Raw genomic sequence first — 70,658 nt, forward strand, 5'->3', positions numbered from 1 at the left:
TTTTCAGAGGTAGATGCAGAAAAAAATTATATTCAGTTTGCAACCTGATGGAGGTCTGTATAGATGGATTAATAGAAAAAGTCCCACACACAGCTAGAAGCCCAATATTTTTTCAGAGGTAGATGCAGAAAAAAAATTATTTTTAATTTGCAACCTGATGGAGGTCAGTATAGATGGACTAATAGAGAAAGTCCCACACACTGCTAGAAGGCCAAATATTTTTTCAGAGCTAGATGCAGATAAAAATTATTTTTAATTTGCAACCTGATGGAGGTCAGTATAGATGGACTAATAGAGAAAGTCCCACACACTGCTAGAAGGCCAAATATTTTTTCAGAGCTAGATGCAGATAAAAATTATTTTTAATTTGCAACCTGATGGAGGTCAGTATAGATGGACTAATAGAGAATTCCCACACACTGCTAGAAGGCCAAATATATTTTCAGAGATAGATGCAGAAAAAAATTATATTCAGTTTGCAAACTGATGGAGGTCAGTATAGATGGACTAATAGAACAAGTCCCACACACAGCTAGAAGCCCAAATATTTTTTCAGAGGTAGATGCAGAAAAAAATTATATTCAGTTTGCAACCTGATGGAGGTCTGTATAGATGGATTAATAGAACAAGTCCCACACACAGCTAGAAGCCCAATATTTTTTCAGAGGTAGATGCAGAAAAAAAATTATTTTTAATTTGCAACCTGATGGAGGTCAGTATAGATGGACTAATAGAGAAAGTCCCACACACTGCTAGAAGGCCAAATAATTTTTCAGAGCTAGATGCAGATAAAAATTATTTTTAATTTGCAACCTGATGGAGGTCAGTATAGATGGACTAATAGAGAAAGTCCCACACACTGCTAGAAGGCCAAATATTTTTTCAGAGCTAGATGCAGATAAAAATTATTTTTAATTTGCAACCTGATGGAGGTCAGTATAGATGGACTAATAGAGAAAGTCCCACACACTGCTAGAAGGCCAAATATATTTTCAGAGCTAGATGCAGAAAAAAATTATATTCAGTTTGCAACCTGATGGAGGTCAGTATAGATGGACTAATAGAACAAGTCCCACACACAGCTAGAAGCCCAAATATTTTTTCAGAGGTAGATGTAAATAAAAATTATTTTTAATTTGCAACCTGATGGAGGTCAGTATAGATGGACTAATAGAGAAAGTCCCACACACTGCTAGAAGGCCAAATATTTTTCAGAGCTAGATGCAGATAAAAATTATTTTTAATTTGCAACCTGATGGAGGTCAGTATAGATGGACTAATAGAGAAAGTCCCACACACTGCTAGAAGGCCAACTATATTTTCAGAGCTAGATGCAGAAAAAAATTATATTCAGTTTGCAAACTGATGGAGGTCTGTATAGATGGATTAATAGAACAAGTCCCACACACAGCTAGAAGCCCAATATTTTTTCAGAGGTAGATGCAAAAAAAATATATATTCAGTTTGCAACCTGATGGAGGTCTGTATAGATGGATTAATAGAACAAGTCCCACACACAGCTAGAAGCCCAATATTTTTTCAGAGGTAGATGCAGAAAAAAAATATATTCAGTTTGCAACCTGATGGAGGTCAGTATAGATGGACTAATAGAGAAAGTCCCACACACTGCTAGAAGGCCAAATATTTTTTCAGAGCTAGATGCAGAAAAAAATTATATTCAGTTTGCAACCTGATGGAGGTCAGTATAGATGGACTAATAGAACAAGTCCCACACACTGCTAGAAGTCCAAATATTTTTTCAGAGCTAGATGCAGAAAAAAATTATATTCAATTTGCAACCTAATGGAGGTCAGTATAGATGGACTAATAGAATGATGCTATGCCCAAAAGATTTTACTTCACTAGGTGCAGTAAAAAAATTGGTATTCTATACACAGGTGGTATATCTTGCAACACAGATAGGCTACTCCACTGACTAACACACTCTGCAATAGGCCAAAAAGGATTAGCTTTGCTAGATTCAGCCAAATGCTGTGAAAAAAACTTGCACAGCACTGGCACAGACCTGCCTGGCAAAAACTGATAGGAACTGATGTAAGCTAGTCCTGAAAAGGACTGCAATTACAATTAGTCTTTACTCCCACAATCTATCTATTTAAGAGCACAGACCTGCCTGATAAAAGTCGTAGGAAATGCTGTAACCTAGTACTTAAAAAGACTGCAATCACAACTATTCCCTACTCCCAAGCTATCTGTAGATTTGTGCGAAAATTGGCTTGAAATTAACAAGGTATAGCGCACACAGCAACAGCGGTGCCGTCTAACACTCAGCTGCAGCAGTGAGAAAATGGTGGCGATGGGGAAAATGGCTTGGTCTTATAGGGCAAGGACATGTGACATACACTGCCAATGACACATGCCCTTGCTTGTGTGAAAAACAGCAGTTCGCTCCGTGTGTGCGCTGTTGATAGGCTGACAGACTGCACCTCCCCACTGCAAAAGCGGGAAAGAGAAAAAAAAATGGAGATCTTCATTATTCCTGCAGAGATCCATCCCCTGCCCCTCCCCCCCACCCCGCTGTACACTGAAACTGCGTATTAACATTAATTTTCATCATTACTGAGAAAAAATCCAGTTATGATTTTGGTGTACGAACAGTTATCGAACATAACCTCGAACAGCCGAATTTTTCTCAAATCGTTCGTGTTCGCCGAACGGCTCGAACACCGCCCAAAACAGCTCGAATTTGAGATTGGCGAACAGTTCGAGTAGAACAACGCTCATCTCTAGTTCCTACTCCCTAAACCTATCTGTCTATTTAAGAGCAAATTCGCTTGCAATTCACACAGTTACAAAATATAGCACCCACAGCAGCAGCGGTGCCGTCTAACACTCAGCTGCAGCAGTGAGAAAATGGTGGCGATGGGGAAAATGGCTGGGTCTTATAGGGCAAGGACATGTGACATACACAGCCAATGTCACATGCCCTTGCTTGTGTGAAAAAAAGCACTGATAGGCTGACAGACTGCAGCTCCCCACTGTAAATGCGGGAAAGAGAAAAAAAATGAAGATCTTCATTATTTCTGCAGAGATCCATCCCATGCCCCTCCCTCCGCACCGCTGTACGCTCAAACTGTGTATTAACATTTATTATCAGCATTACTGTGAAAAAATCCAGTTACGATTTTGGTGCACTAACAGTTATCGAACATAACCTCGAACAGCCTGATTTTTTTCAAATCATTCGGGTTCGTCGAACGGCTCGAACACCGCCCAAAACAACTCGAATTTGAGATTGGCAAACAGTTCGATTCGAACACCGCTCATCTCTTCTTGTGAGTTGTGGACAGCTGTGAAAGAGCAGGCAGATCTGTGGCTGAGACCGCTGAACCTACATCCAGGCATGGTCGTGTGTGACAATGGCCGTAACAAGGTGGCGGCTCTGAGGCGAGGCGAGATCACACACGTACCATACCTGGCTCATGTGCTTAACCTCCTCATTCAGCGGTTTCTTAAATCGTACCCTGAGTTGCCAGATCTGCTCGTCAAAGTACGCCGCCTGTCAGCTCATTTTCGCAAATCGGCTACAGCTTCCGCCGCCCTTGCTGTGTTGCAGCAGAGTTTGCAGCTTCCGGCACACCGACTGGTGTGTGATGTCCCCACACATTGGAACTCTACCCTCCACATGTTGCAAAGGATTTGTGAGCAGAAGAGAGCAGTTGTGGAGTACCAGCTGCAACAAGGCCGTCGATATTCAGGTCAGACTCCACACATAAGACCTCATGAGTGGACCTGGATGTCTGACATATGTACCATCCTGACAAACTTTGAGGAGGCCACCAAGATGGTGAGTGGCGATGACGCCATCATTAGTGTCAGCATCCCACTTGTCTGTCTTTTGCAATGCTCTCTGCAGAGAATTAAAGAGGAGGCATTGCAGCCAGAGTATGATGAGATGGATTAAGAAGCCATAATGGGCGATTACACACAGCCCAGCCTCTACTCATCCCAATGTGCATTGGGGGACAATGAGGGAGAGGAGGAGAGAGAACAGGAGCAGTTATCATGCGCAGTAGACGGTAGTACCTGTACAAGTATCATACTGTCGGTTCAGCGTGGGTGGCCTGAGGACAGGGGGGAGGAGGAGGAGGAGGAGGAGAGCATGGTCAGTCGTCATCTTGGTGAGGACACGGAAATCTTTCCCGTTACCAGTTTGGCATGCATAGCTCACTTTATGTTACGCTGCCTTAACCGTGACCCTCGCGTCGTCAAAATGTTGGGTGACATTTATTACTGGTTGGTGACACTTGTAGACCCCCGCTACAAGGAGAACTTTCACTCTCTTATTCCTGAGGTGGAGAGGTCTACAAAAATGGGCCAGTACCAGAAGGGCCTTGCTGCAGAACTGTTAAAAAAATTCCCATCTGAACACGCTAGCGGCAGAGGTCACAGTTCGTTGACCAACCAAAGCGTACAAGCGAGAGAGAGGCAACTCCAATCCAGCAGAGGCAGTGGAACACTGTCAATGTTCTGGGACAGTTTTCTCAGACCCTCCCTTCGAACAGACCCTGAGGCGCTGGGTACTCTCACATAGAGTGGAAAGTTTCAAAAGATGGTTAGGGAGAACCTTGCCGACCGTACCAGCGTCCTCCGTGATTCCTCTGTGCCTTTTAATTATTGGGAATCCAAGCTGGACACTTGGAATGACCTCGCTCTGGGAGGTCCTGGCCTGCCCTGCTGCTAGCGTGTTATCGGAGCGTGTTTTTAGTGCCGCTGGGGGAATTATAACTGATAAGCGCACTCACCTGTCAACTGACAATGCTGACAAGCTGACCCTTATCAAAATGAACAAGGGCTGGATTGGGCCAGACTTCTCATCACCACCAAATGACAACAGAGTAACATAAAGTCAAATCCACTCTGTTATTTCGGGAGGTGTATTCATATGCACCGCTTCACACCCACACATGGGTATAGGCTTCCTCATTTCGGCTGTTTTATGTTCTTCTCCTTATCCTCAGCCTCCACCACCACTATACCACCAGGGTGACTGTGGTCCATGTTGCCATTATTGAAAGTTCCTCCGTCCTTATTTTTGTCAGCTTTTGCTTGGGGGGCATAAGCAAAGACTGTGGGAGACCCACTCCCCAATAATGGGAATAATATTTTTAAGATGCTCTACTGTGTGGCTCTTGTAAGGGGCATTAAAACCATCTTGTTATACGCCTCTGACCTCCACGTCTCTTGTAAAGGGCATTAAAAGCGTCTTGTTAAACCACTCTGACCTCCACGTCTCTTCTGAGGGGCATTAAAACCGTCTTGTTATACCACTCTGACCTCCACGTCTCTTGTAAGGGGCATTAAAAGCATCTTGTTATACCACTCTGAACTCCACGTCTGTTGTAAGGGGCATTAAAAGTATCTTGTTATACCACTCTGACCTCCACATCTCTTGTAAGGGGCATTAAAAGCGTCTTGCTATACCACTCTGACCTCCACGTCTCTTGTAAGGGGCATTAAAAGCATCTTGTTATACCACTCTGACCTCCACATCTCTTGTAAGCAGCATTAAAACCGTCTTGTTATACCACTCTGACCTCCACGTCTCTTCTGAGGGGCATTAAAACCGTCTTGTTATACCACTCTGACCTCCACGTCTCTTCTGAGGGGCATTAAGAGCGTCTTGTTATACCACTCTGACCTCCACGTCTCTTCTGAGGGGCATTAAAACCATCTTGTTATACCACTCTGACCTCCACGTCTCTTGTAAGGGGCATTAAAAGCGTCTTGTTATACCACTCTGACCTCCACGTCTCTTGTAATGGGCATTAAAAGCGTCTTGTTATACCACTCTGATCTCCACGTCTCTTGTAAGGGGCATTAAAAGCTTCATGTTATACCACTCTGACCTCCACGTCTCTTGTAATGGGCATTAAAAGTGTCTTGTTATACCACTCTGACCTCCACGTCTCTTGTAAGGGGCATTAAAAGCGTCTTGATATACCACTCTGACCCCCACGTCTCTTCTGAGGGGCATTAAAAGGGTATTGTTATACCACTCTGACCTCCACGTCTCTTCTGTGGGGCATTAAAAGCGTCTTGTTATACCACTCTGACCTCCACGTCTTTTGTAATGGGCATTAAAACCATCTTGTTAAGCTACTGGGACCTCCACGAGTCTTCGAACGGGCATTGCATTTCCTCCTAATTTTTTGAAGCTTTTGCTTGGAAGGCATAAGCAAATACTATGGGAGACCCACTCCAGAATAATGGGACTTATGTTTGTAATATGCTGTACTGCATGGCTTTTGTAAGGGGCATTGCAAGTTGCTCCGTCTTAATTTTTGGAATCTTTTGCTTGGAAGGCATAAGCAAATACTATGGGAGACCCACTCCCAAATAATGGGACTTATGTTTGTAATATGCTGTACTGCATGGCTCTTGTAAGGGACATTGCAAGTTGCTCCATCCTAATTTTTGGAAGCTTTTGCTTGGAAGGCATAAGCAAAAACTATGGTAGACACACTCCCCAATAATGGGAATAATGTTTGTAATATGCTGTACTACATGGCTCTTGTAAGGTGCATTGCAAGTTGCTCCGTCCTAATTTTTGGTAGCTTTTGCTTGGAAGGCATAAGCAAATACTATGGGAGACCCGCTCCCCAATAATGGGAATAATGTTTGTAATATGCTGTACTGCATGGCTCTTGTAAGGGGCATTGCAAGTTGCTCCATCTTAATTTTTGGAAGCTTTTGCTTGGAAGGCATAAGCAAATACTATGGGAGACCCACTCCCCAATAATGGGACTTATGTTTGTAATATGCTCTACTGCATGGCTCTTGTAAGGGGCATTTCAAATTGCTCCATCCTAATTTTTGGAAGCTTTTGCTTGGAAGGCATGAGCAAATACTATGGGAGACCCACTCCCCAATAATAGGAATAATATTTTTAAGATGCTGTACTGTATGGCTCTTGTAAGGGGCATTATAAGTGTCTTGTTAAGCTACTGTGACCTCCACGTCTATTCCAAGGGGCATTCAAACCATCTTGTTAAGCTACTGGGACCTCCACATCTTTTCCGAGCGGCATTAAAACCCTCTTGTTAAGCTACTGCGACCTCCACCACTTTTCCGAGGGGCATTAAAACCGTCTTGTTAAGCTTCTGTGACCTCCACGTCTCTTCCAAGGGGCATTCAAACCGTCTTGTTAAGATACTGGGACCTCCACGTCTTTTCCGAGGGGCATTAAAACCGTCTTGTTAAGCTACTGTGACCTCCACGTCTCTTCAAAGGGGCATTAAAATCATCTTATTAAGCCACTCTGAACTCCACAGCTCTTCCAAGGGCCATTGAAATGTTGTTTTTAATTACCTCTAACGTCCACGACTCTTCCAACGGGCATTGCATTTCCTCCTAATTTTAGTCAGTTTTTGCTTTTCAATGCAAAGGCGAAAACTAGGGGAGACAATAATGGGTAGAAGGTTTTTAGTAAGCTCTAATCCACGTCTGTTTCATGGGGCATTGCAGTTCCTCATAATTTTTGGAAAGCCTTCCATTCACTGCTTAGGCCAACAGTGTACAGGACATCCAGTTGCTATAAATGGAAAAAATGGTTTAGTTAGGGCCCTCTGACCTCCATGTCATTTCCAAGGGGCATTGGAGTGCCTCAAAATTTTTGGTAGGCATTGCACTCACTGTATGAACTATAACTGTGTAGACGAACTGCTCCTTTTGTTACTGAAACATATCCTACAAGACATATGTGGTTGACTGGCCTGATATTGATATGAATGGTCCCTGTTTCTCCTCCTCTTTCTCCTTTGCCACTACCTCATCCATCATTTATCACCTGAAGCTTTGTTTTAAAGGGAGTCATAGAACTGGAATAGTAGCAGGAAAACATCCAGCAATCCTCAGAGGAGGTAGGATATGCACCAAAACGCTGACCACCTCAGGCCTAGCCGCTACTACATACATGCGCTTGCATTCCAAGAAAACAAAGCAGATGCTAACTTGTATCATCATCATCATGGTCCTCACCTTGGCACTCTCAACTCCCCTGATGGAGAAGCCAGGGCCCACCGGAGTAGTCTGGTTCTCTGGTGGGCTTGTCCAATGCTGCCCTAAAGCAGGCCGGGCTAAGAAAAGTGTGGGGGGGGATGTTCCAAGGAGAAATAAGGGTGGCTGGGGACCGTTTATGGACACCCGGCTGCCCCCAGGCGGCTGGGGATCGTGTGTGGACAACCGGCTGCAGGGTGGCTGGGGACCGAGTGTGGACACCCGGGGATAGTTGCAAGTCTGCATCTTCTGATGCGGCAAGGATGACTTCTGATGGGCACACTTTTAGGCAGTGACCTGGGTGTAAGAGATGCTTACAGGGGTCTTCCCCATGCTGTTCCCATGTCTTTTCAGCACTGTATGCATGTGTCACACAGCACATGGCCAGATAAGGTTGTAAAATGTTAAAATTACATTTCCCGGTGAATGCATTTGTCACGGTTGAAAGCAATACAAAAGTGCAAAAACGCATAAAAAATGATACTTGTGAACATAGCCCAAGGTGTGGAGGAGTATTTTTTTGGGGGGGGTTATTTATTTTACCTTATACACAAGTTTTTACCCTGGAAAGGAAGTTCCTTAACATATTTCACAGGAAAGCAGTTTCAGTTTCGCTTTTGAACGTTTTATTGTGAGCCCTTAAAAGTGGCTTACTACCTCTGACCACGTTGTTGAGAGCAGTGACCTGGGCATCAGAAATGCTTCCTGGGGCGATCCCCATGCTGTCCCCATGTCATTTGAGCACTGTCACTATTGTTTTGGGCACTTGTTAGGCTTTTAAAAGACTGCCGGGTGTGTGACGCCAAAAATGCTCGGGTCTCCCTTAGACTAACATTGGGCTCGTTGCTCGGGACGAGCACCCGAGTATCACGGCGAGCTCGGCCCAAGCTTCGAGCACCCGAACATTTTAGTGCTCGATCAACACTAGCTGTAACTAATAGGTTACGAATCAATATTAAAATAAAAGAAATCATGGTATATTTCCTTTCATCACAAGTAATGCTCATCTTTCTACTGCTTAGCTTAGAAAGAGTTAAATCACAAAATGCCAGAAGAAGTCAGGTTGCTGAGCGGTCTAAAGCGCTGCGTTCAGGTCACAGTCTCTACTGGAGGCTTGGGATCGAATAACACTTCTGACATTAGCATTTTCTTTCAAGAAATTGTACAGCTTCACTCCTGTTACTGATTAGTTGGGGGTCTGCTTTATTGGTGGCAATCTCAAACCGAAAACTAAAAGTGACGGGGCTTAGCAAAACCAATTCTCAACGTTGGCACTTTGGCAGTATTCCTGGGGGTCCTTGAGGCAAATGTTAAATGTCCTGAATTTGTGCTTTCACAAAAGAAAAATACTGTGGATATTAAAATGGGAGGGACTATTTCATCTCTATGTGTTCTCTGTCCCTATTACGGCGGAGAGTGAACCTCCTAAGGTGCTGTCGTGGAAGATTCCTAGAAACTTAATTACCTGTAAGTCTAATTTCAGATTTTTCTACCTCAGGAATAAATAGACTATAAATATACTTAATAAACAAAAGCTAAAATAGCAGATGAACATAGTTTAACAAGTCTGAAATGCGCATGTGATACTGACATCAAAGTTTCACCACATTTTGGGACAAATGTTTTCAGTTTCAACATTAACAATCAGTAGAATATTTTCTCTAAATTTGCATCTCCTTTCTTCACTCCAATTGTTTGCACCTAAGAAAAAATAAATCTTGATGCAACATTATGCTTACAAATTGTGTTTTATGCTCAATCATCACCTGTCCTACAGAGACACAGTCAGAATTACCCTGGCGAATTGAGTAAATTTTAATATGTAAAAAAAATGCAGAATTGCTGTTTTCTTCTATTCATTCACAAAGAGTTAATGTAAGTTATTAAATATGTACGCAAAATAGCGTGACTTTCAAATATAGATCATCTTGCAAAAACAAGTCAAAGTAAAAATAAAAACATCCAGTTGTGACATTTACAGTGTGTTGAACATTCGTGAAGCTAAATGTGTCCAGCCGAAATAGCTTAGCTGGGAGAGCGTTAGACTGAAGATCTAAAGGTCACAGGTTTCGGCAAAAGTTTTTTTCTTCACCCATTAAATTTTAAGCAGAAAATAAACAAAGCATATGGACTGACTGTTTACAGAGAATGTAAAAATCCTAATCATTATAACTATCTACAGGAAATAAAATGATAGAAACTTGAGAACTGAACACTTTTAACTTTTGAGGAAAATAATATTTTTTGTAATTTTTCCTTCATTCTGGACGTCATCACTTTGTTTTATTTTAGTTTGACTTAGCTGTATGAGGATTTAAAGGAAACCTGATAGCTAATACGGGCAGCATGTATCAGACACTAGCTGAATGATTTCAGCCATTTATGTTTGACTATGAATCGCTGTGGCATTACTGAGACAAATATGCTTAAAAAATATGCCAGGAACAAAGCAGTTTGGGGAAAAAGCCAGGAAGGCAAAAAACACAAGCCCCAACTCAGGACCATCATCTTTCATTCTAAAAATAGGGGTTTCCACGTTAATGGTAAGACAAAGAATCCACAGATTTGGCATTTCTCTAGTGAGGAGAGCCCACTTAAAATGTATGGGGTGCTTGTCTCCATAAGCGCAAGCTGGGCACTAAACTGGCTTATTTGCAATTCTGGATGTTGCAGAGTGAAAACACCTGTTGGACAATAATAGTAATTGCTGGCGTTGATGAATTCATTGTGAGGAGTAATTTATAAAATGGGATCACTTTGGAGGGGTTTCTGCTGTTTTGGTACTTTTGGAACTCCGCAAATGTCACCCTCAAAATATTCTTGCAAAATCTGCATTCCCAAAACCCAAATAGCGCTCTTACTTTCAAAGCCCTGCTGTGTGACCAAACAGTAGTTTCTGAAGACATATGGGGCATCACCGCATTTCAATGAAATTGTGCAACTTTAGATATTTTCACAAGAAAAACTAAATATATATTGACCTAAATTTACCATTAATATAAAGTACATTGTGTTACAAAATAACACTATCAGAATCACGGGGATATGTTAAGCATTTCAGTGTTATTGCCACATATATTGATACATGTCAGATTTAAAAAACGGTGCCTGGTCATGAAGCTCAAAATTGGCTGTAACTAATAGGTTACAAATCAATATTAAAATAAAAGAAATCATGGCATATTTCCTTTCATCACAAGTAATGCTCATCTTTCTACTGCTTAGCTTAGAAAGAGTTAAATTACAAAAGCCAGAAGAAGTCATGATGGCCGGGCGGTCTAAGGCGCTGTGTTCAGGTTGCAGTCTCTTCTGGAGGTGTGGGTTCGAATCCAAATTCTGACATTAGAATTTTCTTTCAAGAAATTTTACTGCTTCACTCCTGTTACTGATTTGTTGGGGGTCCGCTCTATTGGTGGCAATCTCAAATCCATAATTTAAAGTGATGGGGCTTAGCAAAACCAATTCTCAACGTTGGCACTTTGGCAGTATTCCTTGGGGTCCTTGAGGCAAATCTTAAATGTCCTGAATTTGTGCTTTCACAAAAGACTTCTGGGAACATCAAATAGTTTCTTTGTGCATATGTTAGTTGTTGCTTTGGAATCGGAAAAATACTGTGGATAGGAAAATGGGAGGGACTATTTCATCTCTATGTGTTCTCTGTCCCTATTAGGACAGAGAGTGAACCTCCTAAGGTGCTGTCGTGGAAGATTCCTAGAAACCAAATTTCCAGTAAGTCTAATTTCAGATTTTTTTACCTCAAGGCATCAATAGACTATATATATACTTAATAAACAAAAGCTAAAACAGCAGATGAACATAGTTTAACAAGTCTGAAATGCGCATGTGATACTGACATCAAAGTTTCACCACATTTTGGGACAAATGTTTTCACTTTCAACATTAACAATCAGTAGAATATTTTCTCTAAATTTGCATCTCCTATCTTCACTCCAATTGTTTGCACCTAAGAAAAAAATAAAGGTTGATGCAACATTATGCTTACAAATTGTGTTTTATGCTCAATCATCACCTGTCCTACAGAGACACAGTCAGAATTACCCTGGTGAATTGAGTAAATTTGAAAATGTAAAAAAAATGCAGAATTGCTGTTTTTTCTATTCATTCACAAAGAATTAATGTAAGTTCTTAAATATGTACGCAAAATAGCGGGACTTTCAAATATAGATAATCTTGCAAAAACAGGTCAAAGTAAAAATAAATACATCCAGTTGTGACATCTACAGTGTGTTGAACATTCCTGAATCTAAATGTGTCCTGCCGAAATACCTCAGTTGGGAGAGTGTTAGACTGAAGATCTAAAGGTCCCTGGTTCAATCCTGGGTTTCGGCATAAGTTTTTTTCTTCACCCATTAAATTTTAAGCAGAAAATAAACAAAGCATATGGACTGACTGTTTACAGAGAATGTAAAAATCCTAATCATTATAACTATCTACAGGAAATAAAATGATAGAAACTTGAGATCTGAACACTTTTAACTTTTGAAGAAAATAATATTTTTTGTAATTTTTCCTTCATTCTGGACGTCATCACTTTGTTTTATTTTAGTTTGACTTAGCTGTATGAGGATTTAAAGGAAACCTGATAGCTAAAACGGGCAGCATGTATCAGACACTAGCTGAATGATTTCAGCCATTTATGTTTGACTATGAATCGTTGTGGCATTACTGAGACAAATATGCTTCAAAAATATGCCAGGAACAAAGCAGTTTGGGGAAAAAGCCAGGAAGGCAAAAAACACAAGCCCCAACTCAGGACCGTGATCTTTCATTCTAAAAATAGGGGTTTCCACGTTAATGGTAAGACAAAGAATCCACAGATTTGGCATTTCTCTAGCGAGGAGAGCCCACTTAAAATGTATGGGGTGCTTGTCTCCATAAGCGCAAGCTGGGCACTAACTGGCTTATTTGCAATTCTGGATGTTGCAGAGTGAAAACACCTGTTGGACAATAATAGTAATTGCTGGCGTTGATGAATTCATTGTGAGGAGTAATTTATAAAATGGGATCACTTTGGAGGGGTTTCTGCTGTTTTGGTACTTTTGGAACCCCGCAAATGTCACCCTCAAAATATTCTTGCAAAATCTGCATTCCCAAAACCCAAATAGCGCTCTTACTTTCAAAGCCCTGCTGTGTGTCCAAACAGTAGTTTCTGAAGACATATGCGGCATCACCACATTTCAATGAAATTGTGCAACTTTAGATATTTTCACAAGAAAAACTAAATATATATTGACCTAAATTTACCATTAATATAAAGTACAATGTGTTACAAAATAACACTATCAGAATCACGGGGATATGTTAAGCATTCCAGTGTTATTGCCACATAAATTGATACATGTCAGATTTAAAAAACGGTGCTTGGTCATGAAGCTCAAAATTGGCTGTAACTAATAGGTTACAAATCAATATTAAAATAAAAGAAATCATGGCATATTTCCTTTCATCACAAGTAATGCTCATCTTTCTACTGCTTAGCTTAGAAAGAGTTAAATTACAAAAGCCAGAAGAAGTCAGGATGGCCGAGGGGTCTAAGGCGCTGCGTTCAGGTTGCAGTCTCTCCTGGAGGCGTGGGTTCAAATCCCACTTCTGACATTAGAATTTTCTTTCAAGAAATTGTACAGCTTCACTCCTGTTACTGATTAGTTGGTGGTCCGCTCTATTGGTGGCAATCTCAAATCGAAAACTAAATGTGATGGGGCTTAGCAAAACCAATTCTCAACGTTGGCACTTTGGCAGTATTCCTTGGGGTCCTTGAGGCAAATCTTAAATGTCCTGAATTTGTGCTTTCACAAAAGACTTCTGGGAACATCAAATAGTTTCTTTGTGCATATGTTAGTTGTTGCTTTGGCATCGGAAAAATACTGTGGATAGGAAAATGGGAGGGACTATTTCATCTCTATGTGTTCTCTGTCCCTATTAGGGCAGAGAGTGAACCTCCTAAGGTGCTGTCGTGGAAGATTCCTAGAAACCAAATTACCAGTAAGTCTAATTTTAGATTTTTTTACCTCAAGGCATCAATAGACTATAAATATACTTAATAAACAAAAGCTAAAACAGCAGATGAACATAGTTTAACAAGTCTGAAATGCGCATGTGATACTGACATCAAAGTTTCACCACATTTTGGGACAAATGTTTTCACTTTCAACATTAACAATCAGTAGAATATTTTCTCTAAATTTGCATCTCCTATCTTCACTCCAATTGTTTGCACCTAAGAAAAAAATAAAGCTTGATGCAACATTATGCTTACAAATTGTGTTTTATGCTCAATCATCACCTGTCCTACAGAGACACAGTCAGAATTACCCTGGTGAATTGAGTAAATTTGAAAATGTAAAAAAAATGCAGAATTGCTGTTTTTTCTATTCATTCACAAAGAATTAATGTAAGTTCTTAAATATGTACGCAAAATAGCGGGACTTTCAAATATAGATAATCTTGCAAAAACAGGTCAAAGTAAAAATAAATACATCAAGTTGTGACATCTACAGTGTGTTGAACATTCCTGAATTTAAATGTGTCCTGCTGAAATAGCTCAGTTGGGAGAGTGTTAGACTGAAGATCTAAAGGTCCCTGGTTCAATCCTGGGTTTCGGCATAAGTTTTTTTCTTCACCCATTAAATTTTAAGCAGAAAATAAACAAAGCATATGGACTGACTGTTTACAGAGAATGTAAAAATCCTAATCATTATAACTATCTACAGGAAATAAAATGATAGAAACTTGAGAACTGAACACTTTTAACTTTTGAGGAAAATAATATTTTTTGTAATTTTTCCTTCATTCTGGAAGTCATCACTTTGTTTTATTTTAGTTTGACTTAGCTGTATGAGGATTTAAAGGAAACCTGATAGCTAATACGGGCAGCATGTATCAGACACTAGCTGAATGATTTCAGCCATTTATGTTTGACTATGAATCGCTGTGGCATTACTGAGACAAATATGCTTCAAAAATATGCCAGGAACAAAGCTGTTTGGCGAAAAAGCCAGGAAGGCAAAAAACACAAGCCCCAACTCAGGACCGTCATCTTTCATTCTAAAAATAGGGGTTTCCACGTTAATGGTAAGACAAAGAATCCACAGATTTGGCATTTCTCTAGCAAGGAGAGCCCACTTAAACTGTATGGGGTGCTTGTCTCCATAAGCGCAAGCTGGGCACTAAACTGGCTTATTTGCAATTCTGGATGTTGCAGAGTGAAAACACCTGTTGGACAATAATAGTAATTGCTGGCGTTGATGAATTCATTGTGAGGAGTAATTTATAAAATGGGATCACTTTGGAGGGGTTTCTGCTGTTTTGGTACTTTTGGAACTCCGCAAATGTCACCCTCAAAATATTCTTGCAAAATCTGCATTCCCAAAACCCAAATAGCGCTCTTACTTTCAAAGCCCTGCTGTGTGACCAAACAGTAGTTTCTGAAGACATATGCGGCATCACCGCATTTCAATGAAATTGTGCAACTTTAGATATTTTCACAAGAAAAACTAAATATATATTGACCTAAATTTACCATTAATATAAAGTACAATGTGTTACAAAATAACACTCACAGAATCACGGGGATATGTTAAGCATTCCAGTGTTATTGCCACATAAATTGATACATGTCAGATTTAAAAAACGGTGCTTGGTCATGAAGCTCAAAATTGGCTGTAACTAATAGGTTACAAATCAATATTAAAATAAAAGAAATCATGGCATATTTCCTTTCATCACAAGTAATGCTCATCTTTCTACTGCTTAGCTTAGAAAGAGTTAAATTACAAAAGCCAGAAGAAGTCAGGATGGCCGAGCGGTCTAAGGCGCTGCGTTCAGGTCGCAGTCTCTCCTGGAGGCGTGGGTTCAAATCCCACTTCTAACTTTAGAATTTTCTTTCAAGAAATTGTACAGCTTCACTCCTGTTACTGATTAGTTGGTGGTCCGCTCTATTGGTGGCAATCTCAAATCGAAAACTAAAAGTGATGGGGCTTAGCAAAACCAATTCTCAACGTTGGCACTTTGGCAGTATTCCTTGGGGTCCTTGAGGCAAATCTTAAATGTCCTGAATTTGTGCTTTCACAAAAGACTTCTGGGAACATCAAATAGTTTCTTTGTGCATATGTTAGTTGTTGCTTTGGCATGGGAAAAATACTGTGGATAGGAAAATGGGAGGGACTATTTCATCTCTATGTGTTCTCTGTCCCTATTAGGGCAGAGAGTGAACCTCCTAAGGTGCTGTCGTGGAAGATTCCTAGAAACCAAATTACCAGTAAGTCTAATTTCAGATTTTTTTACCTCAAGGCATCAATAGACTATATATATACTTAATAAACAAAAGCTAAAACAGCAGATGAACATAGTTTAACAAGTCTGAAATGCGCATGTGATACTGACATCAAAGTTTCACCACATTTTGGGACAAATGTTTTCACTTTCAACATTAACAATCAGTAGAATATTTTCTCTAAATTTGCATCTCCTATCTTCACTCCAATTGTTTGCACCTAAGAAAAAAATAAAGCTTGATGCAACATTATGCTTACAAATTGTGTTTTATGCTCAATCATCACCTGTCCTACAGAGACACAGTCAGAATTACCCTGGTGAATTGAGTAAATTTGAAAATGTAAAAAAAATGCAGAATTGCTGTTTTTTCTATTCATTCACAAAGAATTAATGTAAGTTCTTAAATATGTACACAAAATAGCGGGACTTTCAAATATAGATAATCTTGCAAAAACAGGTCAAAGTAAAAATAAATACATCCAGTTGTGACATCTACAGTGTGTTGAACATTCCTGAATCTAAATGTGTCCTGCCGAAATAGCTCAGTTGGGAGAGTGTTAGACTGATGATCTAAAGGTCCCTGGTTCAATCCCGGGTTTCGGCATAAGTTTTTTTTCTTCACCCATTAAATTTTAAGCAGAAAATAAACAAAGCATATGGACTGACTCTTTACAGAGAATGTAAAAATCCTAATCATTATAACTATCTACAGGAAATAAAATGATAGAAACTTGAGAACTGAACACTTTTAACTTTTGAGGAAAATAATATTTTTTGTAATTTTTCCTTCATTCTGGAAGTCATCACTTTGTTTTATTTTAGTTTGACTTAGCTGTATGAGGATTTAAAGGAAACCTGATAGCTAATACGGGCAGCATGTATCAGACACTAGCTGAATGATTTCAGCCATTTATGTTTGACTATGAATCGCTGTGGCATAACTGAGACAAATATGCTTCAAAAATATGCCAGGAACAAAGCTGTTTGGGGAAAAAGCCAGGAAGGCAAAAAACACAAGCCCCAACTCAGGACCGTCATCTTTCATTCTAAAAATAGGGGTTTCCACGTTAATGGTAAGACAAAGAATCCACAGATTTGGCATTTCTCTAGCAAGGAGAGCCCACTTAAACTGTATGGGGTGCTTGTCTCCATAAGCGCAAGCTGGGCACTAAACTGGCTTATTTGCAATTCTGGATGTTGCAGAGTGAAAACACCTGTTGGACAATAATAGTAATTGCTGGCGTTGATGAATTCATTGTGAGGAGTAATTTATAAAATGGGATCACTTTGGAGGGGTTTCTGCTGTTTTGGTACTTTTGGAACTCCGCAAATGTCACCCTCAAAATATTCTTGCAAAATCTGCATTCCCAAAACCCAAATAGCGCTCTTACTTTCAAAGCCCTGCTGTGTGACCAAACAGTAGTTTCTGAAGACATATGCGGCATCACCGCATTTCAATGAAATTGTGCAACTTTAGATATTTTCACAAGAAAAACTAAATATATATTGACCTAAATTTACCATTAATATAAAGTACAATGTGTTACAAAATAACACTATCAGAATCACGGGGATATGTTAAGCATTCCAGTGTTATTGCCACATAAATTGATACATGTCAGATTTAAAAAACGGTGCTTGGTCATGAAGCTCAAAATTGGCTGTAACTAATAGGTTACAAATCAATATTAAAATAAAAGAAATCATGGCATATTTCCTTTCATCACAAGTAATGCTCATCTTTCTACTGCTTAGCTTAGAAAGAGTTAAATTACAAAAGCAAGAAGAAGTCAGGATGGCCGAGTGGTCTAAGGCGCTGCGTTTAGGTTGCAGTCTCTCCTGGAGGCGTGGGTTCAAATCCCACTTCTGACATTAGAATTTTCTTTCAAGAAATTGTACAGCTTCACTCCTGTTACTGATTAGTTGGTGGTCCGCTCTATTGGTGGCAATCTCAAATCGATAACTTAAAGTGATGGGGCTTAGCAAAACCAATTCTCAACGTTGGCACTTTGGCAGTATTCCTTGGGGTCCTTGAGGCAAATCTTAAATGTCCTGAAGTTGTGCTTTCACAAAAGACTTCTGGGAACATCAAATAGTTTCTTTGTGCATATGTTAGTTGTTGCTTTGGCATCTGAAAAATACTGTGGATAGGAAAATGGGAGGGACTATTTCATCTCTATGTGTTCTCTGTCCCTATTAGGGCAGAGAGTGAACCTCCTAAGGTGCTGTCGTGGAAGATTCCTAGAAACCAAATTACCAGTAAGTCTAATTTCAGATTTTTTTACCTCAAGGCATCAATAGACTATATATATACTTAATAAACAAAAGCTAAAAGAGCCGATGAACACAGTTTAACAAGTCTGAAATGCGCATGTGATACTGACATCAAAGTTTCACCACATTTTGGGACAAATGTTTTCACTTTCAACATTAACAATCAGTAGAATATTTTCTCTAAATTTGCATCTCCTATCTTCACTCCAATTGTTTGCACCTAAGAAAAAAATAAAGCTTGATGCAACATTATGCTTACAAATTGTGTTTTATGCTCAATCATCACCTGTCCTACAGAGACACAGTCAGAATTACCCTGGTGAATTGAGTAAATTTGAAAATGTAAAAAAAATGCAGAATTGCTGTTTTTTCTATTCATTCACAAAGAATTAATGTAAGTTCTTAAATATGTACGCAAAATAGCGGGACTTTCAAATATAGATAATCTTGCAAAAACAAGTCAAAGTAAAAATAAATACATCCAGTTGTGACATCTACAGTGTGTTGAACATTCCTGAATCTAAGTGTGTCCTGCCGAAATAGCTCAGTTGGGAGAGCGTTAGACTGAAGATCTAAAGGTCCCTGGTTCAATCCCAGGTTTCGGCAAAAGTTTTTTTCTTCACCCATTAAATTTTAAGCAGAAAATAAACAAAGCATATGGACTGACTATTTACAGAGAATGTCAAAATCCTAATCATTATAACTATCTACAGGAAATAAAATGATAGAAACTTGAGAACTGAACACTTTTAACTTTTGAGGAAAATAATATTTTTTGTAATTTTTCCTTCATTCTGGACGTCATCACTTTGTTTTATTTTAGTTTGACTTAGCTGTATGAGGATTTAAAGGAAACCTGATAGCTAAAACGGGCAGCATGTATCAGACACTAGCTGAATGATTTCAGCCATTTATGTTTGAATATGAATCGCTGTGGCATTACTGAGACAAATATGCTTCAAAAATATGCCAGGAACAAAGCTGTTTGGGGAAAAAGCCAGGAAGGCAAAAAACACAAGCCCCAACTCAGGACCGTCATCTTTCATTCTAAAAATAGGGGTTTCCACGTTAATGGTAAGACAAAGAATCCACAGATTTGGCATTTCTCTAGCGAGGAGAGCCCACTTAAAATGTATGGGGTGCTTGTCTCCATAAGCGCAAGCTGGGCACTAAACTGGCTTATTTGCAAATCTGGATGTTGCAGAGTGAAAACACCTGTTGGACAATAATAGTAATTGCTGGCGTTGATGAATTCATTGTGAGGAGTAATTTATAAAATGGGATCACTTTGGAGGGGTTTCTGCTGTTTTGGTACTTTTGGAACTCCGCAAATGTCACCCTCAAAATATTCTTGCAAAATCTGCATTCCCAAAACCCAAATAGCGCTCTTACTTTCAAAGCCCTGCTGTGTGACCAAACAGTAGTTTCTGAAGACATATAGGGCATCACCGCATTTCAATGAAATTGTGCAACTTTAGATATTTTCACAAGAAAAACTAAATATATATTGACCTAAATTTACCATTAATATAAAGTACAATGTGTTACAAAATAACACTATCAGAATCACGGGGATATGTTAAGCATTCCAGTGTTATTGCCACATAAATTGATACATGTCAGATTTAAAAAACGGTGCTTGGTCATGAAGCTCAAAATTGTCTGTAACTAATAGGTTACAAATCAATATTAAAATAAAAGAAATCATGGCATATTTCCTTTCATCACAAGTAATGCTCATCTTTCTACTGCTTAGCTTAGAAAGAGTTAAATTACAAAAGCCAGAAGAAGTCAGGATGGCCGAGTGGTCTAAGGCTCTGCGTTCAGGTTGCAGTCGCTCCTGGAGGCGTGGGTTCAAATCCCACTTCTGACATTAGAATTTTCTTTCAAGAAATTGTACAGCTTCACTCCTGTTACTGATTAGTTGGTGGTCCGCTCTATTGGTGGCAATCTCAAATCGATAACTTAAAGTGATGGGGCTTAGCAAAACCAATTCTCAACGTTGGCACTTTGGCAGTATTCCTTGGGGTCCTTGAGGCAAATTTTAAATGTCCTGAAGTTGTGCTTTCACAAAAGACTTCTGGGAACATCAAATAGTTTCTTTGTGCATATGTTAGTTGTTGCTTTGGCATCGGAAAAATACTGTGGATAGGAAAATGGGAGGGACTATTTCATCTCTATGTGTTCTCTGTCCCTATTAGGGCAGAGAGTGAACCTCCTAAGGTGCTGTCGTGGAAGATTCCTAGAAACCAAATTACCAGTATGTCTAATTTCAGATTTTTTTACCTCAAGGCATCAATAGACTATATATATACTTAATAAACAAAAGCTAAAAGAGCCGATGAACACAGTTTAACAAGTCTGAAATGCGCATGTGATACTGACATCAAAGTTTCACCACATTTTGGGACAAATGTTTTCACTTTCAACATTAACAATCAGTAGAATATTTTCTCTAAATTTGCATCTCCTATCTTCACTCCAATTGTTTGCACCTAAGAAAAAAATAAAGCTTGATGCAACATTATGCTTACAAATTGTGTTTTATGCTCAATCATCACCTGTCCTACAGAGACACAGTCAGAATTACCCTGGTGAATTGAGTAAATTTGAAAATGTAAAAAAAATGCAGAATTGCTGTTTTTTCTATTCATTCACAAAGAATTAATGTAAGTTCTTAAATATGTACGCAAAATAGCGGGACTTTCAAATATAGATAATCTTGCAAAAACAAGTCAAAGTAAAAATAAATACATCCAGTTGTGACATCTACAGTGTGTTGAACATTCCTGAATCTAAGTGTGTCCTGCCGAAATAGCTCAGTTGGGAGAGCGTTAGACTGAAGATCTAAAGGTCCCTGGTTCAATCCCAGGTTTCGGCAAAAGTTTTTTTCTTCACCCATTAAATTTTAAGCAGAAAATAAACAAAGCATATGGACTGACTGTTTACAGAGAATGTAAAAATCCTAATCATTATAACTATCTACAGGAAATAATGACATCTACAGTGTGTTGAACATTCTTGAATCTAAGTGTGTCCTGCCGAAATAGCTCAGTTGGGAGAGCGTTTGACTGAAGATCTAAAGGTCCCTGGTTCAATCCCAGGTTTTGGCAAAAGTTTTTTTCTTCACCCATTAAATTTTAAGCAGAAAATAAACAAAGCATATGGACTGACTGTTTACAGAGAATGTAAAAATCCTAATCATTATAACTATCTACAGGAAATAAAATGATAGAAACTTGAGAACTGAACACTTTTAACTTTTGAGGAAAATAATATTTTTTGTAATTTTTCCTTCATTCTGGACGTCATCACTTTGTTTTATTTTAGTTTGACTTAGCTGTATGAGGATTTAAAGGAAACCTGATAGCTAAAACGGGCAGCATGTATCAGACACTAGCTGAATGATTTCAGCCATTTATGTTTGACTATGAATCGCTGTGGCATTACTGAGACAAATATGCTTCAAAAATATGCCAGGAACAAAGCTGTTTGGGGAAAAAGCCAGGAAGGCAAAAAACACAATCCCCAACTCAGGACCATTATCTTTCATTCTAAAAATAGGGGTTTCCACGTTAATGGTAAGACAAAGAATCCACAGATTTGGCTTTTCTCTAGCGAGGAGAGCCCACTTAAAATGTATGGGGTGCTTGTCTCCATAAGCGAAAGCAGGGCACTAAACTGGCTTATTTGCAATTCTGGATGTTGCAGAGTGAAAACACCTGTTGGACAATAGTAGTAATTGCTGGCGTTGATGAATTCATTGTGAGGAGTAATTTATAAAATGGGATCACTTTGGAGGGGTTTCTGCTGTTTTTGTACTTTTGCAACTCCGCAAATGTCACCCTCAAAATATTCTTGCAAAATCTGCATTCCCAAAACCCAAATAGCGCTCTTACTTTCAAAGTCCTGCTGTGTGACCAAACAGTAGTTTCTGAAGACATATGCGGCATCACCGCATTTCAATGAAATTGTGCAACTTTAGATATTTTCACAAGAAAAACTAAATATATATTGACCTAAATTTACCATTAATATAAAGTACAATGTGTTACAAAATAACACTATCAGAATCACGGGGATATGTTAAGCATTCCAGTGTTATTGCCACATAAATTGATACATGTCAGATTTAAAAAACGGTGCTTGGTCATGAAGCTCAAAATTGGCTGTAACTAATAGGTTACAAATCAATATTAAAATAAAAGAAATCATGGCATATTTCCTTTCATCACAAGTAATGCTCATCTTTCTACTGCTTAGCTTAGAAAGAGTTAAATTACAAAAGTAAGAAGAAGTCAGGATGGCCGAGTGGTCTAAGGCGCTGCGTTTAGGTTGCAGTCTCTCCTGGAGGCGTGGGTTCAAATCCCACTTCTGACATTAGAATTTTCTTTCAAGAAATTGTACAGCTTCACTCCTGTTACTGATTAGTTGGTGGTCCGCTCTATTGGTGGCAATCTCAAATCGATAACTTAAAGTGATGGGGCTTAGCAAAACCAATTCTCAACGTTGGCACTTTGGCAGTATTCCTTGGGGTCCTTGAGGCAAATCTTAAATGTCCTGAAGTTGTGCTTTCACAAAAGACTTCTGGGAACATCAAATAGTTTCTTTGTGCATATGTTAGTTGTTGCTTTGGCATCTGAAAAATACTGTGGATAGGAAAATGGGAGGGACTATTTCATCTCTATGTGTTCTCTGTCCCTATTAGGGCAGAGAGTGAACCTCCTAAGGTGCTGTCGTGGAAGATTCCTAGAAACCAAATTACCAGTAAGTCTAATTTCAGATTTTTTTACCTCAAGGCATCAATAGACTATATATATACTTAATAAACAAAAGCTAAAAGAGCCGATGAACACAGTTTAACAAGTCTGAAATGCGCATGTGATACTGACATCAAAGTTTCACCACATTTTGGGACAAATGTTTTCACTTTCAACATTAACAATCAGTAGAATATTTTCTCTAAATTTGCATCTCCTATCTTCACTCCAATTGTTTGCACCTAAGAAAAAAATAAAGCTTGATGCAACATTATGCTTACAAATTGTGTTTTATGCTCAATCATCACCTGTCCTACAGAGACACAGTCAGAATTACCCTGGTGAATTGAGTAAATTTGAAAATGTAAAAAAAATGCAGAATTGCTGTTTTTTCTATTCATTCACAAAGAATTAATGTAAGTTCTTAAATATGTACGCAAAATAGCGGGACTTTCAAATATAGATAATCTTGCAAAAACAAGTCAAAGTAAAAATAAATACATCCAGTTGTGACATCTACAGTGTGTTGAACATTCCTGAATCTAAGTGTGTCCTGCCGAAATAGCTCAGTTGGGAGAGCGTTAGACTGAAGATCTAAAGGTCCCTGGTTCAATCCCAGGTTTCGGCAAAAGTTTTTTTCTTCACCCATTAAATTTTAAGCAGAAAATAAACAAAGCATATGGACTGACTATTTACAGAGAATGTCAAAATCCTAATCATTATAACTATCTACAGGAAATAAAATGATAGAAACTTGAGAACTGAACACTTTTAACTTTTGAGGAAAATAATATTTTTTGTAATTTTTCCTTCATTCTGGACGTCATCACTTTGTTTTATTTTAGTTTGACTTAGCTGTATGAGGATTTAAAGGAAACCTGATAGCTAAAACGGGCAGCATGTATCAGACACTAGCTGAATGATTTCAGCCATTTATGTTTGAATATGAATCGCTGTGGCATTACTGAGACAAATATGCTTCAAAAATATGCCAGGAACAAAGCTGTTTGGGGAAAAAGCCAGGAAGGCAAAAAACACAAGCCCCAACTCAGGACCGTCATCTTTCATTCTAAAAATAGGGGTTTCCACGTTAATGGTAAGACAAAGAATCCACAGATTTGGCATTTCTCTAGCGAGGAGAGCCCACTTAAAATGTATGGGGTGCTTGTCTCCATAAGCGCAAGCTGGGCACTAAACTGGCTTATTTGCAAATCTGGATGTTGCAGAGTGAAAACACCTGTTGGACAATAATAGTAATTGCTGGCGTTGATGAATTCATTGTGAGGAGTAATTTATAAAATGGGATCACTTTGGAGGGGTTTCTGCTGTTTTGGTACTTTTGGAACTCCGCAAATGTCACCCTCAAAATATTCTTGCAAAATCTGCATTCCCAAAACCCAAATAGCGCTCTTACTTTCAAAGCCCTGCTGTGTTACCAAACAGTAGTTTCTGAAGACATATGCGGCATCACCGCATTTCAATGAAATTGTGCAACTTTAGATATTTTCACAAGAAAAACTAAATATATATTGACCTAAATTTACCATTAATATAAAGTACAATGTGTTACAAAATAACACTATCAGAATCACCGGGATATGTTAAGCATTCCAGTGTTATTGCCACATAAATTGATACATGTCAGATTTAAAAAACGGTGCTTGGTCATGAAGCTCAAAATTGGCTGTAACTAATAGGTTACAAATCAATATTAAAATAAAAGAAATCATGGCATATTTCCTTTCATCACAAGTAATGCTCATCTTTCTACTGCTTAGCTTAGAAAGAGTTAAATTACAAAAGCCAGAAGAAGTCAGGATGGCCGAGTGGTCTAAGGCGCTGCGTTTAGGTTGCAGTCTCTCCTGGAGGCGTGGGTTCAAATCCCACTTCTGACATTAGAATTTTCTTTCAAGAAATTGTACAGCTTCACTCCTGTTACTGATTAGTTGGTGGTCCGCTCTATTGGTGGCAATCTCAAATCGATAACTTAAAGTGATGGGGCTTAGCAAAACCAATTCTCAACGTTGGCACTTTGGCAGTATTCCTTGGGGTCCTTGAGGCAAATCTTAAATGTCCTGAAGTTGTGCTTTCACAAAAGACTTCTGGGAACATCAAATAGTTTCTTTGTGCATATGTTAGTTGTTGCTTTGGCATCGGAAAAATACTGTGGATAGGAAAATGGGAGGGACTATTTCATCTCTATGTGTTCTCTGTCCCTATTAGGGCAGAGAGTGAACCTCCTAAGGTGCTGTCGTGGAAGATTCCTAGAAACCAAATTACCAGTAAGTCTAATTTCAGATTTTTTTACCTCAAGGCATCAATAGACTATATATATACTTAATAAACAAAAGCTAAAAGAGCCGATGAACACAGTTTAACAAGTCTGAAATGCGCATGTGATACTGACATCAAAGTTTCACCACATTTTGGGACAAATGTTTTCACTTTCAACATTAACAATCAGTAGAATATTTTCTCTAAATTTGCATCTCCTATCTTCACTCCAATTGTTTGCACCTAAGAAAAAAATAAAGCTTGATGCAACATTATGCTTACAAATTGTGTTTTATGCTCAATCATCACCTGTCCTACAGAGACACAGTCAGAATTACCCTGGTGAATTGAGTAAATTTGAAAATGTAAAAAAAATGCAGAATTGCTGTTTTTTCTATTCATTCACAAAGAATTAATGTAAGTTCTTAAATATGTACGCAAAATAGCGGGACTTTCAAATATAGATAATCTTGCAAAAACAAGTCAAAGTAAAAATAAATACATCCAGTTGTGACATCTACAGTGTGTTGAACATTCCTGAATCTAAGTGTGTCCTGCCGAAATAGCTCAGTTGGGAGAGCGTTAGACTGAAGATCTAAAGGTCCCTGGTTCAATCCCAGGTTTCGGCAAAAGTTTTTTTCTTCACCCATTAAATTTTAAGCAGAAAATAAACAAAGCATATGGACTGACTATTTACAGAGAATGTCAAAATCCTAATCATTATAACTATCTACAGGAAATAAAATGATAGAAACTTGAGAACTGAACACTTTTAACTTTTGAGGAAAATAATATTTTTTGTAATTTTTCCTTCATTCTGGACGTCATCACTTTGTTTTATTTTAGTTTGACTTAGCTGTATGAGGATTTAAAGGAAACCTGATAGCTAAAACGGGCAGCATGTATCAGACACTAGCTGAATGATTTCAGCCATTTATGTTTGACTATGAATCGCTGTGGCATTACTGAGACAAATATGCTTAAAAAATATGCCAGGAACAAAGCTGTTTGGGGAAAAAGCCAGGAAGGCAAAAAACACAATCCCCAACTCAGGACCATTATCTTTCATTCTAAAAATAGGGGTTTCCACGTTAATGGTAAGACAAAGAATCCACAGATTTGGCTTTTCTCTAGCGAGGAGAGCCCACTTAAAATGTATGGGGTGCTTGTCTCCATAAGCGAAAGCAGGGCACTAAACTGGCTTATTTGCAATTCTGGATGTTGCAGAGTGAAAACACCTGTTGGACAATAGTAGTAATTGCTGGCGTTGATGAATTCATTGTGAGGAGTAATTTATAAAATGGGATCACTTTGGAGGGGTTTCTGCTGTTTTTGTACTTTTGCAACTCCGCAAATGTCACCCTCAAAATATTCTTGCAAAATCTGCATTCCCAAAACCCAAATAGCGCTCTTACTTTCAAAGTCCTGCTGTGTGACCAAACAGTAGTTTCTGAAGACATATAGGGCATCACCGCATTTCAATGAAATTGTGCAACTTTAGATATTTTCACAAGAAAAACTAAATATATATTGACCTAAATTTACCATTAATATAAAGTACAATGTGTTACAAAATAACACTATCAGAATCACGGGGATATGTTAAGCATTCCAGTGTTATTGCCACATAAATTGATACATGTCAGATTTAAAAAACGGTGCTTGGTCATGAAGCTCAAAATTGTCTGTAACTAATAGGTTACAAATCAATATTAAAATAAAAGAAATCATGGCATATTTCCTTTCATCACAAGTAATGCTCATCTTTCTACTGCTTAGCTTAGAAAGAGTTAAATTACAAAAGCCAGAAGAAGTCAGGATGGCCGAGTGGTCTAAGGCTCTGCGTTCAGGTTGCAGTCGCTCCTGGAGGCGTGGGTTCAAATCCCACTTCTGACATTAGAATTTTCTTTCAAGAAATTGTACAGCTTCACTCCTGTTACTGATTAGTTGGTGGTCCGCTCTATTGGTGGCAATCTCAAATCGATAACTTAAAGTGATGGGGCTTAGCAAAACCAATTCTCAACGTTGGCACTTTGGCAGTATTCCTTGGGGTCCTTGAGGCAAATTTTAAATGTCCTGAAGTTGTGCTTTCACAAAAGACTTCTGGGAACATCAAATAGTTTCTTTGTGCATATGTTAGTTGTTGCTTTGGCATCGGAAAAATACTGTGGATAGGAAAATGGGAGGGACTATTTCATCTCTATGTGTTCTCTGTCCCTATTAGGGCAGAGAGTGAACCTCCTAAGGTGCTGTCGTGGAAGATTCCTAGAAACCAAATTACCAGTATGTCTAATTTCAGATTTTTTTACCTCAAGGCATCAATAGACTATATATATACTTAATAAACAAAAGCTAAAAGAGCCGATGAACACAGTTTAACAAGTCTGAAATGCGCATGTGATACTGACATCAAAGTTTCACCACATTTTGGGACAAATGTTTTCACTTTCAACATTAACAATCAGTAGAATATTTTCTCTAAATTTGCATCTCCTATCTTCACTCCAATTGTTTGCACCTAAGAAAAAAATAAAGCTTGATGCAACATTATGCTTACAAATTGTGTTTTATGCTCAATCATCACCTGTCCTACAGAGACACAGTCAGAATTACCCTGGTGAATTGAGTAAATTTGAAAATGTAAAAAAAATGCAGAATTGCTGTTTTTTCTATTCATTCACAAAGAATTAATGTAAGTTCTTAAATATGTACGCAAAATAGCGGGACTTTCAAATATAGATAATCTTGCAAAAACAAGTCAAAGTAAAAATAAATACATCCAGTTGTGACATCTACAGTGTGTTGAACATTCCTGAATCTAAGTGTGTCCTGCCAAAATAGCTCAGTTGGGAGAGCGTTAGACTGAAGATCTAAAGGTCCCTGGTTCAATCCCAGGTTTCGGCAAAAGTTTTTTTCTTCACCCATTAAATTTTAAGCAGAAAATAAACAAAGCATATGGACTGACTGTTTACAGAGAATGTAAAAATCCTAATCATTATAACTATCTACAGGAAATAATGACATCTACAGTGTGTTGAACATTCCTGAATCTAAGTGTGTCCTGCCGAAATAGCTCAGTTGGGAGAGCGTTAGACTGAAGATCTAAAGGTCCCTGGTTCAATCCCAGGTTTTGGCAAAAGTTTTTTTCTTCACCCATTAAATTTTAAGCAGAAAATAAACAAAGCATATGGACTGACTGTTTACAGAGAATGTAAAAATCCTAATCATTATAACTATCTACAGGAAATAAAATGATAGAAACTTGAGAACTGAACACTTTTAACTTTTGAGGAAAATAATATTTTTTGTAATTTTTCCTTCATTCTGGACGTCATCACTTTGTTTTATTTTAGTTTGACTTAGCTGTATGAGGATTTAAAGGAAACCTGATAGCTAAAACGGGCAGCATGTATCAGACACTAGCTGAATGATTTCAGCCATTTATGTTTGACTATGAATCGCTGTGGCATTACTGAGACAAATATGCTTAAAAAATATGCCAGGAACAAAGCTGTTTGGGGAAAAAGCCAGGAAGGCAAAAAACACAATCCCCAACTCAGGACCATTATCTTTCATTCTAAAAATAGGGGTTTCCACGTTAATGGTAAGACAAAGAATCCACAGATTTGGCTTTTCTCTAGCGAGGAGAGCCCACTTAAAATGTATGGGGTGCTTGTCTCCATAAGCGAAAGCAGGGCACTAAACTGGCTTATTTGCAATTCTGGATGTTGCAGAGTGAAAACACCTGTTGGACAATAGTAGTAATTGCTGGCGTTGATGAATTCATTGTGAGGAGTAATTTATAAAATGGGATCACTTTGGAGGGGTTTCTGCTGTTTTTGTACTTTTGCAACTCCGCAAATGTCACCCTCAAAATATTCTTGCAAAATCTGCATTCCCAAAACCCAAATAGCGCTCTTACTTTCAAAGTCCTGCTGTGTGACCAAACAGTAGTTTCTGAAGACATATGCGGCATCACCGCATTTCAATGAAATTGTGCAACTTTAGATATTTTCACAAGAAAAACTAAATATATATTGACCTAAATTTACCATTAATATAAAGTACAATGTGTTACAAAATAACACTATCAGAATCATGGGGATATGTTAAGCATTCCAGTGTTATTGCCACATAAATTGATACATGTCAGATTTAAAAAACGGTGCTTGGTCATGAAGCTCAAAATTGGCTGTAACTAATAGGTTACAAATCAATATTAAAATAAAAGAAATCATGGCATATTTCCTTTCATCACAAGTAATGCTCATCTTTCTACTGCTTAGCTTAGAAAGAGTTAAATTACAAAAGCCACAAGTAGTCAGGATGGCCGAGCAGTCTAAGGCGCTGCGTTCAGGTCCCAGTCTCTTCTGGAGGCGTGGGTTCGAATCCCTCTTCTGACATTAGAATTTTCTTTCAAGAAATTGTACAGCTTCACTCCTGTTACTGATTAGTTGGTGGTCCGCTCTATTGGTGGCAATCTCAAATCGATAACTTAAAGTGATGGGGCTTAGCAAAACCAATTCTCAACGTTGGCACTTTGGCAGTATTCCTTGGGGTCCTTGAGGCAAATCTTAAATGTCCTGAATTTGTGCTTTCACAAAAGACTTCTGGGAACATCATATAGTTTCTTTGTGCATATGTTAGTTGTTGCTTTGGCATCGGAAAAATACTGTGGATAGGAAAATGGGAGGGACTATTTCATCTCTATGTGTTCTCTGTCCCTATTAGGGCAGAGAGTGAACCTCCTAAGGTGCTGTCGTGGAAGATTCCTAGAAACCAAATTACCAGTAAGTCTAATTTCAGATTTTTTTACCTCAAGGCATCAATAGACTATATATATACTTAATAAACAAAAGCTAAAACAGCAGATGAACATAGTTTAACAAGTCTGAAATGCGCATGTGATACTGACATCAAAGTTTCACCACATTTTGGGACAAATGTTTTCACTTTCAACATTAACAATCAGTAGAATATTTTCTCTAAATTTGCATCTCCTATCTTCACTCCAATTGTTTGCACCTAAGAAAAAAATAAAGCTTGATGCAACATTATGCTTACAAATTGTGTTTTATGCTCAATCATCACCTGTCCTACAGAGACACAGTCAGAATTACCCTGGTGAATTGAGTAAATTTGAAAATGTAAAAAAAATGAAGAATTGCTGTTTTTTCTATTCATTCACAAAGAATTAATGTAAGTTCTTAAATATGTACGCAAAATAGCGGGACTTTCAAATATAGATAATCTTGCAAAAACAAGTCAAAGTAAAAATAAATACATCCAGTTGTGACATCTACAGTGTGTTGAACATTCCTGAATCTAAGTGTGTCCTGCTGAAATAGCTCAGTTGGGAGAGCGTTAGACTGAAGATCTAAAGGTCCCTGGTTCAATCCCAGGTTTCGGCAAAAGTTTTTTTCTTCACCCATTAAATTTTAAGCAGAAAATAAACAAAGCATATGGACTGACTGTTTACAGAGAATGTAAAAATCCTAATCATTATAACTATCTACAGGAAATAAAATGATAGAAACTTGAGAACTGAACACTTTTAACTTTTGAGGAAAATAATATTTTTTGTAATTTTTCCTTCATTCTGGACGTCATCACTTTGTTTTATTTTAGTTTGACTTAGCTGTATGAGGATTTAAAGGAAACCTGATAGCTAAAACGGGCAGCATGTATCAGACACTAGCTGAATGATTTCAGCCATTTATGTTTGACTATGAATCGCTGTGGCATTACTGAGACAAATATGCTTAAAAAATATGCCAGGAACAAAGCTGTTTGGGGAAAAAGCCAGGAAGGCAAAAAACACAATCCCCAACTCAGGACCATTATCTTTCATTCTAAACATAGGGGTTTCCACGTTAATGGTAAGACAAAGAATCCACAGATTTGGCTTTTCTCTAGCGAGGAGAGCCCACTTAAAATGTATGGGGTGCTTGTCTCCATAAGCGAAAGCAGGGCACTAAACTGGCTTATTTGCAATTCTGGATGTTGCAGAGTGAAAACACCTGTTGGACAATAGTAGTAATTGCTGGCGTTGATGAATTCATTGTGAGGAGTAATTTATAAAATGGGATCACTTTGGAGGGGTTCCTGCTGTTTTTGTACTTTTGCAACTCCGCAAATGTCACCCTCAAAATATTCTTGCAAAATCTGCATTCCCAAAACCCAAATAGCGCTCTTACTTTCAAAGTCCTGCTGTGTGACCAAACAGTAGTTTCTGAAGACATATGGGGCATCACCGCATTTCAATGAAATTGTGCAACTTTAGATATTTTCACAAGAAAAACTAAATATATATTGACCTAAATTTACCATTAATATAAAGTACAATGTGTTACAAAATAACACTATCAGAATCACGGGGATATGTTAAGCATTCCAGTGTTATTGCCACATAAATTGATACATGTCAGATTTAAAAAACGGTGCTTGGTCATGAAGCTCAAAATTGGCTGTAACTAATAGGTTACAAATCAATATTAAAATAAAAGAAATCATGGCATATTTCCTTTCATCACAAGTAATGCTCATCTTTCTACTGCTTAGCTTAGAAAGAGTTAAATTACAAAAGCCAGAAGAAGTCAGGATGGCCGAGTGGTCTAAGGCGCTGCGTTCAGGTTGCAGTCTCTCCTGGAGGCGTGGGTTCAAATCCCACTTCTGATATTAGAATTTTCTTTCAAGAAATTGTACAGCTTCACTCCTGTTACTGATTAGTTGGTGGTCCGCTCTATTGGTGGCAATCTCAAATCGATAACTTAAAGTGATGGGGCTTAGCAAAACCAATTCTCAACGTTGGCACTTTCGCAGTATTCCTTGGGGTCCTTGAGGCAAATCTTAAATGTCCTGAATTTGTGCTTTCACAAAAGACTTCTGGGAACATCAAATAGTTTCTTTGTGCATATGTTAGTTGTTGCTTTGGCATCGGAAAAATACTGTGGATAGGAAAATGGGAGGGACTATTTCATCTCTATGTGTTCTCTGTCCCTATTAGGGCAGAGAGTGAACCTCCTAAGGTGCTGTCGTGGAAGATTCCTAGAAACCAAATTACCAGTAAGTCTAATTTCAGATTTTTTTACCTCAAGGCATCAATAGACTATATATATACTTAATAAACAAAAGCTAAAAGAGCAGATGAACACAGTTTAACAAGTCTGAAATGCGCATGTGATACTGACATCAAAGTTTCACCACATTTTGGGACAAATGTTTTCACTTTCAACATTAACAATCAGTAGAATATTTTCTCTAAATTTGCATCTCCTATCTTCACTCCAATTGTTTGCACCTAAGAAAAAAATAAAGCTTGATGCAACATTATGCTTACAAATTGTGTTTTATGCTCAATCATCACCTGTCCTACAGAGACACAGTCAGAATTACCCTGGTGAATTGAGTAAATTTGAAAATGTAAAAAAAATGCAGAATTGCTGTTTTTTCTATTCATTCACAAAGAATTAATGTAAGTTCTTAAATATGTACGCAAAATAGCGGGACTTACAAATATAGATAATCTTGCAAAAACAAGTCAAAGTAAAAATAAATACATCTTGTTGTGACATCTACAGTGTGTTGAACATTCCTGAATCTAAGTGTGTCCTGCCGAAATAGCTCAGTTGGGAGAGCGTTAGACTGAAGATCTAAAGGTCCCTGGTTCAATCCCAGGTTTCGGCAAAAGTTTTTTTCTTCACCCATTAAATTTTAAGCAGAAAATAAACAAAGCATATGGACTGGCTGTTTACAGAGAATGTAAAAATCCTAATCATTATAACTATCTACAGGAAATAAAATGATAGAAACTTGAGAACTGAGCACTTTTAACTTTTGAGGAAAATAATATTTTTTGTAATTTTTCCTTCATTCTGGACGTCATCACTTTGTTTTATTTTAGTTTGACTTAGCTGTATGAGGATTTAAAGGAAACCTCATAGCTAATACAGGCAGCATGTATCAGACACTAGCTGAATGATTTCAGCCATTTATGTTTGACTATGAATCGCTGTGGCATTACTGAGACAAATATGCTTCAAAAATATGCCAGGAACAAAGCTGTTTGGGGAAAAAGCCAGGAAGGCAAAAAACACAAGCCCCAACTCAGGACCGTCATCTTTCATTCTAAAAATAGGGGTTTCTACGTTAATGGTAAGACAAAAAATCCACAGATTTGGCATTTCTCCAGCGAGGAGAGCCCACTTAAAATGTATGGGGTGCTTGTCTCCATAAGCGCAAGCTTGGCACTAAACTGGCTTATTTGCAATTCTTGATGTTGCAGAGTGACAACACCTGTTGGACAATAATAGCAATTGCTGGTGTTGATGAATTCATTGTGAGGAGTAATTTATAAAATGGGATCACTTTGGAGGGGTTTCTGCTGTTTTGATACTTTTGGAACTCCGCAAATGTCACCCTCAAAATATTCTTGCAAAATCTGCATTCCCAAAACCCAAATAGCGCTCTTACTTTCAAAGCCCTGCTGTGTGACCAAACAGTAGTTTCTGAAGACATATGGGGCATCACCGCATTTCAATGAAATTGTGCAATTTTAGATATTTTCACAAGAAAAACTAAATATATATTGATCTAAATTTAAAATTAATATAAAGTACAATGTGTTACAAAATAACACTATCAGAATCACGGGGATATGTTAAGCATTCCAGTGTTATTGCCACATAAATTGATACATGTCAGATTTAAAAAACGGTGCTTGGTCATAAAGCTCAAAATTGGCTGTAACTAATAGGTTACAAATCAATATTAAAATAAAAGAAATCATGGTATATTTCCTTTCATCACAAGTAATGCTCATCTTTCTACTGCTTAGCTTAGAAATAGTTAAATTACAAAAGCCAAAAGAAGTCAGGATGGCCGAGCGGTCTAAGGCGCTGCGTTCAGGTCGCAGTCTCTCCTGGAGGTGTGGGTTCGAATCCCACTTCTGACATTAGCATTTTCTTTCAAGAAATTGTATAGCTTCACTCCTGTTACTGATTAGTTGGGGGTCCGCTCTATTGGTGGCAATCTCAAATTGAAAACTAAAAGTGATGGGGCTTAGCAAAACCAATTCTCAACGTTGGCCCTTTGGCAGTATTCCTGGGGGTCCTTGAGGCAAATCTTAAATGTCCTGAATTTGTGCTTTCAAAAAAGACTTCTGGGAACATCAAATAGTTTCTTTGTGCATATGTTAGTTGTTGCTCTGGCATCAGAAAAATACTGTGGATAGGAAAATGGGAGGGACTATTTCATCTCTATGTGTTCTCTGTCCCTATTAGGGCAGAGAGTGAACCTCCTAAGGTGCTGTCGTGGAAGATTCCTAGAAACCGAATTACCAGTAAGTCTAATTTCAGATTTTTTTACCTCAGGCATCAATAGACTATAAATATACTTAATAAACAAAAGCTAAAAGAGCAGATGAACATAGTTTAACAAGTCTGAAATGCGCATGTTATACTGACATCAAAGTTTCACCACATTTTGGGACAAATGTTTTCACTTTCAACATTAACAATCAGTAGAATATTTTCTCTAAATTTGCATCTCCTATCTAGTGTTGAGCCACCCCCGTAGTGTTCGAGTTCGGTTCGTCGAACACCCGTGTGTTCGCCGAACTGTTCGTCGAACTGTTCGTCGAACACCTTCGAACACCGTTAAAACCAATGGCAGGCAAACAAAAACACATAGAAACACATAGAAAACACCTTCAAAGGTGTCCAAAAGCTGACAAACTGCTCAGAAGACATAACTAACACATGGAAAAGTGACAAGTACATATAGTCATGCGAAAATAAAAGAGGTGGAGGACTAAAAGGAGGGGGAGACACAGATATAGGCATGTCATGCCCTTCTAAAATCCAAAAAGTGAGAAGCCGACACGGCCAGTCCGTTCCTGCCCGTGCCACCTCCGTGTCGCCGGGTTTGTGCCAGAGCCGCGGTGGACCCTGACGGCCAGCCCCCCTCTCGTAATACTGGTGCCTGTCCGCTGGTGGGTCGAGCCCCCCGCGGTGGGTGGGGAGTAACATCTGCAGAAGAAAGACCATCTTCCAGCCAAACTAACATGTCGACTTCTTTTCGTGGACAATGTGATACGATCCCTTTGTTACGGACACGCCCATCGCTACAAATTCCAGATGAGGCACAAAAACAGCAGGTGCTTCAGCGGATATCAAGTTCTCCTTCAAGTGGGCTCTCCTCCACCTCAACTTCAACATCACAAATACTCCAGTCCTCAGAGGTGTCACCCCAATCGCACTTGCTTCCTCACAGCTCCCAAGTCTGCAGCTGCCCGTCTGAGTATGGGGTAACACAGATGGTTGAGTCTGCACAGCTGTTTACTCATACTATAGCCTGGGAAACGGAGGTCTGCTCCAGAGCTTCTGTTAATCCAGACGAGGAAATGATCTGCACTGATGCCCAGAATCTTTATAAGTCGGATCCAGGACCAGATGAAAAAGGTTCTGAGCATAATGTAGACCCTCGTTCCCAAACTGTAACTCCTGTTGGTGGAGACAATGATGAAGACGATGATGAGACTCAAATACCTGATTGGAGCGACAACTTGACTTTTCGGTCAGGGCAGGAAGAGGTTGGCTTTGAGGACGACGGGTGTGATAACTAGAGATGAGCGTTGTTCTACTCGAACTGTTCGGCAATCTCAAATTCGAGCTGTTTTGGGCGGTGTTCGAGCCGTTCGGCAAACACGAACAATTTGATAAAAATTCGGCTGTTCGAGGTTATGTTCGATAACTGTTCGTGCACCAAAATCATAACTGGATTTTTTCTCAGTAATGATGAAAATTAATGTTAATACGCAGTTTGAGTGTACAGCGGGGTGGGGGGAGGGGCAGAGGATGGATCTCTGCAGGAACAATGAAGATCTCCATTTTTTTTTCTCTTTCCCGCATTTGCAGTGGGGAGGTGCAATCTGTCAGCCTATCAGCAGCGCACACACGGAGCGAAGTGCTTTTTTTCACACAAGCAAGGGCATGTGTCATTGTCAGTGTATGTCACATGTCCTTGCCCTATAAGACCAAGCCATTTTCCCCGTCGCCACCATTTTCTCACTGCTGCAGCTGCATGTTAGACGGCACCGCTGTTGCTGTGTGCGCTATACCTTGTTAATTTCAAGCCAATTTTCGCACAAATATACAGATAGCTTCTAAGTAGGGAATAGTTGTGATTGCAGTCCTTTTAAGGACTAGGTTACAGCATTTCCTACGACTTTTATCAGGGAGGTCTGTGCTCTTAAATAGATAGGTTGTGGGAGTAAAGACTAATTGTAATTGGAGTCCTTTTCAGGACTAGGTTACATCAGTTCCTATCAGTTTTTGCCAGGCAGGTCTGTGCCAGTGCTGTGCAAGTTTTTTTCACAGCATTTGGCTGAATCTAGCAAAGCTAATCCTTTTTGGCCTATTGCAGAGTGTGTTAGTCAGTGTAGTAGCCTATCTGTGTTGCAAGATATACCACCTGTGTATAGAATACCAATTTTTTTACTGCACCTAGTGAAGTAAAATCTTTTGGGCATAGCATCATTCTATTAGTCCATCTATACTGACCTCCATCAGGTTGCAAACTGAATATATTTTTTTCTGCATCTACCTCTGAAAAAATATTGGGCTTCTAGCTGTGTGTGGGACTTGTTGTATTAGTTCATCTATACTGACCTCCATCCGGTTGCAAACTGAATATATTTTTTTCTGCATCTACCTCTGAAAAAATATTGGGCTTCTAGCTGTGTGTGGGTCTTGTTCTATTAATCCATCTATACTGACCTCCATCAGGTTGCAGACTGAATATATTTTTTTCTGCATCTACCTCTGAAAAAATATTGGGCTTCTAGCTGTGTGTGGGACTTGTTGTATTAGTCCATCTATACTGACCTCCATCAGGTTGCAAACTGAATATATTTTTTTCTGCATCTACCTCTGAAAAAATATTGGGCTTCTAGCTGTGTGTGGGACTTGTTCTATTAATCCATCTATACTGACCTCCATCAGGTTGCAAACTGAATATATTTTTTTCTGCATCTACCTCTGAAAAAATATTGGGCTTCTAGCTGTGTGTGGGACTTGTTGTATTTGTCCATCTATACTGACCTCCATCAGGTTGCAAACTGAATATATTTTTTTCTGCATCTACCTCTGAAAAAATATTGGGCTTCTAGCTGTGTGTGGGTCTTGTTCTATTAATCCATCTATACTGACCTCCATCAGGTTGCAAACTGAATATATTTTTTTCTGCATCTACCTCTGAAAAAATATTGGGCTTCTAGCTGTGTGTGGGTCTTGTTCTATTAATCCATCTATACTGACCTCCATCAGGTTGCAAACTGAATATATTTTTTTCTGCATCTACCTCTGAAAAAATATTGGGCTTCTAGCTGTGTGTGGGTCTTGTTCTATTAATCCATCTATACTGACCTCCATCAGGTTGCAAACTGAATATATTTTTTTCTGCATCTACCTCTGAAAAAATATTGGGCTTCTAGCTGTGTGTGGGACTTGTTGTATTAGTCCATCTATACTGACCTCCATCAGGTTGCAAACTGAATATATTTTTTTCTGCATCTACCTCTGAAAAAATATTGGGCTTCTAGCTGTGTGTGGGTCTTGTTCTATTAATCCATCTATACTGACCTCCATCAGGTTGCAAACTGAATATATTTTTTTCGGCATCTACCTCTGAAAAAATATTGGGCTTCTAGCTGTGTGTGGGTCTTGTTCTATTAATCCATCTATACTGACCTCCATCAGGTTGCAAACTGAATATATTTTTTTCTGCATCTACCTCTGAAAAAATATTGGGCTTCTAGCTGTGTGTGGGTCTTGTTCTATTAATCCATCTATACTGACCTCCAGCAGGTTGCAAACTGAATATATTTTTTTCTGCATCTACCTCTGAAAAAATATTGGGCTTCTAGCTGTGTGTGGGACTTGTTGTATTAGTCCATCTATACTGACCTCCATCCGGTTGCAAACTGAATATATTTTTTTCTGCATCTACCTCTGAAAAAATATTGGGCTTCTAGCTGTGTGTGGGTCTTGTTCTATTAATCCATCTATACTGACCTCCATCAGGTTGCAAACTGAATATAATTTTTTTCTGCATCTAGCTCTGAAAAAATATTTGGCCTTCTAGTAGTGTGTCGGACTTTCTCTATTAGTCCATCTATACTGACCTCCATCAGGTTGCAAATTAAAACTAATTTTTATCTGCATCTACAGTACCTCTGAAAAAATATTTGGGCTTCTAGCTGTGTGTGGGACTTGTTGTATTAGTCCATCTATACTGACCTCCATCAGGTTGCAAATTCAAAATAATTTTTTTCTGCATCTAACCCAGCCAATAGTTTTGGCCTAATACCACAGTTTGGCCACTCAGCTCTGCTCGGTTACCATCCATTGTTTTTTTGTGCAAACAACTCCAGAGTTGTGAATTAGTTAACCACCAAAATGAGTGGAAAAAGGCCTGCTGCTGGTGGAAAGGGGAATAGGCATGTTGGGAAGGGGAAAAAAGGTTGTGTCCGTGGGGTAGGTGTTAAAGCAACAGTAACATCTGCAGAAGAAAGACCATCTTCCAGCCAAACTAAAATGTCTACTTCTTTTAGCGGACAATGTGATAAGATCCCTTTCTTACGGCCACGCCAATCGCTACAAATTCCAGATGAGGCACAAAAACAGCAGGTGCTTCAACGGATATCAAGTGCTCCTTTAAGTGGGCTCTCCTCCACATCAACTTCAACATCACAAATACTCCAGTCCTCAAAGGTGTCACCCAAATCGCACTTGCTTCCTCACAGCTCCCAAATCTCCAGCTGCCCGTCTGAGTATGAGGTAGAACAGATGGTTGAGTCTGCAGAGTTGTTTATTCATACTATAGCCTGGGAATCAGAGGTCGACTCCAGCGCTTCTGTGAATCCAGACGAGGAAATGATCTGCACTGATGCCCAGAATCTTTATGAGTCGGATCCAGGACCAGACGCAGAAGGTTCTGACCATAATGTAGACCCTCATTCCCAAACTGTAACTCCTGTTGGTGGAGACAATGAGGAAGACGATGATAAGACTCAAATACCTGATTGGAGTGACAACTTTAGTTTTTTGTCAGGGCAGGAACAGGTTGGCTCTGAGGACGACGGGTGTGATAACGCACAGGGTGATGATGATGAGGTCGGAGATCCCACTTACTGTCAACCCACAGTCAGCCAAGAGATGAAGTCAGCAGAGGAGGTGGAGGAAGATGCTAGTGACGACGAGGTCAGGTTGCGCCTTCCTGGACAGAGACGTAGTACTGGAAGCACGTCAACAACTGCATCCTCAAACACAACTCTGCCTCTCACCACAAGTCGTGGTGGCTCTTCAGGTCGCATGGGTGCTAAGCCTTGCATAGCCTGGGCATTTTTTCAGATCGATAAAGATGACCCAACTCGTGTTATCTGTAACATTTGTCAGCAAAAGCTAAGTAGAGGCCAAAAAATACATAGTTTGAGTACTTCATGCATGAACCGGCACATGGACATGAAGCATAAGTTGCAGTGGGAAGCTCAGTGTGCTACAATGCGGCCTAGCCGGCCGGGCCAACCACAGTCTGCCATATCTTGTGCATCCGCGGCCTCTTCATCCTCTGTGACTGGGGGGACAGCAGTCACACCTGTTTTGGGGCGCAGACCTGCCACCTCTTTACCCGCAACAGCCAGCGTGATTGGCAGGTCATCATTTTCTTTGGAGGTGGTAACACCAGCTGGTGTTGAGCGCTGTCCGACATCGATAGCACAACCTTTGGATGAAGGCAACCTAACATGTCCGCCTGCATCTTCCTCACAGACCGGCAGTTTGCCGGGGACACCCTTATCAACCCCGTCTAAGCACAATAGCCAGCCCTCGGTCCCTCAGATGTGGACAAGTAAAAGACCATTTCCTCCTAGCCATGAGAAAGCTAAGAGGTTGAATTTCACCATCTGCAAGCTCTTGGCTACAGAAATGCTGCCTTTCCGCCTGGTGGACACAGAGGATTTTCGAGACCTTATGTCCGTCGCAGTGCCCCAGTACCAGATGCCCAGTCGGCACTACTTCTCAAAGAAAGGTGTGCCTGCGCTCCACCAGCATGTCGCACACAACATCACCGCTTCTTTGAGAAACTCTGTGTGTGACAGGGTGCATTTCACCACAGACACTTGGACGAGTAGGCATGGACAGGGGCGTTACATGTCGCTGACTGGGCACTGGGTAACTATGGTGACAGCAGGACAAGGGGCTGCTGTCCAAGTCTTGCCGTCCCCACGAGTTGTGCGTCAATCCTCTTTATGTCAAAGTTCCTCCACTGCTTCTGCCTCCTCAACCTCCTCTCGGTCTTCCACCTGCACCCAAAGCCTGTCTGGTCATGCCACAAGCTTTCTAACTGCGCAGAAGGGATCCTGCACACCTCCTTACTATGCTGGCAGTAGGGCTCAAAGTCATCAGGCGGTTTTTACATTGAAATGTCTTGGAAATGTGAGTCACACAGCTGAGGAGTTGTGGTCAGCTCTGGAGAACCAATTTCATGAATGGTTGTCTCCACTGGACCTGAAACCAGGGAAGGCCGTGTGCGACAATGCTGCAAACCTGGGTGCGGCCCTTCGCCGGGGCAATGTCACACACGTGCCTTGTATGGCTCACGTGTTGAACCTGGTTGTCCAGCAATTTTTAGCCCACTATCCCAGACTAGATGGCCTTCTGCAGAGGGCACGGTCGCTGTGTGCTCACTTCCGCCGTTCGCATCCCGCAGCTCAGCGACTTACATCTCTACAGAAGTCGTTGGGCCTGCCACTTCACCGGCTAAAATGCGATGTGCCTACCCGGTGGAATTCAACTCTGCACATGTTGCAGCGACTGTGGCAGCACCGACAAGCCCTGGTGCAATACGTTCTGACGTATAGCCTGGGCCAACGAGATTCAGAGGTGGGGCAAATCACGCTGGAGGAGTCGTCTCAGATCAGGGACCTATGCACCCTTCTGCACAGTTTTGAAATGGCGACGAAGATGTTTAGTGCTGACGATGCCATTATCAGCATGACTATTCCGGTGATTTACATGCTGGAGCACATGTTAAACAGAATTCGGAGTCAGGTGGTGGCACAAGAGGAGGTTGAGGAAGTAGAGGAGGAGGAGTTGTATGCGGAAGGTCTAACATCTGCAAGGTCCAGAAGGTCGGCAGCACCAAGGCGGCAGGCATGTGAGGGTGGGGGAGATGGTTTTACCAGGGCGCATGGTAGCAGCCAAACTAGTGAGGAAGGTGCAGGAGCCCAGGAAGAAGTGGAGGACGAACTGATGGAAGACTCATCAGATGAGGGAGACCTTGATCACATTTCTGTTGTGCGAGGTTGGGGGGAGAGGACAGAGGAAGGAAGCATGATTGTTACCTCGCCACCAACACAACAGGGACTTGGTGCTCCTGGATGCGCAACACACATGAGTGCCTTCTTGCTGCACTACCTGCAACATGACCCTCGAATTGTGAGTGCTGTGCGTACTCAGTGAGGGGCTCAGTCCACCCCCAGATAGCTCCGGAGTACTTAGCAGGACCCCCTTCTGTGTGTCCTTTCTCTGGCCTTCTCCCTGCACCTCACACCCAGTGACACTTCTATCCGGTATCCTCGGGCCTTGGCGGGCGACTTGTGTTCCGTCCCCTGGGTCCTATGTGGCTACCTTCTTAGTGAGACTGGTGTGGACTTTTGCCTGCAGTACATGAAATGCTGCAGCCTCCGGTTTCTAGTTGAGCCTTGCTGTTTCTCCTCTAGTTGAGGGACCGGTTTCCCTTATCTGGCCTGACCCCTCTACCTCCTGGTAGCAGCGGGAGTACAGGTGGCCTTCTGCACGGCCGGTAGCCCTAGGGTCCCTTCGGTTCCTGGAGCCTTCCTGCTCCCACTCCTCTCTTCTCTCCTTCAGTCCTGGGCCTCCCAGGCTAGGCCCGCCTCCGGAGCAGAGCTCATGCCGAGCCTCTGCTCCTGTCACTTTTCCTCCTCTGACTGGCTTGCTCTTTCTAAGATGGCTTCCTATTTATACTCTCCCTGTCATGTGCTCCCCTAAGCTGCTCCCCTAAGCACCCACTACATAGGATCCTCCCACCAGCTAGGGACCTGGGACTGTGCTCTCCCTTAGGAGCAATCTCGCCCTAACCCCACTGCGGGTATGTGTTGGATGCAGGTGTTAGGGTCCCGAGCCATACGCCTTCCTTACCTGAGGGTGAGATACCACACCTCTGGGTGAGATGCAGTAACTCTGTGGTGACTGCACCCTCAGGGGCGCCACACACCTTTCTGCACAGTTTTGAAATGGCGACGAAGATGTTTAGTGCTGACGACGATGCCATTATCAGCATAACTATTCCGGTGATTTACATGCTGGAGCACACATTAAACAGAATTCAGAGTCAGGTGGTCGGACAAGAGGAGGTGGAGGAAGTAGAGGAGGAGTCGTATGCGGAAGGGATAACATCTCCAAGGTCCAGACGGTTGGCAGCACCAAGGAGGCAGGCATGGGAGGGTGAGGGAGAGGGATTAAACATTGCGCATGGTAGCAGCCAACTGTTGAGGAAGGTGCAGGAGCCGAGGAAGAAGTGGAGGATGAACTGGCGATGGGCATGGAAGACTCATCAGATGAGGGAGACCTTGATCACATTTCTGTTGTGCGAGGTTGGGGGGAGAGGGCAGAGGAAAGAAGCATGATTCTTACCTCGCTACCAACACAACAAGGACTTGGTCCTCCTGGATGCGCAAGACACATGAGTGCCTTCTTGCTGCACTACCTGCAACATGACCCTCAGATTGCAGAATTCGAAGTAATCTCGACTACTGGGTTGCCACACTCTTAGATCCCCGGTACAAAAGTAAATTTGCCGAAATAATTCCTGCCATAAAAAGGGATTGACGCATGCAGGAGTATCTGCAGACGCTGTTGCAGAATCTTACATGTGCTTTTCCACAAAACACCAGTGGTGCACGAAGTGAATCTCACAGTTCTAACTTGCCAACCGCGGGACTGTCGAGTCTTCATCACTCAAACCGTAACAGTAACACAGTATCTGCTGGTAACAGCAATTTTGTAAAATCGTTTCACCACTTTTTTAGACCATCCTTTGCAAGGCCACAAGAGACAAGAAGTCTGACACATAGTCAATGCCTAGAGAGGATGGTGCAGGAGTATCTCCAAGTGAACATCGAAGCCATGACTGTGTCACTGGACCCTTGCTCATTTTGGTATTCCAATCTGGAAAAATGGCCGGAGCTCGCCACTCACGCCTTGGAGATCTTGTCATGCCCTGCAGCCAGTGTTCTCTCTGAACGTGTGTTCAGCGCTGCTGATGGTGTGCTGACAGATAAGCGCACGCGGCTGTCCACTCAGAATGTAGACAGACTCACGTTCATAAAGATGAACAAATCATGGATTCGCAAGGACTTTTCTAATCCTGTGTTATCCTTGGGAGGCTAAAAGCTTGAGGATTTGGTAATATCACCTCACCAACCGTTTTAAGCAACTGTGGGGCAATTGATGCCACTTAACCCTAGAACGCATGACCATAAAAATCTACACTTTCATATACCTGGGGCCTTTTAGGCCCGTGTGCAAATAACATTGAATAACTCAAACTCAAATGACAAACAACTATATACATGAAGAATACCTAGAGTTTCAAAATTCTAACTAAAGTAATCTTGCAGAAAATAGAAAACAATTAACAGGGCGGGACTGCGAGGCCCCAGGTATGCGTTCTAGGGTTAAGTGGTGTCTGTGCCACAATTTTGGGAAAAAATGGAAACTCTTTTTGGAGTCCCCTTGCTGTGTCTTACGTGACGTTGGCATCGTCAATTCCAGGTGGGTTGGGTCGCTCCCCCACCCCTTTTAACTGTAAGAAACTACATACACTATGGCTTGGGGTAACACAGATGATTGAGTCTGAAGAGCTGTTTACTCAGAGGTCTGCTCCAAATCTTCAGTGTCTGCTAGTCAGCGTAGAATTTTTAACTGCATCTAGCCTAGGCAATACTTTGGGCGTAGTAGCCCAGCTGCGAATCAAGCTGCACCGCCTGTGTATCTAATAAGAATTTTTAAATGCATCTAGCCTAGGCAGACTGTGGGGACCCCCAACCAAACCCAGACGCTCAGCCCCCCTACCGCCCCCCTTTCCTTGACAATACAATAATGTAACTCTTACAACTGGATGGGTGAGGATCGGTCACAGCTTTATTAACTCTTTATACTCATTCCATTAGAAAGACATTTTATTTCTAAAATAATTCAGCTTGTTGCAGCATGCCCTGGGTCTCCACTCCGGCAACTTGGCCAACAAGTGTAACTCTCCAACATGTCCTTTCTATTTCCAGGCCACGGAGGATCCTGCGTACTCGTATGCAGGACTCTGACCCCCACCCATCACTCTTAACGCTTGTTCCACTCCGTCCTGGAGTCCTGACAGGAATATGTCCAGTCCAATATCCATTAAGTGAACACCGTCGGGCCGTATGAGGCCTGCGTTATCTCCTTCCAGTTGTCGGTGTCGTACCACTACACCGCCTCTGTCTCTTCTAAATTTTGCCATCCGAATATTTATTACCCGCCTTGTCCGTTCGATGGCCGTGATGTCTCGCGCACCTTGCCATACCGCTATCGGCACAATCTCTGACCATACTATAGCTAGTTTTGTGAAAAATTCTCTGAAGCGCTCAGTGTCTAGTTTCATTATTGCCATTAGTTATGCGCTCTTGTGATGACCTAGGTTGTTTCCCCCGGCCTGTATAACTAAGATGACCAGACATCTTGCCTCTCTCCCTACCTTGATTACCTCCATTAGTACCTATGGCCATAGCAGGCCTTTAATACCTCTCCAGTTGAAATATGTGTTATGAAACTCTAATTTCCTCCCGCCTGGGCGGACTTTCGCCCTTTAATCTGCCCAGTATATATACGAGTGGCCTATCACCCACACTGTTGGCTTAGCGTCACCTGTAAAAGAAACAAACTACGTTAGGATAACAAGTCTGGTCTTATGTATCTTGCCAAACACGTGGATCACCATCTCTCTATCCTCTGAACTTCCGTTTCTGACAGTCCTGCTCTTGCTGCTTCTGTGGCCGCGCCTATGCGGAATGAGTGTGTCCCGTAATCTTTGGGGTGGTTCCCTGCCGATGTTATGCATTTATTAAATATAGCTTGGAACTGGTATCTTGATAATGGCGTCCCATCAATGTGTGATAGGAACAAATTACTTTGTGATCTGATGGTTAGATATGGTTTTACTATTGTTACCCGACTCAGTGTACCGTTTGTGGGTTGTAGAAGTACCCAAGTGCCCCTGCCCGCTGGAACCATTTTCGATTTGTGTATGCGTAGACGTATTGCATTAGTGCCTATGACTACGTCCTGGTGTAATAAGCCTCCACTGGTGCTAATTTTGGATTGAGGGACTAATTCGCTTATGCATAGCGCCCCGAAGAAGGCGATCACAAATGCAGTAGACAGTAGTGTTGCTTCAAATTGTGAGTGTCATGTTAATGGTGTTAGGGATATGATGTGAGAAATCAGTTTTAGTGACACGGGACGGGACGTCTACACTCCTGACTTGGCTGACCCCTTTTCCACCCTTTTATGGATTGTCTGATGATGAATCTTTGTCACATCTCCCCAATTCAGTAGTTGGAAGTGAAATGCTACTCCGGTCAGACACCGCTGCGCTGACGCCCCTGATATGCCCCTCATCATTAGCTGGTGGAGAAATTCTATGGTGACTTGTGATCTGGCTTGTTCACATTGGTCAACCCGTCTGCCTGCTACTAGTCGTGTCCACTCTTCCCATGCCTTACCATATGCTTGCCACGTCGACGGGGCAACTGACGCTCTGATTAATGGCATCAACTATTCGCCACTAGATCCCATAGGGAAGGTGGGCAACTGTTGTCCCGATGGGTGGGCATTGTGGAAGAGCTCTGTGAAAATCTGCCAATTGAATTGTTATAAAGCGTTAGCAGCAGCTTTAGACCCCTCAGCATAGTGGCTAGCGCGGACCCATACATTGTGTTTTAGACACAGGAATGCTAGCCTGGGTAGTAGGCCTAGCACTGGGAGAGACGATGATGCCATCTTATTAATGCAGTGCGCTAAGCTGGTGTTTTTTGTTATGAAGCGTATATTTTTGTAAGCCAGGAGCGCGCCCCATATTTCTATTGCTACCACTATTGGGAAGAAAAATTATTTTCAGGGCTAGATGCAGCGAAAAATTATTATTAATTGAAAAGCTGGTGGAGCTTGGTATAGATGGCCTAATACAATGAGACCCACACACTGCTAGAAGGCCAAATATTTTTTCAGAGTTAGATGCAGAAAAAAATTATATTCAGTTTGCAACCTGATGGAGGTCAGTATAGATGGACTAATAGAACAAGTCCCACACACTGCTAGAAGGCCAAATATTTTTTCAGAGGTAGATGCAGACAAAAAATTATTTTGAATTTGCAACCTGATGGAGGTCAGTATAGATGACTAATAGAACAAGTCCAACACACTGCTAGAAGGCCAAATATTTTTAGAGTGCTAGATGCAGAAAAAAATTATATTCAGTTTGCAACCTTATGGAGGTCAGTATAGATGGACTAATAGAACAAGTCCCACACACAGCTACAAGACCAAATATTTTTTCAGAGGTAGATGCAGAAAAAAATTATATTCAGTTTGCAACCTTATGGAGGTCAGTATAGATGGACTAATAGAACAAGTCCCACATACAGCTAGAAGCCAAATATTTTTTCAGAGGTAGATGCAGAAAAAAATTATATTCAGTTTGCAACCTGATGGAGGTCAGTATAGATGGACTAATAGAACAAGTCCCACACACTGCTAGAAGGCCAAATATTTTTTCAGAGGTAGATGCAGACAAAAAATTATTTTGAATTTGCAACCTGATGGAGGTCAGTATAGATGGACTAATAGAACAAGTCCCACACACTGCTAGAAGGCCAAACATTTTTTCAGAGCTAGATGCAGAAAAAAATTATATTCAATTTGCAACCTGATGGAGGTCAGTATAGATGGACTAATAGAACAAGTCCCACACACAGCTAGAAGGCCAAATATTTTTTCAGAGGTAGATGCAGAAAAAAATTATATTCAGTTTGCAACCTTATGGAGGTCAGTATAGATGGACTAATAGAACAAGTCCCACACACAGCTAGAAGCCCAAATATTTTTTCAGAAGTAGATGCAGAAAAAAATGATATTCAGTTTGCAACCTGATGGAGGTCAGTAGAGATGGACTAATAGAACAAGTCCCACACACAGATAGAAGGCCAAATATTTTTTTAGAGCTAGATGCAGACAAAAATATATTCAGTTTGCAACCTGATGGAGGTCTGTATAGATGGATTAATAGAACAAGTCCCACACACAGCTAGAAGCCCAATATTTTTTCAGAGGTAGATGCAGAAAAAAATATCTTCAGTTTGCAACCTGATGGAGGTCAGTATAGATGGACTAATACAACAAGTCCCACACACAGCTAGATGCCCAATATTTTTTCAGAGGTAGATGCAGAAAAAAATATATTCAGTTTGCAACCTCATGGAGGTCTGTATAGATGGATTAATAAAACAAGTCCCACACACAGCTAGAAGCCCAATATTTTTTCAGAGGTAGATGCAGAAAAAAATATATTCAGTATGCAACCTGATGGAGGTCTGTATAGATGGATTAATAGAACAAGTCCCACACAAAGCTAGAAGCCCAATATTTTTTCAGAGGTAGATGCAGAAAAAAATATATTCAGTTTGCAACCTGATGGAAGTCAGTATAGATGGACTAATACAACAAGTCCCACACACTGCTAGAAGCCCAATATTTTTTCAGAGGTAGATGCAGAAAAAAATATATTCAGTTTGCAACCTGATGGAGGTCTGTATAGATGGATTAATAGAACAAGTCCCACACACAGCTAGAAGCCCAATATTTTTTCAGAGGTAGATGCAGAAAAAAATATATTCAGTTTGCAACCTGATGGAGGTCTGTATAGATGGATTAATAGAACAAGTCCCACACACAGCTAGAAGCCCAATATTTTTTCAGAGGTAGATGCAGAAAAAAATATATTCAGTTTGCAACCTGATGGAGGTCTGTATAGATGGATTAATAGAACAAGTCCCACACACAGCTAGAAGCCCAATATTTTTTCAGAGCTAGATGCAGAAAAATTTTTTATTCAATTTGCAACCTGATGGAGGTCAGTATAGATGGACTAATAGAATGATGCTATGCCCAAAAGATTTTACTTCACTAGGTGCAGTAAAAAAATTGGTATTCTATACACAGGTGGTATATCTTGCAACACAGATAGGCTACTCCACTGACTAACACACTCTGCAATAGGCCAAAAAGGATTAGCTTTGCTAGATTCAGCCAAATGCTGTGAAAAAAACTTGCACAGCACTGGCACAGACCTGCCTGGCAAAAACTGATAGGAACTGATGTAACCTAGTCCTGAAACGGACTCCAATTATAATTAGTCTTTACTCCCACAATCTATCTATTTAAGAGCACAGACCTGCCTGATAAAAGTCGTAGGAAATGCTGTAACCTAGTCCTTAAAAGGACTGCAATCACAACTATTCCCTACTCCCAAGCTATCTGTAGATTTGTGCGAAAATTGGCTTGAAATTAACAAGGTATAGCGCACACAGCAACAGCGGTGCCGTCTAACACGCAGCTGCAGCAGTGAGAAAATGGTGGCGACGGGGAAAATGGCTTGGTCTTATAGGGCAAGGACATGTGACATACACTGCCAATGACACATGCCCTTGCTTGTGTGAAAAAAAGCACTTCGCTCCGTGTGTGCGCTGCTGATAGGCTGACAGATTGCACCTCCCCACTGCAAATGCGGGAAAGAGAAAAAAAAATGGAGATCTTCATTGTTCCTGCAGAGATCCATCCCCTGCCCCTCCCCCCACCCCGCTGTACACTCAAACTGCGTATTAACATTAATTTTCATCATTACTGAGAAAAAATCCAGTTATGATTTTGGTGCACGAACAGCTATCGAACATAACCTCGAACAGCCGAATTTTTCTCAAATCGTTCGTGTTCGCCGAACGGCTCGAACACCGCCCAAAACAGCTCGAATTTGAGATTGGCGAGCAGTTCGAGTAGAACAACGCTCATCTCTAGTTGCAGAGTGAAAACACCTGTTGGACAATAATAGTAATTGCTGGCATTGATGAATTCATTGTGAGGAGTAATTTATAAAATGGGATCACTTTGGAGGGGTTTCTGCTGTTTTGGTACTTTTGGAACTCCCCAAATGTCACCCTCAAAATATTCTTGCAAAATCTGCATTCCCAAAACCCAAATAGCGCTCTTACTTTCAAAGCCCTGCTGTGTGACCAAACAGTAGTTTCTGAAGACATATGGGGCATCACCGCATTTCAATGAAATTGTGCAACTTTAGATATTTTCACAAGAAAAACTAAATATATATTGACCTAAATTTACCATTAATGTAAAGTACAATGTGTTACAAAATAACACTATCAGAATCACGGGGATATGTTAAGCATTCCAGTGTTATTGCCACATAAATTGATACATGTCAGATTTAAAAAACGGTGCTTGGTCATGAAGCTCAAAATTGGCTGTAACTAATAGGTTACAAATCAATATTAAAATAAAAGAAATCATGGCATATTTCCTTTCATCACAAGTAATGCTCATCTTTCTACTGCTTAGCTTAGAAAGAGTTAAACTACAAAAGCCAGAAGAAGTCAGGAACAGTTTAAGTCACAGCGTTCAGGTCACTGTCTCTCCTGGAGGCGTGGGTTCGAATCCCACTTCTGACATTAGCATTTTCTTTCAAAAAATTGTACAGCTTTACTCATTTTACTGATTAGTTGGGGGTCCGCTCTATTGGTGGCAATCTCAAATCGAAAACTAAAAGTGATGGGGCTTAGCAAAACCAATTCTCAACGTTGGAACTTTGGCAGTATTCCTGGGGGTCCTTGAGGCAAATCTTAAATGTCCTGTATTTGTGCTTTCACAAAAGACTTCTGGGAACATCAAATAGTTTCTTTGTGCATATGCTAGTTGTTGCTTTGGCATCGGAAAAATACTGTGGATAGGAAAATGGGAGGGACTATTTCATCTCTATGTGTTCTCTGTCCCTATTAGGGCAGAGAGTGAACCTCCTAAGGTGCTGTCGTGGAAGATTCCTAGAAACCGAATTACCAGTAAGTCTAATTTCAGATTTTTTTACCTCAGGCATCAATAGACTATATATATACTTAATAAACAAAAGCTAAAAGAGCAGATGAACATAGTTTAACAAGTCTGAAATGGGCATGTGATACTGACATCAAAGTTTCACCACAATTTGGGACAAATGTTTTCACTTTCAACATTAACAATAAGTAGAATATTTTCTCTAAATTTGCATCTCCTTTCTTCACTCCAATTGTTTGCACCTAAGAAAAAAATAAAGCTTGATGCAACATTATGCTTACAAATTGTGTTTTATGCTCAATCATCACCTGTACTACAGAGACACAGTCAGAATTACCCTGGCGAATTGAGTAAATTTGAAAATGTAAAAAAAATGCAGAATTGCTGTTTTTTCTATTCATTCACAAAGAATTAATGTAAGTTCTTAAATATGTACGCAAAATAGCGGGACTTTCAAATATAGATAATCTTGCAAAAACAAGTCAAAGTAAAAATAAATACATCCAGTTGTGACATCTACAGTGTGTTGAACATTCCTGAATCTAAATGTGTCCTGCCGAAATAGCTCAGTTGGGAGAGCGTTAGACTGAAGATCTAAAGGTCCCTGGTTCAATCCCGGGTTTCGGCAAAAGTTTTTTTCTTCACCCATTAAATTTTAAGCAGAAAATAAACAAAGCATATGGACTGACTGTTTACAGAGAATATAAAAATCCTAATCATTATAACTATCTACAGGAAATAAAATGATAGAAACTTGAGAACTGAACACTTTTAACTTTTGAGGAAAATAATATTTTTTGTAATTTTTCCTTCATTCTGGACGTCATCACTTTGTTTTATTTTAGTTTGACTTAGCTGTATGAGGATTTAAAGGAAACCTGATAGCTAATACGGGCAGCATGTATCAGACACTAGCTGAATGATTTCAGACATTTATGTTTGACTATGAATCGCTGTGGCATTACTGAGACAAATATGCTTAAATAATATGCCAGGAACAAAGATGTTTGGGAAAAAAGCCAGGAAGGCAAAAAACACAAGCCCCAACTCAGGACCGTCATCTTTCATTCTAAAAATAGGGGTTTCCACGTTAATGGTAAGACAAAGAATCCACAGATTTGGCATTTCTGTAGCGAGGAGAGCCCAATTAAAATGTATGGGGTGCTTGTCTCCATTAGCGCAAGCTGGGCACTAAACTGGCTTATTTGCAATTCTGGATGTTGCAGAGTGAAAACACCTGTTGGACAATAATAGTAATTGCTGGTGTTGATGAATTCATTGTGAGGAGTAATTTATAAAATGGGATCACTTTAGAGGGGTTTCTGCTGTTTTGGAACTTTTGGAACTCCGCAAATGTCACCCTCAAAATATTCTTGAAAAATCTGCATTCCCAAAACCCAAATAGCACTCTTACTTTCAAAGCCCTGCTGTGTGACCAAACAGTAGTTTCTGAAGACATATGGGGCATCACCACATTTCAATGAAATTGTGCAACTTTAGATATTTTCACAAGAAAAACTAAATATATATTGACCTAAATTTACCATTAATATAAAGTACAATGTGTTACAAAATAACACTATCAGAATCACGGGGATATGTTAAGCATTCCAGTGTTATTGCCACATAAATTGATACATGTCAAATTTAAAAAACGGTGCTTGGTCATGAAGCTCAAAATTGGCTGTAACTAATAGGTTACAAATCAATATTAAAATAAAAGAAATCATGGCATATTTCCTTTCATCACAAGTAATGCTCATCTTTCTACTGCTTAGCTTAGAAAGAGTTAAATTACAAAAGCAAAAAGAAGTCAGGATGGCCGAGTGGTCTAAGGCGCTGTGTTCAGGTCACTGTCTCTCCTGGAGGCGTGGGTTCAAATCCCACTTCTGACATTAGAATTTTATTTCAAGAAATTGTACAGCTTCACTCCTGTTACTGATTAGTTGGGGGTCCGCTCTATTGGTGGCAATCTCAAATTGATAACTAAAAGTGATGGGGCTTAGCAAAACCAATTCTCAACGTTGGCACTTTGGCAGTATTCCTTGGGGTCTTTGAGGCAAATCTTAAATAGAGATGAGCATTGTTCTACTCGAACTGTTCGCCAATCTCAAATTCGAGCTGTTTTGGGCGGTGTTCGAGCCGTTCGGCGAACACGAACAATTTGAGAAAAATTTGGCTGTTCGAGGTTATGTTCGATAACTGTTCGTGCACCAAAATCATAACTGGAGTTTTTCTCAGTAATGATGAAAATTAATGTTAATACGCAGTTTGAGTGTACAGTGGGGTGGGGGGAGGGGCAGGGGATGGATCTCTGCAGGAACAATGAAGATCTCCATTTTTTTTTTCTCTTTCCCGCATTTACAGTGGGGAGGTGCAATCTGTCAGCCTATCAGCAGCGCACACACGGAGCGAAGTGCTTTTTTTCACACAAGCAAGGGCATGTGTCAATGGCAGTGTATGTCACATGTCTTTGCCCTATAAGACCAAGCCATTTTCCCCGTCGCCACCATTTTCTCACTGCTGCAGCTGCATGTTAGATGGCACCGCTGTTGCTCTGTGCGCTATACCTTGTTAATTTCAAGCCAATTTTCGCACAAATCTACAGATAGCTTGGGAGTAGGGAATAGTTGTGATTGCAGTCCTTTTAAGGACTAGGTTACAGCATTTCCTACGACTTTTATCAGGCAGGTCTGTGCTCTTAAATAGATAGATTTTGGGAGTAAAGACTAATTGTAATTGGAGTCCTTTACAGGACTAGGTTACATCAGTTCCTATCAGTTTTTGCCAGGCAGGTCTGTGCCAGTGCTGTGCAAGTTTTTTTCACAGCATTTGGCTGAATCTAGCAAAGATAATCCTTTTTGGCTTATTGCAGAGTGTGTTAGTCAGTGGAGTAGCCTATCTGTGTTGCAAGATATACCACCTGTGTATAGAATACCAATTTTTTTACTGCACCTAGTGAAGTAAAATCTTTTGGGCATAGCATCATTCTATTAGTCCATCTATACTGACCTCCATCAGGTTGCAAATTGAATATAATTTTTTTCTGCATCTAGCTCTGAAAAAATATTGGGCTTCTAGCTGTGTGGGACTTGTTGTATTAGTCCATCTATACTGACCTCCATCAGGTTGCAAACTGAATATATTTTTTTCTGCATCTACCTCTGAAAAAATATTGGGCTTCTAGCTGTGTGTGGGACTTGTTCTATTAATCCATCTATACAGACCTCCATCAGGTTGCAAACTGAATATATTTTTTTCTGCATCTACCTCTGAAAAAATATTGGGCTTCTAGCTGTGTGTGGGACTTGTTGTATTAGTCCATCTATACTGACCTCCATCAGGTTGCAAACTGAATATATTTTTTCTGCATCTACCTCTGAAAAAATATTGGGCTTCTAGCTGTGTGTGGGACTTGTTCTATTAATCCATCTATACAGACCTCCATAAGGTTGCAAACTGAATATATTTTTTTCTGCATCTACCTCTGAAAAAATATTGGGCTTCTAGCTGTGTGTGGGACTTGTTGTATTAGTCCATCTATACTGACCTCCATCAGGTTGCAAACTGAATATAATTTTTTTCTGCATCTAGCTCTGAAAAAATATTTGGCCTTCTAGCAGTGTGTGGGACTTTCTCTATTAGTCCATCTATACTGACCTCCATCAGGTTGCAAATTAAAAATAATTTTTATCTGCATCTACAGTACCTCTGAAAAAATATTTGGGCTTCTAGCTGTGTGTGGGACTTGTTCTACTAGTCCATCTATACTGACCTCCATCAGGTTGCAAATTGAATATAATTTTTATCTGCATCTAGCTCTGAAAAAATGTTTGGCCCTCTAGCAGTGTGTGGGACTTTCTCTATTAGTCCATCTATACTGACCTCCATCAGGTTGCAAATTGAATATAATTTTTATCTGCATCTAGCTTTGAAAAAATATTTGGCCTTCTAGCAGTGTGTGGGACTTTCTCTATTAGTCCATCTATAATGACCTCCATCAGGTTGCAAATTAAAAATAATTTTTATCTGCATCTACCTCTGAAAAAATATTTGGGCTTCTAGCTGTGTGTGGGACTTGTTCTATTACTCCATCTATACTGACCTCCATCAGGTTGCAAACTGAATATATTTTTTTCTGCATCTACCTCTGAAAAAATATTGGGCTTCTAGCTGTGTGTAGGACTTGTTGTATTAGTCCATCTATACTGACCTCCATCAGGTTGCAAATTAAAAATAATTTTTATCTGCATCTACAGTACCTCTGAAAAAATATTTGGGCTTCTAGCTGTGTGTGGGACTTGTTCTATTAGTCCATCTATACTGACCTCCAACAGGTTGCAAATTGAATATAATTTTTATCTGCATCTAGCTCTGAAAAAATATTTGGCTTTCTAGCAGTGTGTGGGACTTTCTCTATTAGTCCATCTATACTGACCTCCATCAGGTTGCAAATTAAAAATAATTTTTATCTGCATATAGCTCTGAAAAAATATTTGGCCTTCTAGCAGTGTGTGGGACTTTCTCTATTAGTCCATCTATACTGACCTCCATCAGGTTGCAAATTAAAAATAATTTTTATCTGCATCTACCTCTGAAAAAATATTTGGGCTTCTAGCTGTGTGTGTGACTTGTTCTATTACTCCATCTATACTGACCTCCATCAGGTTGCAAACTGAATATATTTTTTTCTGCATCTACCTCTGAAAAAATATTGGGCTTCTAGCTGTGTGTGGGACTTGTTCTATTAGTCCATCTATACTGACCTCCATCAGGTTGCAAATTAAAAAGAATTTTTATCTGCATCTAGCTCTGAAAAAATATTTGGCCTTCTAGCAGTGTGTGGGACTTTCTCTATTAGTCCATCTATACTGACCTCCATCAGGTGGCAAATTAAAAATAATTTTTATCTGCATCTACAGTACCTCTGAAAAAATATTTGGGCTTCTAGCTGTGTGTGGGACTTGTTCTATTAGTCCATCTATACTGACCTCCATCAGGTTGCAAATTGAATATAATTTTTATCTGCATCTTGCTCTGAAAAAATATTTGGCCTTCTAGCAGTGTGTGGGACTTTCTCTATTAGTCCATCTATACTGACCTCCATCAGGTTGCAAATTAAAAATAATTTTTATCTGCATCTAGCTCTGAAAAAATATTTGGCCTTCTAGAAGTGTGTGGGACTTTCTCTATTAGTCCATCTATACTGACCTCCATCAGGTTGCAAATTAAAAATAATTTTTATCTGCATCTACAGTACCTCTGAAAAAATATTTGGGCTTCTAGCTGTTTGTGGGACTTGTTCTATTAGTCCATCTATACTGACCTCCATCAGGTTGCAAATTGAATATAATTTTTATCTGCATCTAGCTCTGAAAAAATATTTGGCCTTCTAGCAGTGTGTGGGACTTTCTCTATTAGTCCATCTATACTGACCTCCATCAGGTTGCAAATTGAATATAATTTTTATCTGCATCTAGCTCTGAAAAAATATTTGGCCTTCTAGCAGTGTTTGGGACTTTCTCTATTAGTCCATCTATACTGACCTCCATCAGGTTGCAAATTAAAAATAATTTTTATCTGCATTTACCTCTGAAAAAATATTTGGGCTTCTAGCTGTGTGTGTGACTTGTTCTATTACTCCATCTATACTGACCTCCATCAGGTTGCAAACTGAATATATTTTTTTCTGCATCTACCTCTGAAAAAATATTGGGCTTCTAGCAGTGTGTGGGACTTGTTCTATTAGTCCATCTATACTGACCTCCATCAGGTTGCAAATTAAAAATAATTTTTATCTGCATCTAGCTCTGAAAAAATATTTGGCCTTCTAGCAGTGTGTGGGACTTTCTCTATTAGTCCATCTATACTGACCTCCATCAGGTTGCAAATTAAAAATAATTTTTATCTGCATCTACAGTACCTCTGAAAAAATATTTGGGCTTCTAGCTGTGTGTGGGACTTGTTCTATTAGTCCATCTATACTGACCTCCATCAGGTTGCAAATTGAATATAATTTTTATCTGCATCTAGCTCTGAAAAAATATTTGGCTTTCTAGCAGTGTGTGGGACTTTCTCTATTTGTCCATGTATACTGACCTCCATCAGGTTGCAAATTGAATATAATTTTTATCTGCATATAGCTCTGAAAAAATATTTGGCCTTCTAGCAGTGTGTGGGACTTTCTCTATTAGTCCATCTATAATGACCTCCATCAGGTTGCAAATTAAAAATAATTTTTATCTGCATCTTCCTCTGAAAAAATATTTGGGCTTCTAGCTGTGTGTGGGACTTGTTCTATTACTCCATCTATACTGACCTCCATCAGGTTGCAAACTGAATATATTTTTTTCTGCATCTACCTCTGAAAAAATATTGGGCTTCTAGCTGTGTGTAGGACTTGTTGTATTAGTCCATCTATACTGACCTCCATCAGGTTGCAAATTAAAAATAATTTTTATCTGCATCTACAGTACCTCTGAAAAAATATTTGGGCTTCTAGCTGTGTGTGGGACTTGTTCTATTAGTCCATCTATACTGACCTCCAACAGGTTGCAAATTGAATATAATTTTTATCTGCATCTAGCTCTGAAAAAATATTTGGCCTTCTAGCAGTGTGTGGGACTTTCTCTATTAGTCCATCTATACTGACCTCCATCAGGTTGCAAATTAAAAATAAATTTTATCTGCATCTAGCTCTGAAAAAATATTTGGCCTTCTAGCAGTGTGTGGGACTTTCTCTATTAGTCCATCTATACTGACCTCCATCAGGTTGCAAATTAAGAATAATTTTTATCTGCATCTACAGTACCTCTGAAAAAATATTTGGGCTTCTAGCTGTGTGTGGGACTTGTTCTATTAGTCCATCTATACTGACCTCCATCAGGTTGCAAATTGAATATAATTTTTATTTGCATCTATGTCACGGTTGTGTTGCCACGAAGATCGTCACGAGTACACAGCCTGACTTCTCGCAGCTGACTTGTTGGTGCTTTGTGTTTTCTCGGCAGTGTAGGAGTTAATTCTCTCTCTCTCTGGGCTAGCTGAGGTCCAGCCTCGCCCAGCTGCAATCAATGCTTCTTTAGTGAGACTCCTTTATATTCCTGCAGGTCTGTTTGGGAGGTGTCGGTGAAAGCTTTTCATTCAGACTTACAGAGCGGATCGTGGTGTTTGGAGTTGCTGAGATAAGTGTATTTGGAAGTGTTTTTTCCCTTTCCTCGCTTTATCATTTATCTCCTTTCCCGTTGGTGTTCCCTCTGTTGTAGTTGTGTAGAAGTTGTATGCAAGGTGGTTTTGGTTTTTCCCTTGTACTGTCTCGTTCGTCTAAATACTGTGTGTGGGCATATTATTTCTGGTTCCCAATTGTTGTGATCGGGGTCCTTCTCAGGACTAGATTACTTAGGTGCAGGGATCCTCAGGAGGTAGGGGTTACGCTGGCGGCCTGGACCTCTGTACCTTTAACAGTACCTCCAGGTTAGGGATTAGTCAGGGCCCCAGCTTAGGGTCAGCTTAGGCCCCCTACCTCCAGTATTCTGTGACAGTTTGAACAATCTAGCTCTGAAAAAATATTTGGCCTTCTAGCAGTGTGTGGGACTTTCTCTATTAGTCCATCTATACTGATCTCCATCAGGTTGCAAATTGAATATAATTTTTATCTGCATCTAGCTCTGAAAAAATATTTGGCCTTCTAGCAGTGTTTGGGACTTTCTCTATTAGTCCATCTATACTGACCTCCATCAGGTTGCAAACTGAATATATTTTTTTCTGCATCTACCTCTGAAAAAATATTGGGCTTCTAGCTGTGTGTGGGACTTGTTCTATTAGTCCATCTATACTGACCTCCATCAGGTTGCAAATTAAAAATAATTTTTATCTGCATCTAGCTCTGAAAAAATATTTGGCCTTCTAGCAGTGTGTGGGACTTTCTCTATTAGTCCATCTATACTGACCTCCATCAGGTTGCAAATTAAAAATAATTTTTATCTGCATCTACAGTACCTCTGAAAAAATATTTGGGCTTCTAGCTGTGTGTGGGACTTGTTCTATTAGTCCATCTATACTGACCTCCATCAGGTTGCAAATTGAATATAATTTTTATCTGCATCTAGCTCTGAAAAAATATTTGGCTTTCTAGCAGTGTGTGGGACTTTCTCTATTAGTCCATGTATACTGACCTCCATCAGGTTGCAAATTGAATATAATTTTTATCTGCATATAGCTCTGAAAAAATATTTGGCCTTCTAGCAGTGTGTGGGACTTTCTCTATTAGTCCATCTATAATGACCTCCATCAGGTTGCAAATTAAAAATAATTTTTATCTGCATCTACCTCTGAAAAAATATTTGGGCTTCTAGCTGTGTGTGGGACTTGTTCTATTACTCCATCTATACTGACCTCCATCAGGTTGCAAACTGAATATATTTTTTTCTGCATCTACCTCTGAAAAAATATTGGGCTTCTAGCTGTGTGTAGGACTTGTTGTATTAGTCCATCTATACTGACCTCCATCAGGTTGCAAATTAAAAATAATTTTTATCTGCATCTACAGTACCTCTGAAAAAATATTTGGGCTTCTAGCTGTGTGTGGGACTTGTACTATTAGTCCATCTATACTGACCTCCAACAGGTTGCAAATTGAATATAATTTTTATCTGCATCTAGCTCTGAAAAAATATTTGGCCTTCTAGCAGTGTGTGGGACTTTCTCTATTAGTCCATCTATACTGACCTCCATCAGGTTGCAAATTAAAAATAATTTTTATCTGCATCTAGCTCTGAAAAAATATTTGGCCTTCTAGCAGTGTGTGGGACTTTCTCTATTAGTCCATCTATACTGACCTCCATCAGGTTGCAAATTAAAAATAATTTTTATCTGCATCTACAGTACCTCTGAAAAAATATTTGGGCTTCTAGCTGTGTGTGGGACTTGTTCTATTAGTCCATCTATACTGACCTCCATCAGGTTGCAAATTGAATATAATGTTTATCTGCATCTAGCTCTGAAAAAATATTTGGCCTTCTAGCAGTGTGTGGGACTTTCTCTATTAGTCCATCTATACTGACCTCCATCAGGTTGCAAATTGAATATAATTTTTATCTGCATCTAGCTCTGAAAAAATATTTGGCCTTCTAGCAGTGTTTGGGACTTTCTCTATTAGTCCATCTATACTGACCTCCATCAGGTTGCAAATTAAAAATAATTTTTATCTGCATCTACCTCTGAAAAAATATTTGGGCTTCTAGCTGTGTGTGTGACTTGTTCTATTACTCGATCTATACTGACCTCCATCAGGTTGCAAACTGAATATATTTTTTTCTGCATCTACCTCTGAAAAAATATTGGGCTTCTAGCTGTGTGTGGGACTTGTTCTATTAGTCCATCTATACTGACCTCCATCAGGTTGCAAATTAAAAATAATTTTTATCTGCATCTAGCTCTGAAAAAATATTTGGCCTTCTAGCAGTGTGTGGGACTTTCTCTATTAGTCCATCTATACTGACCTCCATCAGGTTGCAAATTAAAAATACTTTTTATCTGCATCGACAGTACCTCTGAAAAAATATTTGGGCTTCTAGCTGTGTGTGGGACTTGTTCTATTAGTCCATCTATACTGACCTCCATCAGGTTGCAAATTGAATATAATTTTTATCTGCATCTAGCTCTGAAAAAATATTTGGCCTCCTAGCAGTGTGTGGGATTTTCTCTATTAGTCCATCTATACTGACCTCCATCAGGTTGCAAATTAAAAATAATTTTTATCTGCATCTAGCTCTGAAAAAATATTTGGCCTTCTAGCAGTGTGTGGGACTTTCTCTAATAGTCCATCTATACTGACCTCCATCAGGTTGCAAATTAAAAATAATTTTTATCTGCATCTACAGTACCTCTGAAAAAATATTTGGGCTTCTATCTGTGTGTGGGACTTGTTCTATTAGTCCATCTATACTGACCTCCATCAGGTTGCAAATTGAAGATAATTTTTATCTGCATCTAGCTCTGAAAAAATATTTTGGCTTCTAGCAGTGTGTGGGACTTTCTCTATTAGTCCATCTATACTGACCTCCATCAGGTTGCAAATTGAATATAATTTTTATCTGCATCTCGCTCTGAAAAAATATTTGGCCTTCTAGCACTGTGTGGGACTTTCTCTATTAGTCCATCTATACTGACCTCCATCAGGTTGCAAATTAAAAATAATTTTTATCTGCATCTACCTCTGAAAAAATATTTGGGCTTCTAGCTGTGTGTGGGACTTGTTCTATTACTCCATCTATACTGACCTCCATCAGGCTGCAAACTGAATATATTTTTTTCTGCATCTACCTCTGAAAAAATATTGGGCTTCTAGCTGTGGTGGGACTTGTTGTATTAGTCCATCTATACTGACCTCCATCAGGTTGCAAATTAAAAATAATTTTTATCTGCATCTAGCTCTGAAAAGATATTTGGCCTTCTAGCTGTGTGTGGGACTTTCTCTATTAGTCCATCTATACTGACCTCCATCAGGTTGCAAATTAAAAATAATTTTTATCTGCATCTACAGTACCTCTGAAAAAATATTTGGGCTTCTAGCTGTGTGTGGGACTTGTTCTATTAGTCCATCTATACTGACCTCCATCAGGTTGCAAATTGAATATAATTTTTATCTGCATCTATGTCACGGTTGTGTTGCCACGAAGATCGTCACGAGTACACAGCCTGACTTCTCGCAGCTGACTTGTTGGTGCTTTGTGTTTTCTCGGCAGTGTAGGAGTTAATTCTCTCTCTCTCTGGGCTAGCTGAGGTCCAGCCTCGCCCAGCTGCAATCAATGCTTCTTTAGTGAGACTCCTTTATATTCCTGCAGGTCTGTTTGGGAGGTGTCGGTGAAAGCTTTTCATTCAGACTTACAGAGAGGATCGTGGTGTTTGGAGTTGCTGAGATAAGTGTATTTGGAAGTGTTTTTTCCCTTTCCTCGCTTTATCATTTATCTCCTTTCCCGTTGGTGTTCCCTCTGTTGTAGTTGTGTAGAAGTTGTATGCAAGGTGGTTTTGGTTTTTCCCTTGTACTGTCTCGTTCGTCTAAATACTGTGTGTGGGCATATTATTTCTGGTTCCCAATTGTTGTGATCGGGGTCCTTCTCAGGACTAGATTACTTAGGTGCAGGGATCCTCAGGAGGTAGGGGTTACGCTGGCGGCCTGGACCTCTGTACCTTTAACAGTACGTCCAGGTTAGGGATTAGTCAGGGCCCCAGCTTAGGGTCAGCTTAGGCCCCCTACCTCCAGTATTCTGTGACAGTGTGACAATCTAGCTCTGAAAAAATATTTGGCCTTCTAGCAGTGTTTGGGACTTTCTCTATTAGTCCATCTATACTGACCTCCATCAGGTTGCAAATTGAATATAATTTTTATCTGCATCTAGCTCTGAAAAAATATTTGGCCTTCTAGCAGTGTTTGGGACTTTCTCTATTAGTCCATCTATACTGACCTCCATCAGGTTGCAAACTGAATATATTTTTTTCTGCATCTACCTCTGAAAAAATATTGGGCTTCTAGCTGTGTGTGGGACTTGTTCTATTAGTCCATCTATACTGACCTCCATCAGGTTGCAAATTAAAAATAATTTTTATCTGCATCTAGCTCTGAAAAAATATTTGGCCTTCTAGCAGTGTGTGGGACTTTCTCTATTAGTCCATCTATACTGACCTCCATCAGGTTGCAAATTAAAAATAATTTTTATCTGCATCTACAGTACCTCTGAAAAAATATTTGGGCTTCTAGCTGTGTGTGGGACTTGTTCTATTAGTCCATCTATACTGACCTCCATCAGGTTGCAAATTGAATATAATTTTTATCTGCATCTAGCTCTGAAAAAATATTTGGCTTTCTAGCAGTGTGTGGGACTTTCTCTATTAGTCCATGTATACTGACCTCCATCAGGTTGCAAATTGAATATAATTTTTATCTGCATATAGCTCTGAAAAAATATTTGGCCTTCTAGCAGTGTGTGGGACTTTCTCTATTAGTCCATCTATAATGACCTCCATCAGGTTGCAAATTAAAAATATTTTTTATCTGCATCTACCTCTGAAAAAATATTTGGGCTTCTAGCTGTGTGTGGGACTTGTTCTATTACTCCATCTATACTGACCTCCATCAGGTTGCAAACTGAATATATTTTTTTCTGCATCTACCTCTGAAAAAATATTGGGCTTCTAGCTGTGTGTAGGACTTGTTGTATTAGTCCATCTATACTGACCTCCATCAGGTTGCAAATTAAAAATAATTTTTATCTGCATCTACAGTACCTCTGAAAAAATATTTGGGCTTCTAGCTGTGTGTGGGACTTGTTCTATTAGTCCATCTATACTGACCTCCAACAGGTTGCAAATTGAATATAATTTTTATCTGCATCTAGCTCTGAAAAAATATTTGGCCTTCTAGCAGTGTGTGGGACTTTCTCTATTAGTCCATCTATACTGACCTCCATCAGGTTGCAAATTAAAAATAATTTTTATCTGCATCTAGCTCTGAAAAAATATTTGGCCTTCTAGCAGTTTGTGGGACTTTCTCTATTAGTCCATCTATACTGACCTCCATCAGGTTGCAAATTAAAAATAATTTTTATCTGCATCTACAGTACCTCTGAAAAAATATTTGGGCTTCTAGCTGTGTGTGGGACTTGTTCTATTAGTCCATCTATACTGACCTCCATCAGGTTGCAAATTGAATATAATTTTTATCTGCATCTAGCTCTGAAAAAATATTTGGCCTTCTAGCAGTGTGTGGGACTTTCTCTATTAGTCCATCTATACTGACCTCCATCAGGTTGCAAATTGAATATAATTTTTATCTGCATCTAGCTCTGAAAAAATATTTGGCCTTCTAGAAGTGTTTGGGACTTTCTCTATTAGTCCATCTATACTGACCTCCATCAGGTTGCAAATTAAAAATAATTTTTATCTGCATCTACCTCTGAAAAAATATTTGGGCTTCTAGCTGTGTGTGTGACTTGTTCTATTACTCGATCTATACTGACCTCCATCAGGTTGCAAACTGAATATATTATTTTCTGCATCTACCTCTGAAAAAATATTGGGCTTCTAGCTGTGTGTGGGACTTGTTCTATTAGTCCATCTATACTGACCTCCATCAGGTTGCAAATTAAAAATAATTTTTATCTGCATCTAGCTCTGAAAAAATATTTGGCCTTCTAGCAGTGTGTGGGACTTTCTCTATTAGTCCATCTATACTGACCTCCATCAGGTTGCAAATTAAAAATACTTTTTATCTGCATCGACAGTACCTCTGAAAAAATATTTGGGCTTCTAGCTGTGTGTGGGACTTGTTCTATTAGTCCATCTATACTGACCTCCATCAGGTTGCAAATTGAATATAATTTTTATCTGCATCTAGCTCTGAAAAAATATTTGGCCTCCTAGCAGTGTGTGGGATTTTCTCTATTAGTCCATCTATACTGACCTCCATCAGGTTGCAAATTAAAAATAATTTTTATCTGCATCTAGCTCTGAAAAAATATTTGGCCTTCTAGCAGTGTGTGGGACTTTCTCTAATAGTCCATCTATACTGACCTCCATCAGGTTGCAAATTAAAAATAATTTTTATCTGCATCTACAGTACCTCTGAAAAAATATTTGGGCTTCTAGCTGTGTGTGGGACTTGTTCTATTAGTCCATCTATACTGACCTCCATCAGGTTGCAAATTGAAGATAATTTTTATCTGCATCTAGCTCTGAAAAAATATTTGGGCTTCTAGCAGTGTGTGGGACTTTCTCTATTAGTCCATCTATACTGACCTCCATCAGGTTGCAAATTGAATATAATTTTTATCTGCATCTCGCTCTGAAAAAATATTTGGCCTTCTAGCACTGTGTGGGACTTTCTCTATTAGTCCATCTATACTGACCTCCATCAGGTTGCAAATTAAAAATAATTTTTATCTGCATCTACCTCTGAAAAAATATTTGGGCTTCTAGCTGTGTGTGGGACTTGTTCTATTACTCCATCTATACTGACCTCCATCAGGCTGCAAACTGAATATATTTTTTTCTGCATCTACCTCTGAAAAAATATTGGGCTTCTAGCTGTGGTGGGACTTGTTGTATTAGTCCATCTATACTGACCTCCATCAGGTTGCAAATTAAAAATAATTTTTATCTGCATCTAGCTCTGAAAAAAAATTTGGCCTTCTAGCAGTGTGTGGGACTTTCTCTATTAGTCCATCTATACTGACCTCCATCAGGTTGCAAATTAAAAATAATTTTTATCTGCATCTACAGTACCTCTGAAAAAATATTTGGGCTTCTAGCTGTGTGTGGGACTTGTTCTATTAGTCCATCTATACTGACCTCCATCAGGTTGCAAATTGAATATAATTTTTATCTGCATCTAGCTCTGAAAAAATATTTGGCCTTCTAGCAGTGTGTGGGACTTTCTCTATTAGTCCATCTATACTGACCTCCATCAGGTTGCAAATTAAAAATAATTTTTATCTGCATCTAGCTCTGAAAAAATATTTGGCCTTCTAGCAGTGTGTGGGACTTTCTCTATTAGTCCATCTATACTGACCTCCATCAGGTTGCAAATTAAAAATAATTTTTATCTGCATCTACAGTACCTCTGAAAAAATATTTGGGCTTCTAGCTGTGTGTGGGACTTGTTCTATTAGTCCATCTATACTGACCTCCATCAGGTTGCAAATTGAAGATAATTTTTATCTGCATCTAGCTCTGAAAAAATATTTGGGCTTCTAGCAGTGTGTGGGACTTTCTCTATTAGTCCATCTATACTGACCTCCATCAGGTTGCAAATTGAATATAATTTTTATCTGCATCTCGCTCTGAAAAAATATTTGGCCTTCTAGCACTGTGTGGGACTTTCTCTATTAGTCCATCTATACTGACCTCCATCAGGTTGCAAATTAAAAATAATTTTTATCTGCATCTACCTCTGAAAAAATATTTGGGCTTCTAGCTGTGTGTGGGACTTGTTCTATTACTCCATCTATACTGACCTCCATCAGGCTGCAAACTGAATATATTTTTTTCTGCATCTACCTCTGAAAAAATATTGGGCTTCTAGCTGTGGTGGGACTTGTTGTATTAGTCCATCTATACTGACCTCCATCAGGTTGCAAATTAAAAATAATTTTTATCTGCATCTAGCTCTGAAAAAATATTTGGGCTTCTAGCAGTGTGTGGGACTTTCTCTATTAGTCCATCTATACTGACCTCCATCAGGTTGCAAATTGAATATAATTTTTATCTGCATCTCGCTCTGAAAAAATATTTGGCCTTCTAGCACTGTGTGGGACTTTCTCTATTAGTCCATCTATACTGACCTCCATCAGGTTGCAAATTAAAAATAATTTTTATCTGCATCTACCTCTGAAAAAATATTTGGGCTTCTAGCTGTGTGTGGGACTTGTTCTATTACTCCATCTATACTGACCTCCATCAGGCTGCAAACTGAATATATTTTTTTCTGCATCTACCTCTGAAAAAATATTGGGCTTCTAGCTGTGGTGGGACTTGTTGTATTAGTCCATCTATACTGACCTCCATCAGGTTGCAAATTAAAAATAATTTTTATCTGCATCTAGCTCTGAAAAAAAATTTGGCCTTCTAGCAGTGTGTGGGACTTTCTCTATTAGTCCATCTATACTGACCTCCATCAGGTTGCAAATTAAAAATAATTTTTATCTGCATCTACAGTACCTCTGAAAAAATATTTGGGCTTCTAGCTGTGTGTGGGACTTGTTCTATTAGTCCATCTATACTGACCTCCATCAGGTTGCAAATTGAATATAATTTTTATCTGCATCTAGCTCTGAAAAAATATTTGGCCTTCTAGCAGTGTGTGGGACTTTCTCTATTAGTCCATCTATACTGACCTCCATCAGGTTTCAAATTGAATATAATTTTTATCTGCATCTAGCTCTGAAAAAATTTTTGGCCTTCTAGCTGTGTGTGGGACTTTCTCTATTAGTCCATCTATACTGACCTCCATCAGGTTGCAAATTAAAAATAATTTTTATCTGCATCTACCTCTGAAAAAATATTTGGGCTTCTAGCTGTGTGTGGGACTTGTTCTATTACTCCATCTATACTGACCTCCTTCAGGTTGCAAACTGAATATGTTTTTTTCTGCATCTACCTCTGAAAAAATATTGGGCTTCTAGCTGTGTGTGGGACTTGTTGTATTAGTACATATATACTGACCTCCATCAGGTTGCAAATTAAAAATAATTTTTATCTGCATCTACAGTACCTCTGAAAAAATATTTGGGCTTCTAGCTGTGTGTGGGACTTGTTCTATTAGTCCATCTATACTGACCTCCATCAGGTTGCAAATTCAATATAATTTTTATCTGCATCTAGCTCTGAAAAAATATTTGGCCTTCTAGCAGTGTGTGGGACTTTCTCTATTAGTCCATCTATACTGACCTCCATCAGGTTGTGTAACGGGTCTGGGAGGCGGAACCTCTGAGCTACTATACAAGGGGGCGGTCCTTGTAAGGGAGCGGGTGGCGACCAGGGTAGACGGGCAGGCAGTCACAGCAGGTGAGCGGGACAGTCTCTGAATGAACGGGCAGGAGGTCACGGCAAGTGACCGGGGCAGTCTCCGGATAAACGTGCAGGAGGTCACGGCAAGTGACCGGGGCAGTCTCTGGATAAACGGGCAGGAGGTCACGGCAAGTGACCGGGGCAGTCTCTGGATGAACGGGCAGGAGGTCACGGCAAGTGACCGGGGCAGTCTCTGGATGAACGGGCAGGAGGTCACGGCAAGTGACCGGGGCAGTCTCTGGATGAACGGGCAGGAGGTCACGGCAAGTGACCGGGGCAGTCTCTGGATGAACGGGCAGGAGGTCACGGCAAGTGACCGGGGCAGTCTCTGGATAAACGGGCAGGAGGTCACGGCAAGTGACCGGGGCAGTCTCTGGATGAACGGGCAGGAGGTCACTGCAAGTGACCGGGGCAGTCTCTGGATGAACGGGCAGGAGGTCACGGCAAGTGACCGGGGCAGTCTCTAGGTAAAGGATTGGTATGACCTGTGGCGGCATATGATAGACTTGAGCTCCCAGGTGAGCAGGCGAGAGTCTCTGGATGAACGGGTGGTCACAGCATGTGACGGAGGAGCCTCCAGGAGAACCAACAGACAGGTAGCAGATGAGCGCTCCCAGGTGAGCGGGCAGGAGTCTCTGAACAGGCGGGTGGTCACAGCACGTGACGGCGGAGCCTCCAGGTAGGCTAGCAGGCAGATAGCAGATGTGCGCTCCCAGGTGAGCGGGCAAGCTGGTCCTTAGACAGACTGACAGGAGTTGGAAGGCAGACCGTCGGACCTCAGGCAAGCAGGCAGGTAGCAGGATATCAGGCAGGAATTAGACAGCAGACTGGCAGGTATCTGGCAGGTAACTGGCAACGGTACCTGAGGGCTGAAGCAGAGTAGTGAACAGTGCTACAACATTGCTCGGGCACCTCCATTTTGGAGGAGGTGCCTTTTATATGGGAGGTCCTCCGGCAATTGGCCGGGGACTCCTTAGGACGGCGCGCGCGGTCCCTTCAAGAAAGGGGGAGCGCGCGCGCGCGCGCCCTAAGCACACTGCCGGGGAAGGAGCGCGTGCCGGAAGCAGCGGGGAGAGCAGCGCTGGAGGACGCCGCGCCAGGAGCGGGGAGGTGAGAGGGACGGCGTCTCTGCCTAGAACGGGGCAGAGACGCCGATGCTACAGGTTGCAAATTAAAAATAATTTTTATCTGCATCTACCTCTGAAAAAATATTTGGGCATCTAGCTGTGTGTGGGACTTGTTCTATTACTCCATCTATACTGACCTCCATCAGGTTGCAAATTGAATATATTTTTTTCTGCATCTACCTCTGAAAAAATATTGGGCTTCTAGCTGTGTGTGGGACTTGTTGTATTAGTACATATATACTGACCTCCATCAGGTTGCAAATTAAAAATAATTTTTATCTGCATCTACAGTACCTCTGAAAAAATATTTGGGCTTCTAGCTGTGTGTGGGACTTGTTCTATTAGTCCATCTATACTGACCTCCATCAGGTTGCAAATTGAATATAATTTTTATCTGCATCTAGCTCTGAAAAAATATTTGGCCTTCTAGCAGTGTGTGGGACTTTCTCTATTAGTCCATCTATACTGACCTCCATCAGGTTGCAAATTAAAAATAATTTTTATCTGCATCTAGCTCTGAAAAAATATTTGGCCTTCTAGCAGTGTGTGGGACTTTCTCTATTAGTCCATCTATACTGACCTCCATCAGGTTGCAAATTAAAAATAATTTTTATCTGCATCTACAGTACCTCTGAAAAAATATTTGGGCTTCTAGCTGTGTGTGGGACTTGTTCTATTAGTCCATCTATACTGACCTCCATCAGGTTGCAAATTGAAGATAATTTTTATCTGCATCTAGCTCTGAAAAAATATTTGGGCTTCTAGCAGTGTGTGGGACTTTCTCTATTAGTCCATCTATACTGACCTCCATCAGGTTGCAAATTGAATATAATTTTTATCTGCATCTAGCTCTGAAAAAATATTTGGCCTTCTAGCAGTGTGTGGGACTTTCTCTATTAGTCCATCTATACTGACCTCCATCAGGTTGCAAATTAAAAATAATTTTTATCTGCATCTACCTCTGAAAAAATATTTGGGCTTCTAGCTGTGTGTGGGACTTGTTCTATTACTCCATCTATACCGACCTCCATCAGGTTGCAAACTGAATATATTTTTTTCTGCATCTACCTCTGAAAAAATATTGGGCTTCTAGCTGTGTGTGGGACTTGTTGTATTAGTCCATCTATACTGACCTCCATCAGGTTGCAAATTAAAAATAATTTTTATCTGCATCTAGCTCTGAAAAAATTTTTGGCCTTCTAGCAGTGTGTGGGACTTTCTCTATTAGTCCATCTATACTGACCTCCATCAGGTTGCAAATTAAAAATAATTTTTATCTGCATCTACAGTACCTCTGAAAAAATATTTGGGCTTCTAGCTGTGTGTGGGACTTGTTCTATTAGTCCATATATACTGACCTCCATCAGGTTGCAAATTGAATATAATTTTTATCTGCATCTAGCTCTGAAAAAATATTTGGCTTTCTAACAGTGTGTGGGACTTTCTCTATTAGTCCATCTATACTGACCTCCATCAGGTTTCAAATTGAATATAATTTTTATTTGCATCTAGCTCTGAAAAAATATTTGGCCTTCTAGCAGTGTGTGGGACTTTCTCTATTAGTCCATCTATGCTGACCTCCATCAGGTTGTGTAACGGGTCTGGGAGGCGGAACCTCTGAGCTACTATACAAGGGGGCGGTCCTTGTAAGGGAGCGGGTGGCGACCAGGGTAGACGGGCAGGCAGTCACAGCAGGTGAGCGGGACAGTCTCTGAATGAACGGGCAGGAGGTCACGGCAAGTGACCGGGGCAGTCTCTGGATAAACGGGCAGGAGGTCACGGCAAGTGACCGGGGCAGTCTCTGGATGAATGGGCAGGAGGTCACGGCAAGTGACCGGGGCAGTCTCTGGATGAACGGGCAGGAGGTCACGGCAAGTGACCGGGGCAGTCTCTGGATGAACGGGCAGGAGGTCACGGCAAGTGACCGGGGCAGTCTCTGGATGAACGGGCAGGAGGTCACGGCAAGTGACCGGGGCATTCTCTAGGTAAAGGATTGGTACGACCTGTGGCGGCAGATGATAGACTTGAGCTCCCAGGTGAGCAGGCGAGAGTCTCTGGATGAACGGGTGGTCACAGCATGTGACGGAGGAGCCTCCAGGAGAACCAACAGACAG

At 40.1% G+C, this 70,658-nt stretch overlaps 23 non-coding genes across 23 annotated transcripts; all 23 read left to right on the forward strand.

Moving 5' to 3' along the window:
- Positions 1-12,296: 12,296 nt before the first annotated feature.
- Positions 12,297-12,369, forward strand: TRNAF-GAA (transfer RNA phenylalanine (anticodon GAA)). The gene has a single exon. It is a non-coding gene; the product is annotated as a tRNA-Phe (tRNA).
- A 1,183-nt stretch (positions 12,370-13,552) lies between these two features.
- Positions 13,553-13,635, forward strand: TRNAL-CAG (transfer RNA leucine (anticodon CAG)). The gene has a single exon. It is a non-coding gene; the product is annotated as a tRNA-Leu (tRNA).
- Positions 13,636-14,570: 935 nt separating this feature from the next.
- On the forward strand, positions 14,571-14,643 carry TRNAF-GAA (transfer RNA phenylalanine (anticodon GAA)). The gene has a single exon. It is a non-coding gene; the product is annotated as a tRNA-Phe (tRNA).
- Positions 14,644-15,827: 1,184 nt separating this feature from the next.
- Positions 15,828-15,910, forward strand: TRNAL-CAG (transfer RNA leucine (anticodon CAG)). The gene has a single exon. It is a non-coding gene; the product is annotated as a tRNA-Leu (tRNA).
- A 935-nt stretch (positions 15,911-16,845) lies between these two features.
- Positions 16,846-16,918, forward strand: TRNAI-GAU (transfer RNA isoleucine (anticodon GAU)). The gene has a single exon. It is a non-coding gene; the product is annotated as a tRNA-Ile (tRNA).
- A 1,185-nt stretch (positions 16,919-18,103) lies between these two features.
- Positions 18,104-18,186, forward strand: TRNAL-UAG (transfer RNA leucine (anticodon UAG)). The gene has a single exon. It is a non-coding gene; the product is annotated as a tRNA-Leu (tRNA).
- A 935-nt stretch (positions 18,187-19,121) lies between these two features.
- On the forward strand, positions 19,122-19,194 carry TRNAF-GAA (transfer RNA phenylalanine (anticodon GAA)). Its single transcript has one exon. It is a non-coding gene; the product is annotated as a tRNA-Phe (tRNA).
- Positions 19,195-20,378: 1,184 nt separating this feature from the next.
- Positions 20,379-20,461, forward strand: TRNAL-CAG (transfer RNA leucine (anticodon CAG)). The gene has a single exon. It is a non-coding gene; the product is annotated as a tRNA-Leu (tRNA).
- A 935-nt stretch (positions 20,462-21,396) lies between these two features.
- On the forward strand, positions 21,397-21,469 carry TRNAF-GAA (transfer RNA phenylalanine (anticodon GAA)). Its single transcript has one exon. It is a non-coding gene; the product is annotated as a tRNA-Phe (tRNA).
- A 159-nt stretch (positions 21,470-21,628) lies between these two features.
- Positions 21,629-21,701, forward strand: TRNAF-GAA (transfer RNA phenylalanine (anticodon GAA)). The gene has a single exon. It is a non-coding gene; the product is annotated as a tRNA-Phe (tRNA).
- Positions 21,702-22,885: 1,184 nt separating this feature from the next.
- Positions 22,886-22,968, forward strand: TRNAL-UAG (transfer RNA leucine (anticodon UAG)). Its single transcript has one exon. It is a non-coding gene; the product is annotated as a tRNA-Leu (tRNA).
- Positions 22,969-23,903: 935 nt separating this feature from the next.
- Positions 23,904-23,976, forward strand: TRNAF-GAA (transfer RNA phenylalanine (anticodon GAA)). Its single transcript has one exon. It is a non-coding gene; the product is annotated as a tRNA-Phe (tRNA).
- Positions 23,977-25,160: 1,184 nt separating this feature from the next.
- TRNAL-UAG (transfer RNA leucine (anticodon UAG)) lies at positions 25,161-25,243 on the forward strand. Its single transcript has one exon. It is a non-coding gene; the product is annotated as a tRNA-Leu (tRNA).
- A 935-nt stretch (positions 25,244-26,178) lies between these two features.
- TRNAF-GAA (transfer RNA phenylalanine (anticodon GAA)) lies at positions 26,179-26,251 on the forward strand. The gene has a single exon. It is a non-coding gene; the product is annotated as a tRNA-Phe (tRNA).
- Positions 26,252-27,435: 1,184 nt separating this feature from the next.
- On the forward strand, positions 27,436-27,518 carry TRNAL-CAG (transfer RNA leucine (anticodon CAG)). The gene has a single exon. It is a non-coding gene; the product is annotated as a tRNA-Leu (tRNA).
- A 935-nt stretch (positions 27,519-28,453) lies between these two features.
- Positions 28,454-28,526, forward strand: TRNAF-GAA (transfer RNA phenylalanine (anticodon GAA)). Its single transcript has one exon. It is a non-coding gene; the product is annotated as a tRNA-Phe (tRNA).
- A 159-nt stretch (positions 28,527-28,685) lies between these two features.
- TRNAF-GAA (transfer RNA phenylalanine (anticodon GAA)) lies at positions 28,686-28,758 on the forward strand. The gene has a single exon. It is a non-coding gene; the product is annotated as a tRNA-Phe (tRNA).
- Positions 28,759-30,960: 2,202 nt separating this feature from the next.
- TRNAF-GAA (transfer RNA phenylalanine (anticodon GAA)) lies at positions 30,961-31,033 on the forward strand. The gene has a single exon. It is a non-coding gene; the product is annotated as a tRNA-Phe (tRNA).
- A 1,184-nt stretch (positions 31,034-32,217) lies between these two features.
- TRNAL-CAG (transfer RNA leucine (anticodon CAG)) lies at positions 32,218-32,300 on the forward strand. The gene has a single exon. It is a non-coding gene; the product is annotated as a tRNA-Leu (tRNA).
- Positions 32,301-33,235: 935 nt separating this feature from the next.
- Positions 33,236-33,308, forward strand: TRNAF-GAA (transfer RNA phenylalanine (anticodon GAA)). Its single transcript has one exon. It is a non-coding gene; the product is annotated as a tRNA-Phe (tRNA).
- Positions 33,309-34,492: 1,184 nt separating this feature from the next.
- TRNAL-CAG (transfer RNA leucine (anticodon CAG)) lies at positions 34,493-34,575 on the forward strand. Its single transcript has one exon. It is a non-coding gene; the product is annotated as a tRNA-Leu (tRNA).
- Positions 34,576-51,409: 16,834 nt separating this feature from the next.
- TRNAF-GAA (transfer RNA phenylalanine (anticodon GAA)) lies at positions 51,410-51,482 on the forward strand. The gene has a single exon. It is a non-coding gene; the product is annotated as a tRNA-Phe (tRNA).
- A 1,184-nt stretch (positions 51,483-52,666) lies between these two features.
- TRNAL-CAG (transfer RNA leucine (anticodon CAG)) lies at positions 52,667-52,749 on the forward strand. The gene has a single exon. It is a non-coding gene; the product is annotated as a tRNA-Leu (tRNA).
- The last annotated feature ends 17,909 nt before the right edge of the window (positions 52,750-70,658 follow it).

The sequence above is a fragment of the Phyllobates terribilis genome, unplaced genomic scaffold (assembly GCF_046119375.1).
Source record: "Phyllobates terribilis strain yellow unplaced genomic scaffold, ASM4611937v1 Scaffold_65__1_contigs__length_7625178, whole genome shotgun sequence".
In the NCBI taxonomy this organism is placed as follows: Eukaryota; Metazoa; Chordata; class Amphibia; order Anura; family Dendrobatidae; genus Phyllobates; species Phyllobates terribilis.